Below are 58,447 nucleotides of genomic sequence, written 5' to 3'. Positions count from 1 at the left end.
CATTCATAAGCTATAACTGTGATGCACTACTGAAGGAAGGACCTTCGTTGTGGTTTTATGTGTGAGAGATTAAGTAGATGTTTCTATTGAAGAGCATGATCTGGAGATAGTGTGCTCACCGACACGTTATTTTAACACGGCGTTCAGTGCTTGTAAGAATCATCAGACTGAAAAGAATTGTGATAATAAATACTGTAAATCTGATTTGTTTCAAAATCATTAAGTTTCTAAGCCTAATTTTGTGACAGCTGTAGTAATTTTGTGTAAAAGTATGTTTTTATTATATGAAAGTGAATAACAGAAAAAGTTGATGACTCATGTTCTATACGTTTTAATTATGTCTTTTGTGATTTTAGCTTAGCATATCAAATTTTCATGTAAATGTTGATACAGTTAGTATGATATTGGTGAAAAGGTGCCATTGTAAATGCTCTTCTTGTGAGTATATTTACATTTTAGGAATATTTCTGCATGTTTATATGCAGTGTTTTTAATACATTTCAAATGCTGTGTGATCTGTTAATGAACATAAGATAGGTGACATTTATATTTTACCGGAAGTGCTGTATTTACTGCTGTTTTTAAAGTGATCATTGTTTTAGCCAGTATAAGTATTCTTAAAAGACTACAAAATTTCTATAAACAATTCCAGAATGTTTTATTTTTCTTGTGGCTTGTTGTGATGCTACAGTTTTACAAACAAGTTTTTCTGAATCTTTTTATACACAAGATATTTTTGTATAATGTTTTATAATAAATCCTTTGTTTGCTTAAAAATATAAAACTGTTAGAATCAAACAACTACCTAGACTTGTTATGTTGTTTCAGACTACGTAAACATCGCATCTTTAAGGATCAAATAATGTAATGCATGCATGTGGAGGTTACTTGTTTTTAAATTCATGACAGTAGAATCAGAAAACAATTATAATCTTATAAATTGGTAAATATTTTTCAAAATTGCTCAATACTTGGATCCCACAAGGCAATGTATGAAACTAGATTTGCTTGTAGGGTAAAGAGTGGAAGTGGTTGTCTCACAACTTGGTAATTTTCTTGTCAGTACATATAATTTTTAATCTCTATTTTTAGATGCAATATGTTCTGCTTATAAAACATGTTAATCTTTATACTGAGGTGCCAGTGTAATTAAAGCTAATATTAAACCACATAGTTTGTGTAGGTTTATTTAAAAGAAGCTATTAGCACCTATTTTACAATTTTTTTATCGATCTTTATATTGGATCATACTTTTATATAACAAAATGTCTTGGATTTTATTTACCTGAATGTAATTGTTTATAGGCTTTGATGCCTCCTTTTGATTTATTTAACAAAATATGTCACTTGTTTTAAATTTTCCCCTCTGTTTTGTTTATTAATTTTGCGCAAAGCTACTAGGGGGATATCTGCGTCTTTACATGTTTTTTTATGAAATTCATACATATCTGTTCATTGTAGAGAAGTTTGTTGTTAACTTGCTTCAGAAGTTTTTACATTTTCATCAAGATTACAGATTTCAAAATGATGACAGTATTTTGAAGTAAACATATTATAATTATACAATATTTTAACACATTGGGATGGACTTTTAACACTGTACCAAAAATTAAATAAAACTCGGATTGTTAGACCTTGGGATAACAGTATTATTTACTGTACTGCTAAAATAGAGAAACTATGAAAACTATCATTTTGTCTCAGTTTAAGTTAGTTTTATTTCAAAATGAACAAGACAAAATATTAAGTACTGATTTTGCATTTCCTTGTTTTCTAGTTGCTAGTAACGTCCAACTATCATCCTTATTTAGCTAAAATGTTAATTAACTGCTTAACTGTGAAAGATTTAGGGTGCTTTAATTTCCATAAGACTGAGGTTCAGTTAACTCAGTATTTTGAATGTTATTTTAACCAGTTGTCCCCTGCTGATACAGCAGTGAGTCTGCAGATTTACAACACTTAAGTCAGGGGTTTGATTTCTCTCGTTAGACTCAGCAGATAGCCCGATGGGGCTTTACTACAAGAAAACACATTCAACCACTCGTGTATTTTTACTTTAAACCACAGTGGATAAGAGATAATTCACTGTAAACTGTAGGTGATACAATAAACACTGGCCATTGCTGTAAACTGTGATTAGTGGACATTTACTGTTGTTGTAAGCTGTAGGGAATATGGTAGATATTTTATTGTGTAGGATGGTAAGAGGCAGTTTTTTTTTTCTCTTTCAACTACATTACCAACTGTATTTCAACATCATGATGGACATTTGTATCTGATTTGCAGGACATATTTTACTCTTGTGTTTGTGTTATGATTATGGTGGGTTTTGTTTAACTGAGAAACTTGTTTTACTTCTAGTTGGTTTTGTCATTGTAAACTCTGATTAGATAACCTACACAGAAATCTTTAAATAATGAGAATTTTTTTCTCACTCAACAGGAAGTATATTTCAGGTCTGTTTTTTATCAGTTTTTTTTAGTTTAAGTATTATGTAGCACAACTACACTAACATTTGGTCTTTTATCACATCTCAAACATTGTTTTATCTTATATTTGTTTGAAATTAAATATTACAAACACAGTAAAAAAAAATTCTTTATTAATTTTGACTATTAAAAACCTAAGTCTTTTGTTTTATTTTAGCTTGACACTGGTATTCAGATTAACGATACTGATAGAATTATGGTAATGAATTTTCATAATTAATTTTAACTTTGCTTTTAAGCTTAGATTTTATATGAAAAAAATAGACCTTTTCAGAATGATTTTAGTTTGTTAGTTCTGTAGGAAGTCTGTCTTTGGTTTTTGGATTTGTACTGAACAGGTAAGGCAGATGTAGTCAAACTTCTTACCTCCCTTTCTGTAGGCCTGCTCCCCAGAGGTAAGTCCGAAACTGTACAATACTAAAAACCATGTTTGGATATTTATGAGAGATGCAGAATGGCCTATTTTGTAGCTTTTTGCTTGAAAAGAAAAACTGCAGGCCTTTAATGATATTAAGTCATTATTTGGCTTTACATATCTTTGCTTTTGAAATTGCTTTTAATTTTAATTAAACAATCGTTAGAAATGATCTAAAGTTTGTAAGGAATTTTTTTTTTCTTCTAGTAACTGAATTTCTACTTAGGTACAAGGTTTTATTATTAGATGTTTTGCAATTTATATTTTCGCTGTCCCCCCGCAGTTACAGCGGTAAGTCTACGGATTTACAACGCTAAAATCAGTGGTTCTATTCCCCTCGGTGGACTCAGCAGATAGCCCGATGTGGTTTTGCTATAAGAAAACACACACACACACCTTTTCACTATTAAATAAAGCTTCAAAATATTTATTTACGGTTATATTGATAAATTCTTAAGCATCAAAAGGAAAACGTTCGATTTATAAAATTATGAGTACAGTATACGTTAAATACACTAATAATACCACAACTGTGTTGAAAGTTGTGTATGTCACTTCTCGGGAATTTTACTCGGATGTTGTAGTGGAGAACTCGAACAAAATTAGATTTAGTTTATCACATATTTTGAAGTTTGCTGGAAATATAACTTGAATATAGATTTATACGATAGTTTTAGTCAAGTTTTGTTTTTACTAAGCAGTAGTTTTCGATATTGTTAGGACACTTGTAATCTCAACCGGAAAATATACCTTTCTTAAAATTTCGTAATTCTTATCCGAAGTAAAATGTGTAGAAGCATACCTGTTTAGGTGTTATATTCATATTTCGAATATTTTCTACCTTTAATTGGAGAATGTTTTAAAATTAATTTTAAATTTATATAATAAGCCAATTAAATACAACACTTAAATTATGAAAACGGACAGCTCAAGACAGAAATTGCTGACCATAACAAACAATATGGTGGTATTATTCTTGTAGAGCCCTCTCTGGAATAAAAGTTTTGGTTTTATTCACTCTGTGTCTGAAGTTTCTTAATAAAGATTTTTTTTTCCCAAAAAAAATCCCTGAGCCTAAGTTTCAGTTGTTTTTCAGTTTGGTGTTATGAAAGTATTATCACCAAACCATTTATTGAAAGATTCTGTAACAGATTTTTCATTAATGCTCTTTTTGTTAATCTATTGTTAAATTAGGCTTAAGTCAAATGTTACTAGCTGGCCCGACTAGCTCTGTACGTAGTGAAACGCGTCATCAGTAAAACATACGGGGGCACAATGTGATTGATATACATTATACGCTTTCCTTGAAAATTCCTTAGGAAATGAATAATGAATATACTGTTGAATAATAATAAGCCTAATATTGATGTATTATGACAAGTATAATAATCCTACAGTTCAGAGAAGTTCATCATAAATGGAGTTACAATTCAGAATGAGACCTTTAAAATAAGGTAAAACGTTCACAACGAATATACTTTCACTAATAGTAAGAGAGATGTGATAAATATGGTAGAATGCTTCATGCGTCAGCGTACGGATGTCCTCGATCAAGTTTTACAATGAGAGATTACAGTGAATTTGTCGCCTCATAGTGGCTCATCAGTATGTCTGCGGACTTGCAACGCTAGAAGCCGGATTTTCGATACCCTTGGTGAGTAGAACACAAATAGCCTATTGTGTATCTTTGTGATAACTTCAAAGAAATAATGAATTTTACTTGTGTGCATGCATAAGAACTAAAATTTATAAGTGAACTTTTGCATAAACAGTTTTACACAATGTGGTAAATCACTAAAGTTATTTTATAAAACAGTAATGAATACAAAATGCACAGAAGAGCAAGAAAAATTAATATATTGTGCTAAATCGATTTTAGGGGCTTGTTATTTCCGATCATGTTCTGTATGATGTTCGAGGGTCTTCAAAATAAAACTGGTGAAGTTTCCATTGTAATGGGCTTCGACTTTAGACGTCAAAAGTATCAGGTCATCCCTTAAGTAATGTCCGATTTTAGGTTCAGAAAAAGAGAAATGATTTCAAACACTTTTAATGTTATTTAATCAATAATGTTATATTATTATTAATTACTTCCTGTCAGCGGTTCACAAACTTCTGACTGTCACTTATGGGACATTCTTGTGGTTTGGAGGAAAAAACTGTAGAGATGGTAGTTTTGACATCTTCATGTGTTCCAAGCTGTTTACCATCAAGATAGTTCTGTAAACTTCAGAATAGATGATAATCAGATGGGACAAGGTCTGCAGAATAATGAAGATGTGGAAGTTTTTCCCAGTCTAGATCTTCAGTCTTTACAGATGTGGTTCTTGCTGTATGGGACCGTGCATCATCCTGGTGTAACACAACACCTTTACGATTGATCAAAGCAGGCCTCTTTTCTTTCAGTGCAACATTCAAGCGCTGTAACTGTTGACAATGGAGGTCTGTAATTGTTATATTGAGTGGCAGCAACTCAAAGTGGATCATACCGAACGCTTAACAAGAATTTCCTAGGGTGGAGGTCCATTTCGGACTGTGCTTTAGCCAGTTTACCTGCACTGAACCATTGTCTGCAGCTCTTAACATTTTGATAATATATTCATTTTTCATCTCCAGTTACTAACCTGTCCAAAACGGGTGAGTGAAGTTCACGAGAATGCAGAGAAGTATAAATGTCCACTCTTGCTCTGAGGTTGGCTTCTGTCAAATCACGGGGGACCCATTTTCCAAGTTTTGACGCCTTACTAAGCTGTTGCAGATGACAGTGAACTGGTGAATGGGTTGAATTAAACTTCTGTACTAGTTCTTCAACTGTTACAACACAATCTTCATCAAGTGTAGCAAACAGCAAGCCATCATTAAACTTAACAGGACAACCTGAACGTGGTTCATCACTTAAACTGTAGTCACCTGATCTGAACTTCTGAAACCACCTTCGACATTTTCTTTCATTGAGAGACTCCGAACCATGAACACTAGGGTGCGTCAGCGGATAAAGGATAAAAATTAAAATGTTCCAATTTTTTTGCTCAGTTGTGCCACTGCATGAGAAAAGAACATAGACAAAGTTTCATTTCAATCGCGAAGTATTTAGGGGTCGTGCATCCCTCGCAAAGTTCACTATTTTCCTTAAATTTACCCTACATTACATTGTTAATGGTAATTAAATTATTTAAAGAAATTATTTAATATTTATTGATTATACAATTAGCAAAAATATAAAAACTTGAAAGAAAAATTTATTTCATTGAAGTTTTATCTTGCCTGCCCCCTTCGCATTATGTTCGCCGATGTTCTTTTGCCACCTGAATCAAATACTGAAATTGATCTTTGTTCTTGGTGCGGCCCTTTGATGTAAACTGTTGAATTAAGGCTACTTCTCTTTCAGCTGCGTCATTTGTCACAAAAAGTTTCTTTACTCTGTCCTTTCTTTGTTTGTACTCTTCGGAGGCGCTCCACTCTTTCGGTGGTAATGATAAAAATGCGCTACTAATATCTAGATGGTAGAAAATTTTCTTCGTTGCCGAGGTAAAAAAATCTGGAAGCTTTCTGGAAACAGCATTGCTTGCAGCATCAACTGTTAAACGTGGAGTTGGCCCAGGAGATCCTTTCACGGTATTCATATTTGAGACCATCTTAAATTTGTCGCTATTCGTTACACCGTCATCAAAGAGCGCAAGCCCAACTGCAACCTCAGATAAATGCCGATTCATTGCCTTTGTACCAACTTCCTTAATCATATGATTTTCATGCAATGCAAGTTTCTTGAGTAGTGTAAGGTCCCTTCGAGCTGCCACGGAAGCATCCTTAGCTGTAAACCATGAGAGCAAGTAATGTTTAGTTATAAAGACACACAAATCGCCAAGTTTGCTGCAGAAATGTGCGTCAAATGAAACACGAGATGAAGCAGGCCGTGGTTGCAGTCTACCAAACTCCTCTTGGAACATCCAAATTTTTAGAGAATATGTTGCTCGAGCCATCCATCGTGCACGATGTACAGCACCAGAAGTACGGAAAGAAACTGAAGAACGTCCGTGTGGAAGAGATCCAAGAAAAATGACAGCTAATTCCAAGAGCTCTTTATAATCGTCCCGTGGTTGATGAGATTGAAGGAGATTCTGACAAAATTGAATAATATCATCCTTCCAAGGCTGTATTCGGGTGGCATTGCTTCTACTGCTGTTATGTACTTAGTTTTATTAATTTCAGGCCAACAATCTCTAAAGTTTAAAAACAAAGTAATATCTGGACTTTTGATGTCTCTACCACGAGAGTAGAGAATACAGCGCTCAGAAGAATCTCCAAAATGTGATGTCTGCAGACAAGGTGCAAGAGCTCACGTTCAAGTAACATTTCAATCCTCAGACAGACGCCAGATTTGGATCCTGTATTGGTCGCCGTGGTGTCAAAGCAAAGCGATTTAATTCTGTCTTTTACATTCCATTCTACTAAAACTGATCCGATCTCAGAAGCTACTGAATTTGCATCCCCACTATCAATCTTGGGCACTGAAAGAATCTTCTCTACACCTTCACCCGAAACTAAAATTGCCAAACGTTCGATCTTCTCTCTGCCAACCAAGTCAGGCATCAGCTTACCATCCCAATGTAATGTCAAAGGAACGTTCGGAGAAAAACTTTCCTTCAATTCAGCTGCTAGAAGAGTACGGTTAGTAATTCGTTTCCTCCTTATGGAACTGGGGCTAATGGCAAGATCCTCGATATTATGTCCAATATGAGCTGCAAAAGGAAGCAAAATTTGCGCGGCTTTTCGGTCACTGATCTGGGTTCTGTCTAAAGCCGAAGCTAGCCTTTCACTAATGCCAATTTTTCGTTTGTTTCCGGAAGCACGTTGTTATTTTGTGCGCATTGCGCAACCCCTAAATATTAATGTATTGGATTGATTTTTACGCTAGCATATTTTTTTCATTGAATGGAATTAAATTATAAGCGAGCGACTGAGTGTCACAACGTTTTGTTTTTTGACGCACCCTAATAAACACCTTAAATGTTTCGTGTAGTTTCTGTTGCACTGTTGTCTTTTTTAAACTCGTAAAACATTATATGCTTAATGTGTTCCTCAGGCACATCCATCTTCATGAGGGTTTATTTGATTAATGATCGGAAAAAGTCCTACTACATATTTTAGTCATTAAAGCCTTCTACAAGACAGAAATGATGACGCACTTTTTGTATTAAAATTGCGGCCATTACTGTACTTATGAGATGACCTGATACATTGTAAACCATCTAACGTAGGAAAACAACGGTGTCTCAGCTCCAGTTTTAACAATCCCATCAGTCGTCGCATGTGATGATTTGCCAGATAAGCCGGTTTCTTAACTAAGAAAGAACTATTGAGAAATTATACTTCGCAGCAACGCCGCCTACACATATTTAAACAAACAAGTTTGTACTATACTGCATATTCGTAGTTTTCTAGTGTTTTAAAATATTAAAGGGAATTTTTCATTACCTTATGTGTGCTTAATAAGTTCGTAAGTTATCACACACACACACATACCAGTTGGAGTACTCTTATCCTGGACAGAAGTTAAATAAATTCATAATTTTGTTTGTTTGGAATTTCGCGCAAAGCTACCCGAGGGCTATCTGCGCTAGCCAACCATAATTTAGCAGTGTAATACTAGAGGGGAGGCAGCTAGTCATTACCACCCACCACCAATTCTGTTACCAACGAATAATGGGATTGATCGTAACATTATAACGCCCACACGGCTGAAAGGGCGAACATGTTTGGTGTGACGGGGATTCGAACCCTCATATTATGAGTCGAGTGCCTTAACCACCTGGCCATGCCGAGCCGAACATCAACTGACTAAAAGCAGTAATTGTAACGTTCCAAGTGCATCAGTGGTTTTTGTATTGTCTTTGTTTGGCTGTTATACACGTGTTTTTGTAATTTGTTTGTGACGGCAACTGTAAGGTTCTTTAGCACCTGGAAGAGGTGTCCTCATAAGGTGCTCAGCGTATAACGATGTTTCAATACTATTGATGAAATGTCACAATGCGATCTTTATTTGTGAGGCTCCTGTTTCATTGGATAAGGTTTAATTAAGACAAGCCATGTCAGAGGTATGACACATTTTTATCTTTGGCCTTATGAGTTAAGCAATACGATAACTGGGAGGGAAAGTACTTGCTATTGTAAAATTATGTTGTTGGGAATTACCCACTACTGCTATTGAAATTTCGTGGGGGGAGAAACCATGCGTTTATGCGAAACTTAAATAGTGGCTAAAACAAGTAAAACTTGTCTGTGCATCCGGCAAAATAAACCATAAGGCTTTTTCAGTATACAACTCCCCAAAACAAACAAACAAACAAAAACAGTATTTATTATCCTTACCGAAGAAGTAATCGAATTCGGATGAAACATCATCGCAAAACTCTAAGGTTTCCTGAATAATATTTTTACAGAGATTTATTTTATATATATATATATATATACATCATAAAGAATGATGCGCATCCTTGTGAGAAAAACTCACCCTAAAACTAAAGCTAAGTTCAATACTTCCCATCGTCCTTGTGTTGCACATTAATAGCAGTATGTTTTGGTTATGTTTGTTTTTTTCTTGTATGTGCTTTCCCCTTGAGATCTTTTTCTGAGGGCCCGGCATGGCTAAGCGTGTTGAGGCGCTTGAGGGTCGCGGGTTCGCATCCCCGTCGCGCCAAACATGCTCGCCCTTTCAGCCGTAGGGGCGTTATAATGTGACGGTCAATCCCACTATTCGTTGGCAAAAGAGTTGGCGGTGGGTGGTGATGACTAGCTGCCTTCCCTCTAGTCTTACACTGCTAAATTAGGGACGGCCAGCGCAGATAGCTCTCGTGTAGCTTTGTGCGAAATTTAAAAAAAAAACAAAAAAACTTTTTCTGAGAATGCGTATCGAACTTGAAAAATCCACAAAGTCGAAATATTGGTTTAAATAAAAAATATATTATCTTATATTTATGTGGAAAGTAAAGGTCGTTTTTCTTAACTTCTGAGAATGTAAACAATTATGCTGGCAGAAATAGAAACTTTAGCTCAGCAGTGAAGAACAGATGTGTATCAGAACTAAGTATATGTATGAACTTTGTCGAGGTTACATTCTCTTGTGATGTCACTAACTGAAAAAAAACGGAACGTTTTTAGTAGGCTTTAATTGTAACACGAAATTAAATATAGAAACGATTTGTGAAGGCTTATATTCTCTTCTGCTTCTTACGAAACGTTTCTTTCTGAATATAAAGACTGAAAAGTTGTACATTAGTCTTTTTTTATTTTTACTCTTGCTCATCCGTACACAAACTTTGAATTTTTGACGGACAGGGTAGGAAGTGGACACAAATCCCTGGACTGCTTCACTCGAGTCAGCCTGGCCAATCAAAGTATTTCTATATTACGTCAGTGTATGACGTCATTCAGTTGGCATGATAACGTTAAGCGACAGCAGCCGGCATGTAGTAGAGAGTAGAGTCAGACGTATTTGACAAAGATGTTACGACGACTGGAGAAATGTACTGAAATTCGTGTCTTATGTCTTACTTAAGTTACTTCTGTGAACTTGTGCCAATAGAGTGACTGAAACCTCTAAAATCCCAATAGGTATTTGTTAAAGGGCTAGATTTTGTGTGTGAAAGGTTGTGATATCGATCGATTCATCCATCACGTAAACTTCTCCTTCAAGACCACTGGCTTGGCGCGACAGTAGAGAGAGAAACTAGGCCTAGTAGTAGCAATACTAGAAACGTTTTACGTCTGGGAGTTAATTGACTGCACAAACGTCTAAACGAAACTGGTTCCACAGCCTGTCGCTGGAAACTGTTTCAGATAAATTCTGAGCAACCTTGAAATTAGTAAAGCAGACAGGGTTTTGTAACCGGGTTTTCATCCTGTGTTAGAGAAACGACAACGATGATAACCATCACACAAACACCAACTTTTTCAGGTAGAGAACACCTTTAATTTCTGCTGTGTATAGGTTATACTGTAGTTCACACGCTAAAAACGATAAAACTATATTTAAAAATTATTGTCTACTCTGTAGTGTAGTCAACGACTTTACACGATTTTTGCTGTTTAAGAACAGGGCCATTTCTATGCACGTGATGTATATGTTTATCACCTTTCTCTTTAGTAGCGGTCAAATTAAAATTCGTGAGCATGTTACTTTCGAGATTAGAAATAAAAAGGTTTCATAATTGTTTTCTTTAGTAAATATTTGACTTCGGTTGGCCTTCATGTTATTACTACATGACTGCGGAGTTTCGTCTCGCATTCTGTATAGGTGCCAGTAGAAGTGTCTAAAATAACCATAGCACGTTTCGTTATAGCTTTTGTTATCACATTCATATCAGTTTAGAATTTTATCACATATCTGATTTAAAGTTTCACTCAGTAGGATAGCTTAGGGACTACAAATTAGATTGTTCTATATATGTAAAAAACGGCTGGTTTGGGTTGAGAATTTTTTTTATGCAGAGGAGAGAACAACGTTTCGACCTGATCACTGATTAGTTTGTCTGTTCTTTTTAAAGTAAACCCTCATTGGGTTATGTGCTATGTCCACTTTGGGAAATCGAACCCCGGATTTTATTGTTGTATTATTTCGGTTTTGAGTGCTAAAAGTTGTAAAACGGTGATCACACCATTATTCGTTAGTACACGGTCATTTTTTATTGTTTTTTCCGGTTGATATTTGTGTAATAGTTTATTACATCTATGTTGTTTAAGTCTCTGTTTCTTCAGATTTTACATTTTTTGTCGTTCTGGACAGTAGGTTTGTCTGAGTTTGTGTAGTGTTATGACAAAACAAGTTCATACAAGTGTCACGTTGTTCAAGACGAGGCTTAGTGTGTATTCCAAGGTTGCGTGGCGAATTGCTGTTAAATACGTTTTGTATTTCAGCAGCTACGGGGTGCTAATATCCATTGTTTAATTAATTAGAAGCCGTGAGTTCCTCCGTCTCTGGTCAACATGTATAAGGATGAAAACTTAGAGGTCTCTGACCTAGTCGTCTAGCTCAAGTGGCGTATGAAGTACCGATGTCATTGAACACCGTATTATTAATTATATTAATTACGCATAAAGCATACAGAATTAACTTATATGATTAACGTTTTTCAATTAATTGTATCTTACGATTTCTAGCTGGAGTTTCCCCACGCCTGGTATGATTTATAAATCATGTATTGGTTTGTGAAAGAAGCATTGGGCATATGCAGACCTCGTGGTTTTATATTACTTACGCTTCCACATCGCACGCCGTTCCAGTTGTCTGTGTACTGCTACATAAAAAAAAAAAATTGAACTAAGAAATCTATTCACGTTCATCTGGTGCAAAGTTTACACTAGTCGTCGCTGCATTCAGATTTGCATTGGACGTAGTAGACACCGGACGTTAAACTCGCAGAAAGATGGGAGGAGAAACCTACCACATATCACGTGCACGCCAGTTTGATTTTTTTTTTTTTTTGTATCGATTTTTCAGTCTTCCAGCGCGTGCAAGGGTATATGAACTGTGACTGCTTCTAGTCAGTACATGTATAATCAACGGATGTTAAGATAACTCAGTTTTTAATTATACATAACTGGTTAAGACTGTGAGTGTCTGCTATATATTCCACTAGGTTAGGAAGGTTATACTATGCCAGTTGCTCCAGGAAACACAAATCAGAGTTTCTCTCCATACATCGAAGTGCTATACGTTGTTTGCGTGTTTATTGACAAACCATAAACGTAGCTCCATTGAAAAAGTAGTGGAATTTCTTTTCTATATTTATATTTATTGTTAATTTGCTTGGACTGGAAGCAAAGAGGTTCGAACAACGCGTAGTCCAATGTTTTTTATTAAAATATTCTCGTAACTAGTGGTGTTGCTGATCGTACGACTATCTCTAATAGGGCCGTGTTATGACAGCCTCGAATAAAAGTATTTTTAATTTACAAAAGAAGCAGAAAACCTTTTGGTGTATATATTTTATTCTCTAATGAATGTTATTTCTGATACTTAAAAAAACAAACTAGTCTGTAATGTTAACGTTATCAGTTTTTATGCCACTATATAAAGTTTAACATTCACATGATCTAGTGTTACTTACGTATTTACAAAAAATGTTTAAAAGACAAAGATAATTTGTATGATTTTAATAGAGGGAAATTAAAACGCGGTCCTGTTAGAGATAGCCCTGCAAGAATTTTGCTCGTTCGGGCTTTTGCGGTGATCTGATTCTTGGGTGAGGATATTCTAGTTACATTAATTTACCACTAGGAAAGATGATAAGACAAAAGGAAAACAACTCGTATTTTCAATGTTACTCAATTTTTTTTTAAAAAGTGTGTTATATTAACTGAACTTTGCAGTAAGACAGGATGAGGCAAGACTTAATACACACTCTGTATTGTAAAGTTCAAAGTTCGAGCTGAACAGTGCTGTGCACATTCAGCTGTGGGTGTATTCTACTTCACTTTTCACTTGAGTAAAGATATGTCTGTTACATATGTCCAAGTCTGTCCTATTATGGTTACAGTTTACAGAGAGAATGTAACGCACGTGAGTACACCAAGGTGAATCAGGGCTATTGTCAGTCGCATACAGGAAGCAGGGGGAGCGGCGCCTTTATAGTCTATTCCAATAAAAGTGGATCATAATTAGGGACATTCCTAACAGAAGAATGGATACAACTTAATCCAGAACCCACGAGACTCCAGGGACCTAAAACCTTCATTGAATTCCAGCTGTAATGGGTGCGTTTGATCAAATAGATCTTGCACACAACCTTTAATATGCTTCCGAGACAAAAGAACATGTCCAAGTCGATCTTTGTAAGACATATACTTGAAGATATAAGACACATTTTTCAACAATGAAAGCAGACATAACCTGTAATTGTTTGATGTTAAAACCACTACTACGTTTTCAAATATTTATCTTCAGTCTGGCGTCTATGCTACCTGGGCACGTGTTGTTATAATCATTTTATCTAACGTTTATTAGACTATATTACCACTGATTGAGGAATATATTGCTATCAGAAGCCTGCAACCGTTTCTGGACGTATGTTCTCATGTTATGGAGAACTAGAGAATAATTTCTTTTCGTTGGTTATGGATTATCTTTATATTATAGTGTTTACATACATTTAAATCTTGCTCATGAAACCGAAACTAATTAAAATATCCATTCTGTCTTGTTAATATGTCGGAAGAAAGAAGACAACAACATGGGACGGTGAATTTTATAATTACCATAAACATGGATTATTTACACACTGGTACAAAATTAATAACATTCATTTTACACACACAGTCCTTTAAAATATAGTTCATGTATACCTAAACACGGTATCATAATATGCAGTTCATGTATACCTAACACAGTATCATAAAATACAGTTCATGTATACCTAAACACGGTATCATAATATGCAGTTCATGTATACCTAACACAGTATCATAAAATACAGTTCATGTATACCTAAACACGGTATCATAATATGCAGTTCATGTATACCTAAACACGGTATCATAAAATACAGTTCATGTATACCTAAACACGGTATCATAAAATACAGTTCATGTATACCTAAACACGGTATCATAAAATACAGTTCATGTATACCTAAACACGGTATCATAAAATACAGTTCATGTATACCTAAACACGGTATCATAAAATACAGTTCATGTTTCCCTAAACACGGTATCATAAAATACAGTTCATGTTTTCCTAAACACGGTATCATAAAATACAGTTCATGTATACCTAAACACGGTATCATAAAATACAGTTCATGTATACCTAAACACGGTATCATAATATGCAGTTCATGTATACCTAAACACGGTATCATAATATGCAGTTCATGTGTACCTAAACACGGTATCATAATATGCAGTTCATGTGTACCTAAACACGGTATCATAAAATACAGTTCATGTGTACCTAAACACGGTATCATAAAATACAGTTCATGTGTACCTAAACACGGTATCATAAAATACAGTTCATGTGTACCTAAACACGGTATCATAAAATACAGTTCATGTATACCTAAACACGGTATCATAAAATACAGTTCATGTATCCCTAAATGCAGCCCTTTAAAGTATAGTGCACATTATCTCATTAATGTCTGGTAATAAGCAGGTTTGCAACAATTGGAACACATCTGAACGTTATATAGACTACAAATCAAAATCAGTTCTATGCTAAGATTTATCACAAACATAACATCACGACCAGTTTGCTGGTTGTGGAATAACTATGGAAACTGAAATAAGACTACCATTAATATACTTATATTTGATTACCACATTTTCCTTTTTCATCAGTTATCTTTTTTCCCACCCAAAATTGTCGTGAGGACTTGGTGTCCATAAACACCGAAAGTTGGTACCACCAGTCATGGCTTTTATCACAGATAAAATAGATGTGTACACTTTTCTATTCACAGATATTTCGGCGAATGTCTGTCGGTGTTTGGGTAAGAAAAGTTCATACCCTGGAGGGTCAAGTCCTCTGTGACCTTTTCCCCCTTTCGGCGAAACTACTTCCTCATCGCTTGCTTTAAATTATTTGAAAACGGCGCGAATCACACACGAAAGTGATGCAACAACTCGTTGAAGCTATAGTACAAAATATATTCTGACTGCCATTCGATGGATCGGGGAATTTCAAGGGTTTCTGTCTCCTTTAACCACTATTGTGGAGGCGTCCACAATAGTGGTTAAGGGATCCCTTGTAATTTTGATCCACGGCCACGTGAGGTCCAGTTAGCCACTGCAACCATAGTCATTGATCTTTAGGTTTTGTTTTTTTATTGGTTCAATCCACATTCGGTTACATCAGGTTTTATTTTTCCTGGAACAATCCACGTTCGGTTATAGTAGGTTTTTTGTTGTTGTTGGAATAATCCACATTCGGTTACATCAGGTTTTATTTTTCCTGGAACAATCCACGTTCGGTTATAGTAGGTTTTTTGTTGTTGTTGGAATAATCCACATTCGGTTACATTAGGTTTTGTATATTATCAAAGTAATAAAATTCTCATAATGAAACGTTGTGTTTTCCTGATCGGTAAAACATAAAATTAAACAAAAGGTTTATGATTACAATCTCTTCGTGTCTGAATATATCAGTGTTGATAGAGGTTGTGTATCATAACTATTTTCACGGCTAGATGGCTCTGGCGTTCGACTCTGAACCTTCCAATCACGGGCTCGAATCTCGTCACCGAAAATGTTTGCCCTTTCAGCCGTAGGCCCATTTTTATTGTGACGGTCAATCGCACTTTGCCCCCCCCCCCCTTAAGTGGCACAGCGGTATGTTTGCGGACGTACTACAGCAGAAACCAGGCTTCGATACTCGTGATGGGCAGAGCATAGATGGCCCATTGTACAGCTTTATATTTAATTACAAACAAAGAAACAATCATGTGAGAACGTTTTGACTGCTCCTTTTAACATTCCGTTATTCTCATAAATATACCACACAACCATTTAGAATTTCACACACAAAAAATATCTGTTGTCGGACCACGTGAAAGGGAAATACGACGAAACTTTCCGCTCGCGTGAAGTGAGAACTAAAGTGATGGAGATAAACGTGTTTGCAATGAATCCTTAACTTCTGTCCAGTGGGACACGACTAATTTAAACTGTGAAATATGGACTTCTGAACGCACATAAGGTAGAGTTATCTCATGGATGAACGAAAATCAGTCCATCTTCATTATGAATTAATTCAACATAGACTCTTTCCTACCGAGACTACAGTGAGGTTTTGTATTTGTTGTTGTAGGATCTGCGCTGAACAGACCCTGAGAAAGGGGTTAGCTTGATCCTCAGCAGGGGTCCAGCGCAGGAGAACTGGCTAGTATCTGTGTTGGTTATCTCCCAAGGGGGTAGTGTTGATATTTCTAAATATATATCTTCTTGTGATAAATAAAGCCAGATATATCCAATGTAGGGTATAGTTAACCACTGTAAAACTACTAATCATAGAGGTAAGTGAGAATAAGGAACTTCCTAATGTGTGCGGTTTGAGTGCCTAATTAACGTCGAATAAGACGAGTTGTTTTCTAATTTCACTGCAAGTACATTATAGCTGCTTATTAGTCTGTGTGTCTGATTCCAAGAAATTATTTTATTCAGTTCCATAATATCTACACAAAGTCAAACGAAGGTCGTGTGTCTATGCACATGGTACACAAACAGTGAAATATTACACAGGGGACCATCCAAAAAATTAACATTTTAACTCTGTACGTTCTGAAGGAAATTACAAATACTTCCTGTTATTGTGCTGTACTTCAGACATTACAGGTAATGAAATACTATCACTGTGGGCTTTTCTTATTACATGAAACGTAATTCCTGATAACTCCAAATAGTAATTTCTGTTATTAACATTGTTCGTTAGCAATGGTGAGTTCGTCATGAAAAGTGTTTAACACTCGGAGCATATTACTTTTCTGTTTTTGATTTAGCCCTGGGGACGTAAAAGCGCTACTGTCAATCCCACTATTTGTTGGAGAAAGAATAGCCCAACAGCTAACAGAGGATGGTGTTGACTAGCTGCCTTCCCTATAGTCTTAGGCCCAGCATGGCCAGGTGGGTTAAGGCGCTTGACTCATTATCTGAAGTTCGCGGGTTCGAATCCCCGGTGCACCAAATGTGCTCGCCATCCCAGCCGTGGGGGTGTTATAATGTGACGGTCAATTTCGCTATTCGGTGGTAAAAAGAGAAGCCCAAGAGTTGGCGGTGGGTGGTGATGACTAGCTGCCTTCCCTCTAGTCTTACACTGCTAAATTATGGTCGGCTAGCGCAGATAGCTCACGTGTAGCTTTGCGCGAAATTAAAAACAAATCAAACTACATAACTGAATTACTACGTATTAGTAGCACTTTAAATTACACGTCTTTTGCTACGTGCAACAACTTCACATAAAATATCTCAAGTGCTCTGATTGAAAAATGAAAGATTATCCTAATATTACAGATGTAAACTGTTTAGATTATCAAGTGTCACATACATAAAAAAAACGATGAATTTTAACAGACAAAAAAGCACATATTTAAAAAAAAGGCTTAAGATGTCAGTGATCTTTTCACAAAATATGTTGATTTAATTTAGTTTCTAATTTCTAACTCTGAGTGAGGCGAATCGTATGAATTACACAGCTTTAGAAAGGGCTGTAAACAAATTGTTTTATTAAATACGCCATTTCTGTTCTGATGTACATTGACACAGCTTCAGTTTAAACTTAACATTGGTTTATAATTGTTCACCATTTAAAACTATAAGTTGCGGATAAACTTATAAAATATTGGATAAAAGAAGTAAGCAGTCACTTTTAGTCTTTTTAATATGTTATTAAAAAACATTAATTTCTGTTCCGAGTGGTTACGTTATTTCCCACGTGTAGGTTTCAGTTTCGGTACCACACCTTTGCACGTGTCGTCAGTTTCAGCAATATGATTGCTATTAGTGGTAATAATCAACAACATAAAGGAATTTCGTCTATTTCATTGTTATGGAATTTAAAAAGAGCATTTAATACACAAGCATTTAACGTAAACTTACTGAGTTGAAATTACCGAGGTAGACGGGGGGGGGATGTAGTTATGTCGAACCCTGCTTAGTCCCCCCAGCTGTTGCACTGTTTTTGAAAGTTTGGGGAAAGGTCGATTTTTATCACAGATCTTCTGAGAATAGACCTGGAAACAAAATATATTAAATTTCGACTCCCAACCTAAGATAGTTAATTCGAGCCATGTGGGTCCACATGTATACGAATAAAAACAGTTTTGGAATGACTAAAGAATCGTTGTACTCGGTATCCTATTCTTGTTCTGTGAATGTGATCTGATTTTGAACACTGATAGTTTTATTAATGTGTTTGTTTACGACCGTTGTTAAACGCATAGCTACCCAATAGGCTGTCCGTGCTGTGCCAACCACAGGTATCGAAACTAGGTTTTTAGCATTATAAGTATTGTTGTAGAGCCACTGGGAGGCTTATATTGGTGTTTTTCTTTGGATATACAATACAACGAAGTTGATATATTTTAGTATTATGCTAGGACTGGTGAAATGATCTGTACCGTGGATATGTTTCAGTTGTTTTGGATTATTACAGGGAAGTTGGATAACGGGAGTATCTTTATTAAATAGTTTCTGAATATTAAAGTTAAAAAATCGTTACAGGTTCCTTTCCAACAGAGGTTGTAAAATATGTTTTCAAGGTCGCGGGTTCGAATCCCCGTCTCACCAAACATGCTCGCCCTTTCAGCCGTGGGGGCGTTATAATGTTACAGTCAATTCCACTATTCCGTGGTAAAAGAGGAGCCCAAGAGTTGGCGGTGGGTGGTGATGACTAGCTGCTTTCCCTCTAGTCTTACACTGCTAAATTAGGGACGGCTAGCGCAGATAGCCCTCGAGTAGCTTTGTGCGAAATTCAAAAACAGAAGAAAAAAACCTTTTCGGTTGTGAAACTGCAACACAACTTATTGTGTTGTGTAATTTCAAGTCATTAGACATCAGAAAGGGGCCTCAATTTAAAGTGACCTTAATAGGTTTTTATACATCAGTGATTTGTGTATTTGTTTCAAGTTAAGCACGAACCTACACTCTGGGTTGTGTGTGCTCTGCCCACCACGGGTGTCGAAAATCGGTTTCTAGCGTAGACGTACCGCAGTAGTGCTATAGGGTTGCGAACTGCCCAAAATTTTTATTTGGTCATAATTTCTAGTTTTTGTGTATTATGTTGTTCGTTGATGTCAAAAACGTACTCAGTTTAAATGGGCCTGCACAGGTCACTATGGAATAACGAACTCGTTTTTTTAAGAAATAGGAAAACAAATAATTATACCTGATTATAGGAAAAGTGTGGGAAATCCTAAGTCTTTTAAGAATTTATAGGAAGTGGTCGACCTGCTATGAGGCAAAAATAAAAACTTGGAAAAGCTGATCACGAGCCAGTGATTTTTTGTTTTATCTTTATAGTCTCTCAGCGGTAAGTCTTCGGATTTACAACGCTAAAATAAGGGGTTCGATTCCTCTTGGTGGACACAAAACATAACTCGATAACAATCTTTATAAACAGTTTTTTTTTTCAGCAGTTTGGTAAGCTGTACCGACTCCACGTTTAGACAGCAACATGTTTCGTAATCATTTATCTTATAAAACAATCTCCTAGAAAGTTCCACTGTCGCAGCCGTTTAATTAATGGATTTTCATTGGTCACAAGACGTTGTTAGGAAAAATGATGTAAACCTATACTGACGTAAGTCGTAAACTGAACATTACATGTACGGTAGTGCTTGGAGGTAACAATATGTGTTTTTTTATAGCAAAGCCACATCTGCTGAGCCTACTGGGGGATTCGAACTCCTGATTTTAACGTTGTTAAGTCATAGACTTACCGCTGTTTTAGCAGAAGCAAATTTAAATATACCATATTACTCCTGTAATATAGCGAGTATCTTTATAGTTTAGTGTGTACTTGTAGTGTGGTGATAATGTCCTGTGTACTTGTAGTGTGGTAATAATGTCCTGTGTACTTGTAGTGTGGTAATCATGTCCTGTGTGCTTGTAGTGTGGTGATAATGTTCTGTGTGCTTGTAGTGTGGTGATAATGTTCTGTGTGCTTGTAGTGTGGTGATAACGTTCTGTGTACTTGTAGTGTGGTGATAATGTTCTGTGTACTTGTAGTGTGGTGATAACGTTCTGTGTACTTGTAGTGTGGTGATAACGTTCTGTGTGCTTGTAGTGTGGTGATAATGTTCTGTGTACTTGTAGTGTTGTGATAATGTTCTGTGTACTTGTAGTGTTGTGATAATGTTCTGTGTACTTGTAGTGCGGTGATAACGTTCTGTGTACTTGTAGTGTGGTGGTGATAATGTTCTGTGTGCTTTTAGTGTGGTGGTGATAATGTTCTGTGTGCTTTTAGTGTTGTGATAATGTTCTGTGTGCTTGTAGTGTGGTAATAATGTTCTGTGTACTTGTAGTGTGGTGATAATGTTCTGTCTACTTGTAGTGTGGTGATAATGTTCTGTCTACTTGTAGTGTGGTGATAATGTTCTGTGTGCTTGTAGTGTGGTGGTGATAATGTTCTGTGTGCTTTTAGTGTGGTGGTGATAATGTTCTGTGTGCTTTTAGTGTTGTGATAATGTCCTGTGTGCTTGTAGTGTTGTGATAATGTTCTGTGTGCTTGTAGTGTGGTGATAATGTTCCGTCTACCTGCAGTGTGGCGATAATGTTCTGTCTACTTGTAGTGTGGTGATAATGTTCCGTGTGCTTGTAGTGTGGTGGTGATAATGTTCTGTGTGCTTTAGTGTGGTGGTGATAATGTCCTGTGCGCTTTTAGTGTTGTGGTGATAACGTTCTGTGTACTTGTATAACGTCCCGTGTGCCTGTAGTGTTGTGGATAACGTTCCGTGCGCCTTGTAGTGTGGTAATAATGTTCTGTGTACTTGTAGTGTGGTGATAATGTTCCGTCCACCTTGTAGTGTGGTGATAATGTCCTGTGTGCTTGTAGTGTGGGTGATAACGTTCCTGTGTGCTTGTAGTGTGGCGATAACGTTCTGTGTACCCAGTAGTGTGGTGATAACGTTCTGTGTACCTTGCAGTGTGGTGGTGATAATGTTCTGTGTACTTGTAGTGTGGTGGTGATAACGTTCCTGTGCGCTTGTAGTGTGGTGATAATGTTCTGTGTGCACCTGTAGTGTGGTGGTGATAATGTTCTGTGTACCTTGTAGTGTGGTGATAACGTCCCTGCGCCTTGTAGTGCGGTGATAATGTTCTGTGTACTTGTGAAGTGTGGTGGTGATAACGTTCCTGTGCACCCTTGTAGTGTGGTGATAATGTTCCTGTGTGCCTTGTAGTGTGGTGATAATGTTCTGTGCGCTTGTAGTGTGGTGGTGATAATGTTCCTGTGTACTTGTAGTGTGGTGATAATGTTCCTGTGTACTTGTAGTGTGGTGGCGATAACGTTCCTGTGTGCCTTGCAGTGTGGGTGGTGATAACGTTCTGTGTACCTTGTAGTGTGGTGATGATGTTCTGTGCACCTGTAGTGTGGTGGTGATAATGTTCTGTGCACTTGTAATGTGGTGATAATGTTCTGTGTACCTGTAGTCTGGTGGCGATAACGTTCGGTGATAATGTTCTGTATACTTGTAGTGTGGTGGTGATAATGTTCTGTATACTTGTAGTGTGGTGGTGATAATGTTCTGTGTACTTGTAGTGTGCGGTGATAATGTTCCTGTGCACCTTGTAGTGTGGTGGTGATAATGTCCTGTGTGCCTGTAGTGTGGTGGTGATAATGTTCTGTGTACTTGTAGTGTGGTGGTGATAACGTTCCTGTAGCACCTGTAGTGTGGTGGTGATAACGTCCCGTGTGCTTGTAGTGTGGTGATAACGTTCTGTGTGCCTTGTAGTGTGGTGGTGATAATGTTCTGTGCACTTGTAGTGTGGTGATAATGTTCTGTGCACCTGTAGTGTGGTGGTGATAACGTTCCTGTGTACCTTGTAGTGTGGCGGTGATAAGGTTCTGTGTACTTGTAGTGTGGTGGTGATAACGTTCTGTGCACCTTGTAGTGTGGTGGTGATAACGTTCTGTGCACCTGTAGTGTGGTGATAATGTTCTGTGCACCTTGTAGTGCGGTGATAATGTTCCTGTGCACCTTGTAGTGTTGTGATAACGTTCTGTGTACCTGTAGTGTTGTGATAATGTTCCGTGCACCCTGTAGTGTGGTGGATAACGTTCCTGTGCACCTGTAGTGTGGTGGTAATGTCCTGTGCACTTGTAGTGCGGTGATAACGTTCCTGTGTACTTGTAGTGTGGTGGTGATAATGTCCTGTGCACCCCAGTAGTGTGGTGATAATGTTCCTGCACCTGTAGTGCGGTGATAACGTTCTGTGCACTTGTAGTGTGGTGATAATGTTCCGTGTACTTGTAGTGTGGTGATAATGTTCTGTGTACCTGTAGTGTGGTGGTGATAATGTTCCTGTGCACCTGTAGTGTGGTGGTGATAATGTTCCTGTGTACTTGTAGTGTTGTGATAATGTTCTGTGTACCTTGTAGTGTGGTGATAATGTTCTGTGTACTTGTAGTGTGGTGATAACGTTCTGTGTGTGGGTGATAACACTTGTAGTGTGGTGATAACGTTCTGTGTACTTGTAGTGTGGTGATAACGTTCCTGTGCACCTTGTAGTGTGGTGGTGATAATGTTCCGTGTACTTGTGGTGTTGTGGATAATGTTCTGTGTACCTTGTAGTGTGGTGGTGATAATGTTCCTGTGCACCTGTAGTGTTGTGATAATGTTCTGTGTACTTGTAGTGTTGTGATAATGTTCTGTGCACCTGTAGTGTTGTGATAATGTTCTGTGTACTTGTAGTGTGGTGGTAACGTTCTGTGTACTTGTAGTGTGGTGATAATGTCCTGTGTACTTGTAGTGTGGTGGTGATAATGTTCTGTGTACTTCTAGTGTGGTGATAATGTCCTGTGTACTTGTAGTGCGGTGATAACGTTCTGTGTACTTGTAGTGTGGTGATAATGTTATAGTTTTGTATGTGGCTGGAGATGATAAAATGTGTAAAATGCATGATTTCTGTGAGTGACAGAATGTTTTGGATATTTTAACATATAAAAGAAAGCATATGCCAGGTGTTAAAGCGACACCTGGACGAGGTAATAAGCAGAAAAAATTACTTTGCTATCAGTACGAATTTCAAGTTATTGTGTATAATATGAAACAGGAAAAATATATAATATCATTACACTACCAGTTCTTTCAGCGGTTTTTGTAGAAGGTTTAAAATGAATTTAGTATTTGAAACAAACTATATGTGTCCTGTGTTACTATAGTTCTTTTCGTGTAATCCGAGTGACGTTACAAAGGACTTCACGTTTCAACAGATCCTATTTCTGTCACCGTTCTTCGTGAAATGTTTTACGAAATAAGTGAAACTTACACACGTTTTATAAAGAGTTCTGTGACGTTTCATAGTTTGAATAAGTGTTTGTGTGGAAATGTACCATTATTTATTATTCAGGTGTTACATGGGGTCACTGTCTGATGAAGCAGTCATGGGGTCACTGTTTTATCAGGTCAACACGCAAGTCACCATCATAGATACCACATTCGCACAACGCTACAAACATTAAATAGTCGCTACGAACATTAAATAGTGTATCGTTTGTCTGAAATGTATACCTCCTGGCCCGATGGGTTAAGGTGTTCGACTCGTAATCTAAAGGTCGCGGGTTCGAATCTCCGTCTCACCAAACATGCTCGCCCTTTCAGACTTGGGAGCGTTATAATGTGACGGTCAGTCCCATTATTCGTTGGTAAAAGAGTAGCCCAACCCAAGAGTTGGCGGTGGGTGGTGATGACTAGCTGCTTTCCCTCTAGTCTTACACAACTAAATTAGGGACAGCTAGCGCAGATAGCCCTCGTGTAACTTTGCGCGAAATTCAAAAACAAACTAACCTCTTGGCCTATGGTAGTCGTCCTGCTAGTTAACAACAGTTTCAATGCCAACCAGGTCTTTTGTATAGTCACTTCTGAGTTTACACGAAAATCTGATGTACGGTTTCAAAATGAAACGTTTTATAGGGGCTGGAATCCTACCAGTGACATAATTACAAAAGATGCTCGTTCCTACATAAAAAGGGGCTCCCCCTGCAGTTGTGGTTACAATTGTAGCTGACTAATGTTGCTAGCAAAATAATGCAACTACCCTTATGTTAAAACAAATTAAACTATATATATAACCCCTTGTCGACAGCTCCTACTGTCAGACCCTCTGAGGTCGTTCCTTCACCTCCAGCAACCACGGGGGGGGGCATACTTACATCACTGCATCATACGACAAGAGAAACTGTGTGGTTTAAATAAATGTTTGTTTACGCTTTCTGAATCGTAATAATATTTCTATAGTTCCTAGAAAGAGGGCCTAAGACCGTCTAGCGGAATTATTAGCCACTTTCACCACTAAAATGTTGACTCTGAAATGACGTCATATAAGGGACGCGTAACGTTGCAATTTGTAGTGTCGTGATTTCAATGAAATGTGAGCATGCCATGAATCACGAGAAACATTATGCACACTATAGGCTATAACACGGCATGACATGTGACCTGTAAGACCAGAACATTTGTTACTCTTAATTTTGGTTCACTTTACTCTTGAAGGAGAACCATTTCGGGGACTCTGCGGAAGTACACCAAGTACACAGTCGTTGTCAGTTATGTGAAGTCGCGTCTTACTACGTTCGTGTGTTATGTGAATTACTGGGAAACGGATTCTATCAGAACTTTGTTCCTGTACACGTAGTAATCAATATTTTAAACGTCGTATATTAAAAGTTATATTAGGACTAGTAGATGGTTGTTGAAATAATTCAATAACGAGTGTTCTAAAAATAGCTAGAAATAATTATACAAATGTTCAGTCAATCCAGTTCTTTGGATCAGTGTGTGTATGCAATATGATCAGTCAATCCAGTTCTTTGGATCAGTGTGTGTATGCAATATGATTGTCTAGTGAGCTGTTTGGAATCGTCATTTTTTATTCTATGTGCTATTTTTGTTTATTTGTTGTCGTATCAGTCAAGAGATCTTCGATAGTTGGCGGTGGGTGCTCTTGGCTATCTGCCTTCACTCTAGTTCATCAGTTTAAAACTAGGAACGGCATGTTCTCACTGCTGTGTTAGCAAACTGGTTCATGAGAGTGTTAAACACGTTATACTAGGTATTGTAATAAACTGACAAAGTTGTTCAGACTAATATTCTGTCGAAAGACACAGTGTGTTCACCCTAAAATGTAATCGTAAATCGTTGTTTGCCCATTTGTTGACAGGAAGCTCATTGCCCGAAACGTGTACTAACGAAAATGTTCTTCTTGGTTTAGGTATAGAATAAAACGTTCACAAAACCATGCTTGGGAGTCTACTTTCATGGTACATAAAGGACAGTCACACTCCGTATGATACCTTCCAATTTATGATAACTGTAAGAAAAACAAAATAACGGGAGCAAAAGTCACACTATACATTTGGTTTAGCTTTTTTGAATTTCGCGCAAATCTACACGAGGGCTATCTGCGCTAGCCGTCCCTAATTTAGTTGTGTAAGACTAGAGGGAAAGCAGCTAGTCATCATCACCCACCGTCAACTTTTGGGCTACTCTTTTACCAACGAATAGTGAGATTGACCGTCACATAATAACGCCCCCACGGCTGAAAGGGCGAGCATGTTTGGCGTGACGGGGATTCGAACCCACGATCTACGGTTTACGAGTCGAGTGCCTAAATCACCTGGTCATGCCGAGCCCTATACATTTCGATAGGTCTGTTATGAAATCTGTCTGCGTTAGCCGCCTTTAATTTAGCATTGACAGACTAGAGGGAAGGCACCCTCCGCCAACTCTTTGGCTATTATTTTAATAGATTAGAACATTATAACGCCCCCTTGTATTCTTCAAACAGTAATGGTACTTTAGTCTTGTAACTTAACATTTACTATTTGATGGGCCCCCCGCTAGTACAGCGGTATGTCTACGCATTTACAACGCTAAAATCAGGGGTTCGATTCCCCTCAGTGGGCTCAGCAGATAGCCTGATGTGGCTTTGTTATAAGGAAACACACAGTATTTGATAGTGTTTTTTTTTTACACCTATTTTAACAGATAACGACACCTTGAATCATAGTGGTTACCGCCACGTGGTGCTACAACAAAGCGTAACCATGTTGGCTTACATGGACCATACTGCGGAGAACGTAACCGGCACACCCCGGGGCTTCCTGACCAAATGGAATCTGGATAGAGATTTGACCATTCTTGTTGGTGCAGCCATAGGTAAGGATAAAACATTGAATAACATCAGCCCATATCGTCGAAAGGTTTTAACATACAGGGTGGCCCGTAAGTCCCTACCCATCCACATATCTTATGTATCCAGTGTATCTGTGTGCTGTCACTCATTCTCGCTGCATAATATTATGCGACGCCATGTTCTTCAAGTGTAAATGGGCTTACATCGGCCATATTTCTCTGAGAAGAAAAACAAGTTTATAACACATGCGTAATTGAATATAACATAATAACATATGGATGGGTAGGGACTTACGGGTCATCCTGTAGATTACAGCATTAATATTGTACCGAGTTACTTTTTATGTATCAAAACATTTTACTGTAACATTACAACTGTCAGAGTGATGTATCTGGATAGTGTGAAATGTTAAATTAGTCCTTAATTATTAGCCCGTCATTGTAACATTACAACTGTCATAGTGATGTATCTGGATAGTGTGAAATGTTAAATTAGTCCTTAATTATTAGCCCGTCATTGTAACATTACAACTGTCATAGTGATGTATCTGGATAGTGTGAAATGTTAAATTAGTCCTTAATTATTAGCCCGTCATTGTAACATTACAACTGTCAGGTTCACGTAACTGGGTGGTGTGGAAGGTTAAGATAGTCCTTAATTATTAGCCCGTCATTGTAACATTACAACAGTCAGGTTCACATAACAGGGTGGTGTGGAAGGCTAAGATAGTCCTTAATTATTAGCCCGTCATATAACATTACAACTGTCAGGTTGATGTAACTGGGTAGTATGGAAGGTTAAGATAGTCCTTAATTATTAGCCCGTCCTTATAACATTACAACTGTCAGGTTCACTTAACAGGGTGGTGTGAAAGGTTAAGATAGTCCTTAATTATTAGCCCGTCCTTGTAACATTACAACTGTCAGGTTCACGTAACTGGGTGGTGTGGAAGGTTAAGATAGTCCTTAATTATTAGCTCGTCATTGTAACATTACAACAGTCAGGTTGATGTAACTGGGTAGTATGGAAGGTTAAGATAGTCCTTAATTATTTGCCCGTCATTGTAACATTACAACTGTCAGGTTGATGTAACTGGGTAGTATGGAAGGTTAAGATAGTCCTTAATTATTAGCCCGTCCTTATAACATTACAACTGTCAGGTTCACTTAACAGGGTGGTGTGAAAGGTTAAGATAGTCCTTAATTATTAGCCCGTCCTTGTAACATTACAACTGTCAGGTTCACGTAACTGGGTGGTGTGGAAGGTTAAGATAGTCCTTAATTATTAGCCCGTCATTGTAACATTACAACAGTCAGGTTGATGTAACTGGGTAGTATGGAAGGTTAAGATAGTCCTTAATTATTTGCCCGTCATTGTAACATTACAACCGTCAGGTTGATGTAACTGGGTAGTATGGAAGGTTAAGATAGTCCTTAATTATTAGCCCGTCATTGTAACATTACAACTGTCAGGTTCACGTAACAGGGTGGTGTGGAAGGTTAAGATAGTCCTTAATTATTAGCCCGTCATTGTAACATTACAACTGTCAGGTTCACGTAACTGGGTGGTGTGGAAGGCTAAGATAGTCCTTAATTATTAGCCCGTCATTGTAACATTACAACTGTCAGGTTCACGTAACTGGGTGGTGTGGAAGGCTAAGATAGTCCTTAATTATTAGCCCGTCATATAACAATACAACTGTCAGGTTGATGTAACTGGGTAGTATGGAAGGTTAAGATAGTCCTTAATTATTAGCCCGTCCTTATAACATTACAACTGTCAGGTTCACATAACAGGGTGGTGTGGAAGGTTAAGATAGTCCTTAATTATTACCCCGTCATTGTAACATTACAACTGTTAGGTTTACGTAACTGGGTGGTGTGGGAAGGTTAAGATAGTCCTTAATTATTAGCCCGTCATTATAACATTACAACTGTTAGGATCACGTAACTGGGTAGTATGGAAGGTTAAGATAGTCCTTAATTATTAGCCCGTCATTATAACATTGCAACTGTTAGGATCACGTAACTGGGTAGTATGGAAGGTTAAAATAGTCCTTAATTATTTGCCCGTCATTGTAACATTACAACCGTCAGGTTGATGTAACTGGGTAGTATGGAAGGTTAAGATAGTCCTTAATTATTAGCCCGTCATGTAACATTACAACTGTTAGGTTCACGTAACTGGGTAGTATGGAAGGTTAAGATAGTCCTTAATTATTAGCCCGTCAATGTAACATTACAATTGTTAAGATCACGTAACTGGGTAGTATGGAAGGTTAAGATAGTCCTTAATTATTAGCCCGTCATGTAACATTACAACTGTTAGGTTCACGTAACTGGGTAGTATGGAAGGTTAAGATAGTCCTTAATTATTAGCCCGTCAATGTAACATTACAATTGTTAAGATCACGTAACTGGGTGGTGTGGAAGGTTAAGATAGTCCTTAATTACTAGCCCGTCATTGTAACATTACAACTGTTAGGTTTATGTAACTGGGTGGTGTGGAAGGTTAAGATAGTCCTTAATTATTAGCCCGTCATTATATCATCACAACTGTCAGGTTGATGTAACTGGGTAGTATGGAAGGTTAAGATAGTCCTTAATTATTAGCCCGTCAATGTAACATTACAACTGTTAGGTTCACGTAACTGGGTAGTATGGAAGGTTAAGATAGTCCTTAATTATTAGCCCGTCAATGTAACATTACAACTGTTAGGTTCACGTAACTGGGTAGTATGGAAGGTTAAGATAGTCCTTAATTATTAGCCCGTCATTATAACATTACAACTGTTAGGATCACGTAACTGGGTAGTATGGAAGGTTAAGATAGTCCTTAATTATTAGCCCGTCATTATAACATTGCAACTGTTAGGATCACGTAACTGGGTAGTATGGAAGGTTAAGATAGTCCTTAATTATTAGCCCGTCATTATAACATTACAACTGTTAGGATCACGTAACTGGGTAGTATGGAAGGTTAAGATAGTCCTTAATTATTAGCCCGTCATTATAACATTGCAACTGTTAGGATCACGTAACTGGGTAGTATGGAAGGTTAAGATAGTCCTTAATTATTAGCCCGTCATTATAACATTGCAACTTTTAGGTTTACGTAACTGGGTAGTATGGATGGTTAAAATAGTCCTTAATTATTAGCCCGCCATTGTAACATTTCAACTGTCAAGTTGATGTAACTGGGTGGTTTGGGAGTCTAAACGAGTTTTTTAAGCTGAAAATCGAGTTTTGATACCTTCGACGTGTAGGCCACAGATAATGTCCATTTTTTAGCGTCATTAACCGCAATAAGAAAAAAAAAAAAAAAAGAGAAAGAATTGTAAAGCAGCGACATCTCGTGGTAGAATTAAAAGGCATAGCTGCATAAATAAAAAACCTTGTACGATAGAAAAAAAAAGGTTTATGAACTGTTTTTTCTTGGCACATTTATAATTCAATTTTGATCTTTATGTACGACTCATCACAGTTTAATCAGCTAAAGTAACAGATGATCAGAGAACGTCGACATAATAGTGGTGTTTAAAGTAAGTCAACTTAGTTTTGACTCGTTGTTGCTGTTTGTAGTAATACAGTGTTATTTCTCTTCTGTATTTTCAGGTGCCTTGGGATTAATGCTCATATTGGCAGTTGCCGTACTTGCCTGGCATTGCTGTTGTCAAAAGACAGTGGACGAGAAGGAATACAGTAATACATCTACTATAGTATCTAACTGCCTTGGATAATAATAAGTCTGTGATCTTGTATCAGAATAAACTGTGACAAAAGAAAAAAAGAAAAGATAAAATAATTCTTTAAATGAAAGTTACAAGACGTTAAACACGTATATAAATTTTGTCAGTGGTGCCATCTCTTAGTAATATTTTGTATAAATGGACAAAATATATTAGTAATATATCTTGTTTTGTTAAAAAGTGACTGTTATAACGAGGAAGACAAAAGCAAGAATTTTGCTTATAAACTTTAACATGTACAACTCTTTACGGGGTAACTTTACTGCTCGTTTCTAATTTTAGGTTGCAAAGACCAATTGGAAGATGGCAAAATTGTTAAACAAACGGGATCTGGAATTATTCAGAGGCAAGTTGTAAATTGTATTTTTCTCACAGATTTAAACTCATTGCATGAAAATTAATTGTTTTTGGTTACACATTCATTGTAATAGCTACCTGGCAGTTACAATAAATAAAGTCAGTGCAGTCATTGGTTGAAAGTTGATATAAATCAGTTTCTTTGTAGTATATATATATATATATCTATGTATGTGCTATTATTAAACTTCGCAGCATTAGAAGATCTCCAGCTTAGTAAGTACAATTGTATCACGTGTCATTATTTCAAATATCATTGTTAAAGAATCCACTGTCTATTCAAATATCATTGTTAAAGAATCCACTGTCTATTTCAAATATCATTGTTAAAGAATCCACTGTCTATTTAAATATCATTGTTAAAGAATCCACTGTCTATTTAAATATCATATGGTAAATGATAAGATTTGATATGGGAAAAGATGGCATTCAGGCCCGGCCTGGCTAAGCGTGCGACTCGTAATCTGAGGGTCGCGGGTTCGTATGCCCGTCCTTTCAGCCGTGGGGGCGTTATAATGTGACGGTCAATCTCACTATTCGTTGGTAAAAAGAGTAGCCCAAGAGTTGGCAGTGGGTGGTGATGACTAGCTGCCTTCTCTCTAGTCTTACATTACTAAATTAGGGACGGCTAACACATGTAGCCCTGGAGTAGCTTTGTGCGAAATTCAAAAACAAACAAGCAAATGACATTGGAGTATTATGAAAGAAATTAAATGTTTGAGACCATCGTTTGTAGCTTTTCTATCGTTAAAAACCTTAAAACTGAATTATATTTGCACTGCAAGCAAGATATGTAAAAATAACCAGATGAAGGGAGGTTAAGTTTCATTATTTTCTGATTTAGTGAGTCCATGGTGTTTGTCGGAGTAAAGAAAGAAGTTGATAATAACAACAGGCCTCTTCCACATTCTCAACTGGTGTCTGTTGAAGATGATAAGAGGGTGAGTTGTACCACTTTTGTTTTGTTTTTACTTTCTTGCAAACTCCAAAACAGCTGTGAAATAGTCTCACCCAACTTTGACATGAGGTTTTGTTAACTTAGGTGTTGGTACAGAACGTAAACTGCCCACTAAGTGTTGAGAATTTATATAAAGTCATGCTTTAAACTAAGAATAAAATTTAAATTAATACTTTCAGGATGTAATACGTTTTGCAGTTATTAAAAGAAAGCCAAATTTTTGAAGGGCTCCATCATGTATCACAAATTTATGTGGTAATGAAAGAATGTTAAAGTCTACAGTAACACACTTTGGAATTTTCAGGTTAAACAAACACACAATAATGCTAGTATGAAACCCAGACCGTTGAGTCAACCAGTCCGTCTTTCTCACGATGCTTTACTAGACTCTCAAGTCAGAGGCTGTGATCCCTCAGAATCAGCTCTTCCAGATGTGGGTGTTGATATTAGTCAGGTGATCCTGTCCAGTATTCCCGAGAATACTGTTCGAAATTATTACTGCCTAAAAGACATGCCTCCACTAAGTGAATGCTCATCTTACGATGGTAAGTAACATTACAACTCCTGGTTGACATGCCTCCACTAAGTGAATGCTCATCTTACGATGGTAAGTAACATTACAACTCCTGGTTGACATGCCTCCACTAAGTGAATGCTCATCTTACGATGGTAAGTAACATTACAACTCCTGGTTGACATGCCTCCACTAAGTGAATGCTCATCTTACGATGGTAAGTAACATTAAAACTCCTGGTTGACATGCCTCCACTAAGTGAATGCTCATCTTACGATGGTAAGTAACATTAAAACTCCTGGTTGACATGCCTCCACTAAGTGAATGCTCATCTTACGATGGTAAGTAACATTACAACTCCTGGTTGACATGCCTCCACTAAGTGAATGCTCATCTTACGATGGTAAGTAACATTACAACTCCTGGTTGACATGCCTCCACTAAGTGAATGCTCATCTTACGATGGTAAGTAACATTAAAACTGCTGGTTGACATGCCTCCACTAAGTGAATGCTCATCTTACGATGGTAAGTAACATTACAACTCCTGGTTGACATGCCTCCACTAAGTGAATGCTCATCTTACGATGGTAAGTAACATTAAAACTCCTGGTTGACATGCCTCCACTAAGTGAATGCTCATCTTACGATGGTAAGTAACATTAAAACTCCTGGTTGACATGCCTCCACTAAGTGAATGCTCATCTTACGATGGTAAGTAACATTACAACTCCTGGTTGACATGCCTCCACTAAGTGAATGCTCATCTTACGATGGTAAGTAACATTACAACTCCTGGTTGACATGCCTCCACTAAGTGAATGCTCATCTTACGATGGTAAGTAACATTACAACTCCTGGTTGACATGCCTCCACTAAGTGAATGCTCATCTTACGATGGTAAGTAAAATTAAAACTCCTGGTTGGGATGTAAACATGCACCTTTTTATTTGTTTATATGTTTATGTTTCCTTAAAGGTTGATAAATGTTTAACAATATATTGTTTACTGCTAGATGAAGGTAATGTAATTTGTGAAAATATAGTACTTTCACTAAAGATATTAACTATGTCAGTGCCACGTTTATAGGTAATCAACATAATGGGATCTATTGGTTCACCTTGGCTGTTTCATCCTATAAACTGAGTTTAAAAAATTCTTAAAGCCAGCCCTTATCATCCACATCAAGCTTTTTATTAAATTTACTGCTTCTACAACATCTTAAAGCAACCCATTCTAAAGCCAACCACCCTGTTAGAAAATGAAATTGTCTCAGCCAACAACAACCAAGATCTTAATGTCATCAGAATATTTAAGTAGCTTATTGACAATTTCTTCATCTGTGTCATTGATGTCAATAAAAATGACCAAAAGTTCTAAGACTGAACTGTGAGGTATCCCACTGATGACATGAATCCAGTTTGACTGAACTCTATTTGTAACAACCCTCTGCTGTCTTCCATCCAGCCACTCTTCTATTGCTAACTTATCGTGCATACCAATAGAGATAATTATTTTACAAGCTTTTTATGTGGAACCTTTTCAAATGCTTTCTGAAAATCTAAATACAACAAATCTACATCCTTGTTCTCATCTACTTAAACAGTAACCTTTTTAAAGAACATCAAAAGATTTGTAAGGCAAGAGTTTCCCTCAGTGAACAAATAACATTCTAAACTTTGTTAACTAACTTTCCAAAACTTTTCCCACAACTATGTAAGTTGAAGGGGTCTATAATTATTGGGACAATTTTTATCACTTCCCTCGAAAACAGGAGTGACATAAGCTAACTTCCAGTCCTCTGATACCTGACCACTATACAAGGACTGACCAAACAAGTATTAGCAAGTGACTCACATATCCAATCCTTAACCTCCTTCCAAACCTTTGGGAAAATGTCATCTGGCTGAAGATCCTTATTGTTTTTATTATTAACCAGCTTAGAATTAATACAGTCATTTTGTTTGATCTTGTTTCCATTTATAAACTGTTCAAGATATGGAATATTGCTTAAATCTTTGTTAGTAAACACTGAAGAAAAAGGAAAATTGAACAACCCAATAATCTTACAACCGTCAGATACTAGTCATCCTTACCATCAGATACTAGCCATCCTTTACCATTCCTCAAAAGTCCTACTCCAATTATAATGATTTGTTTACTCTTAATGTACTCAGAAAAATTCATAATAATCTGATTAGTGTCTCAAAATAACTCAGCTGCCCAATTCACAATATATAATTCTTGTTGGATCTCTTCAAAATGTGTTTTTGTTTAAACTTGTAAACAAAATATTATTCCTTATCTCCATATGTAGCAAAACAATGAACCTACTACAACAATAATCACTTGCATCCAGATGTTTTTCACTTCTACCCTTTTCGATCATTCTTATATTTAAAATGAACAATAAATCTAAAACATTATTTCCAGTAGGTTCCTTGACTGATTCATGAAGAAACCCATCTTGAACAGTTTCCAAAAACCTTTCTCATTCATGATTTGTCTTTAACATTTCCCAACAAATGTGTCCAGAATTAAAATCACCCATAATTATGACTTCATTAACAGTTGAAATCTTAATGTTATTGTAAAGTTTCCCACGAATTCCATCAATATCATTTGGTGATCTGAAACAAATTACCACTAAAAGCCTTTATATCCACTAATAGAAACCTAAACATAAACCATCATACTTTGTCCTTATTAAATAACCTGTAACCCTGTACTTTATATCCACTAATAGAAACCTAAACCATCATACTTTGTCCTTATTAAATAACCTGTAACCCTGTACTTTGTCATTAAAATCATCTATATTTGACTATATTTCAGTTATTCCTGTTACATCAGAATCTTTCATTCATACCAGTGTTTAAAAGTCATCTGTTTCATTTCTTATATTTCTGACATTACAACGGTAACAACTAGTCCTGTCCTTGTAACTGCTACTTTACAACGGTAACAACTAGTCCTGTCCTTGTAACTGCTACTTTACAACGGTAACAACTAGTCCTGTCCTTGTAACTGCTACTTTACAACGGTAACAACTAGTCCTGTCCTTGTAACTGCTACTTCACAACGGTAACAACTAGTCCTGTCCTTGTAACTGCTACTTCACAATGGTAACAACTAGTCCTGTCCTTGTAACTGCTACTTCACAACGGTAACAACTAGTCCTGTCCTTGTAACTGCTACTTCACAACGGTAACAACTAGTCCTGTCCTTGTAACTGCTACTTCACAATGGTAACAACTAGTCCTGTCCTTGTAACTGCTACTTCACAACGGTAACAACTAGTCCTGTCCTTGTAACTGCTACTTCACAACGGTAACAACTAGTCCTGTCCTTGTAACTGCTACTTCACAACGGTAACAACTAGTCCTGTCCTTGTAACTGCTACTTCACAACGGTAACAACTAGTCCTGTCCTTGTAACTGCTACTTCACAACGGTAACAACTAGTCTTGTCCTTGTAACTACTACTTTACTTATTTCTTATGTTAGACTTTTCTCTGCATCCTTTTTACATTTAGTTTTCTTGGTCCTCCCCACTGTCTAGTCCTAGTTTAAAACTTCCTATACAGCTGAGTTAATAACCCTTAGAAACAAGCAAACTCCTACCATATTTAAATGTAAACCATCCATTCCAAGAGGAAAAATATAACATGTATTTCATAAATGTATTCACTGTTTTTACATACATAGCTACATTTCTTTAAGCGGTGCTACCTAACTTTAAAACCTCCAGTGGAGTCTTTGCAACTGTCCTGAGTTTTTGGTTCAGAAATAAATTCTCAATAAAACTTAATCTCCTTAGAGAATAAGGCAGAATATAATTTCCATTAACTTATCAGTTTGTTTACGTAAAACAAAAACTAAATATACCATGTACAGAAAAAGTTTTGCAATGAACTTTTACAGGATTAGATGAACTAAATGGATTAACTCACCAGTTCATAATGACCCCTGACACTATAATGAAAACTAGAAGCCTTCCAGCATGGGGACATTCTCGTCTTCGGCCACTTTCAACTGAAGATGACCTTAATGAGTTGTATGCCAAAGTAAGTTACCACTTTACTATAGTAAATGTTTATTTACAAAAGATGATTCTTAACTAGAATAATTTCAGAATAGACCATTTTACAGGGACAGCATATTTTATTTACTGACAGGCCTGAAACCCAAAACAGTAGATTATTGTAAAGTATGTTTCAACGATACAATTTAAACATTACATGCACACACACACTGATGTTACTTCATAAAGTATACCAACAACAAAGGACAGAAGTAACTAGGTCAGCTTATTGAATGAGCTGTTTTAACTCCAGGTCAACACTAAGTTACGGGATTCACAGTTCTAAAATCCAAGGTTTGATTCCCCAGTGGTGGACCGAGTACAGATAGCCAAAAAACAAACAGACTTCGACTCCACTATCCAGCACGTTATGTATGTCATAAATCAACATTTGTAAAAATATGTGTTGGTGAATTTCTAGAGCCAACGACCGATGTTTTAGATGGAAAAAATTTATAGATAGTAACAGATGAAACGTATTTAAAGAGACAAATTTCTTGACAGTATTTTTTTGTTTGATACAGACAACTTGTTTGGAATGTTTACCGATCTTTTTATATCTAATTCTTATACACGTGTCAAATTCTCTGAAATTTTCTGCGAGGAAAACAAAACAAATAATTCTTTGGTTTCAGGTAAATTTCAGCAAGAAAAGGAAAAACCGCATGAGAAACGACAGTGCAGCAGCCATAGCAGTGACCAAGAGTCAGAACTCCTTTCTCATCTTACCTTTCATTCACAAAGACACCGACTCGCTGGTGGATAATGAGGCAATTGTTGTTTATGATGAAAGAACTGCACTTTAAACCAATGGGTTTTACATTTTCACGTGTTTATGGCTTAGCTTAAATATTGTTTTATTCAATATACAAGTCAAACAAGTAACTTTTTTTTTAAAAAGTTGTGACCATTGTGATATATTCTACCAATATATCTCTGCATAATCTCACCTCTTAACATGACTTAACTGTGAAAATTTAACAACAAAATCAGTTTTAGATTATGTGTTTACACAGTTATTCTCTATAAACGTTTTTATTTTTGTCACATCCCTTCATCAAACGTGTTTCTCTTTCTCTTTTGTGGGATTATTTTTACAATTTACACATGTCTATATTTTGTCACTGAATAAATTACCCCTAAAATCAATCATCATGCTACGATTACAGTAAGACTAGACAAAATATCAAATACTTCAGAAGTGATGGGATGCATGTGAGTTTATTAAATCCTTTAGTGACAGATTGCTTGTAGTCTAGTTTGAAAAATAAAATTATTGTTTAAGATTCTTTAACAGTTTTGTATAATTATAGAAGGAATAACACGACCCAAGGTTATTCTTCAAAATAGTGAATGCAAGAAATTGTAGGTAAATATCCTACTTAGAGCAAGTGTCTTGTAGGTTTGTGACTTCTTTCTGGGTTGATGACCATTACAAAAACAGTTAACAGAAAATGGTAAAGTCATTCATAAGGAGTCTTAAGTTGTCTAATTCTGTAGGCTGACACCTGTGGCTTTAAGTGTAAGTTTTGTTTCTTACTTTTATACTCTAGATGGTAAAATGTATGGAAGTGCACAACTGTTTTTTGTAATTGTATCCATTTAAGTAGAAATATTAGTGCTATGTTTTTTAGTGCAATGGGCTGTTTGCACTTTTTCTGTGTGGGGATTCAAACCCTGGATATTAACTGACCATCCAAAGACCTAGAGTTAAAAAAAAAAAAAGAAGAGGCATTTCACATTAGGGGTTGGAGACAAACATTGTGTTGTCAGAATTGAGGAAAATAAGTGGCAGAGGAACCCAAATAAAAGGTTTGTCAAAAGTGAAGGTAAATATATTCCTTCATCTGAACACTTCCAACTGTGAAAAACAAACATGTTAATCGGTATTTAACTGAAACTGCCAAACAATTGTTTTGACATGTGTCACAATATCTTGACATTGTCTCTGATGGATCCTACAAGATATGTCAATATTCCCGATTGACTTTTCCTCATATGTAATTATCATGTTATTTTGAGTATGATATCAAATATTTTGGTTACAAACTCAACAATCGTATTATTATCTTGTAATATATCTGTACTCAATGTGTTGTCCAGAATCGAGCTTTCTGTTTTCACACACTATCCAACTGTTCTTATAAGTTTGTATGGTTTAAATCTCTGTAATTACGGTTATCTGATGTTGTTTTCACACACTATCCAACTGTTCTTATAAGTTTGTATGGTTTAAATCTCTGTAATTACGGTTATCTGATGTTGTTTTCACACACTATCCAACTGTTCTTATAAGTTTGTATGATTTAAATCTCTGTAATTACTGTTATGTGCTGTTGTTTTCACACACTATCCAACTGTTCTTATAAGTTTGTATGATTTAAATCTCTGTAATTACTGTTATGTGCTGTTGTTTTCACACACTATCCAACTGTTCTTATAAGTTTGTATGGTTTAAATCTCTGTAATTACGGTTATCTGATGTTGTTTTCACACACTATCCAACTGTTCTTATAAGTTTGTATGATTTAAATCTCTGTAATTACTGTTATGTGCTGTTGTTTTCACACACTATCCAACTGTTCTTATAAGTTTGTATGATTTAAATCTCTGTAATTACTGTTATGTGCTGTTGTTTTCACACACTATCCAACTGTTCTTATAAGTTTGTATGGTTTAAATCTCTGTAATTACGGTTATCTGATGTTGTTTTCACACACTATCCAACTGTTCTTATAAGTTTGTATGGTTTAAATTTTCACATTATTGAATATCATCATGTCACGTGCACCAACCAAAATATCTGCCAATACTCAATAATTTTCACTCACAGCTGTCGAACAAAAGTAGTCTGTCATATTGTAGGAACAGAGAACTTCTTAGGGGACACACTGACACTAGTGTATGGTTTCAATTTCAAGTACTGTCAGATTTAATGTTCATTGTGCAATGTAGCATCATAAGACAGTAGGTATAATTCCAGTGTACAGTTTTGCTTCCAATAACCAAATCTTAGGATGAGATACTAATATTAAATTGTGAATAAAAGAAGTAACAGCACTCGAACCCTGGACATATATATCAAAGTTGTGCCTGAGTTTGTATATTTATCTTAGAATACAACCCATTAAATGTAGAGATGCCTACAGTGTTATTAACCGTTTGTGGGTTTTCATAAGGAAATTAGACGTACCTTTTTATAAAGCGATTGATCTATCTTACTGAACTAGGAAGCTGTTTCTTAATACAAAATCAACAATGGTGTAAAAGTATGTGTTTGAAAATTTTTCGTGAGATTTTTGGTAAAAAAAAGAAAAAGATAAGAACCTAATCATAGATGTGTTTAATATTAATCAAGGTAAGAGAAAATTCAAGATAAATTATTCAGGTTTTCAGTGAGAAGCAGGTCTCTACAATAACACTAGATATTATTTTTCACTATTATCTGACTTAATGTATTAAATATTTATTCTACAAGCAGTTGTTTTTTTTAAATAAGAATTGGATATAGAGCTACTGTATCAAAATCTACATCACTGATTCCTCATCACAGACCTACAAGGAGATATTTCACAAAATAATTGGAAAACAAAGTTTGTGTTTACAGATATACTTACCTATGTTGTTTTATATTGTAAATTAAAAGTATTTTAAAAATTCAACATTGTAAGAAGCTGTCAGTGAAACGACTGTATAAGAATTGGCTGCTGCTCAGTTGGGAAAGGGTACGAACCACTGACCCAAGCGACAAACAGTCATGTTACCTAGGTGACTATTAGATAAGAGTTACTTCTATTATTAATGAACAAGAGGTCAGGTAACCTAGATTAATAATATGCAAGAGGAAAATTACACTGTCAGTAATTATTTATTGTGAGCAACACTTTAATTCTAACATATCCTTTCTGTAAGATGTAAACATGCTGTGGTATATTGAAGCTACGTTCAAAAGTAATCTCTTATGGTAGTTAGAAGACACGCAGATTGAATAATTCAGAGGAGGAATCTGTGTGATTCTAAACACTTATCACAGCATATTAACACCGTAATTCTACACAATGTGTTATATTCTAATGTCGTATTTTATCCTTTTCTGTGCTTATTTCTTGAAAAGTGAAAATAACAAGTCTGTGAAAGCTCAACAGTAGCTCCATTTCCACTGTAACATCTCCCTTTTCTTATAGGTGCTCAATTTTATACTGTAGCTTTACAAGATGTTGGTGTACTGTACTGCTAGTGAATATAGCATGATGTGATGTAATGTAACCAACATCATAGAACTGTGATGTATCTTAGCTTGGTATTCCCAATAAATAATTTTTTTTTCAACTAAACAACGTATGTTGCTTTATAGCCAATGTGTAAATCTTGTACCATTAAGGCTATTTGCCCCATTGACGTTAAATCACAACCAATACACAAGTGACTAGTAATCCGTAGTACACGAACGATGTGTTAAACATTATAATAAATATTTGTAAATGGCTAATTTTTGTTAATAAGGGTTAGTAGACAATCACATGAGCATTGTTAAATGGGTTTAGGTGGGATAACATCTGTACTCTCAATCTCATGGTGAGAACACAACCAAACAAATTTGATGTCACGTTTTCACTTGGTTTTAGCTCTGACAACACAAGCACTTCCAATATTTTCGGGTAGTTAAGGTACAAGTTCTGTTAATAAGAATAAACACATTTTTCATAATATAAAGAACATATTCGTCCTTTCTTAATAGAGGAAACATTGCTACAAATGAACTTGAGCATTTGTTATAACTACATTGTATATACTGAAGCAATCACAGTACTGCATGTACTTAACCACACCAATGTTTCATAATTATGGCTTCAGATCTTTTGCATGTCAGACCAACCTTGAATCTAACTGTAGTAACTTATAAAATATTCCATTCAATACTACATACTTTAAAGAAAAGAGAATTTACACTAACACTTGAGGGTCAAAAAAGAACGATAAATTATTATATGTGAATAAAACACCTCAATATTCATAAACAGAATGGTTCATTAATTATTTCATCTGAGACTTTTACATTTAAAATAAAATTGATATAAATCAATAACTTTACAAATTCTAACATGTATTTCTGTGTAAACAACATGGGTTTTATAAACCATCTATATATATATGACATTGAATAAACTGAACTACTTAAGTGCACAAATAAAGAAGTTAGAATGATCTACAATAATTAAACATTACTGTTTGATTTTATGTCCCTGTTGTTTCATACACATGAATTGCTGCTGGTTTTCTAGTTCCACAAGACGGTTTCCAAGTGAAGACAATTGTAAGCCATCAATTCTACTGTTGTTGTGAGGTGTGTGAACAGGTCTCAGAACAAATTCTCCTACAATGAAAGGTACTTTTTATTAGATATGACCAATACGTGACAAACTGTGCAGAAACAGAACTAATATGTTTTGATCACCCTTGATTCCTGGCTAGATGGTATAGTATCCGAACTAACTCTAGGTGATAACTACTTACTAACCAGGGTACGTACATGAAGTGATAACCACTTATTAACCAGGATACATAATGAAGTAATAACTACTTACTGACCAGAACTACTATTACCCAGGACACGTAATAAAGTAATAACTACTTACTGACCAGAACTACTATTACCCAGGACACGTAATAAAGTAATAACCACTCATTGACCAGAACACATAATAAAGTAATAACCACTCATTGACCAAGATACGTAATAAAGTAATAACCACTCATTGACCAGAACACATAATAAAGTAATAACCACTCATTGACCAAGATACATAATAAAGTAATAACCACTCATTGACCAGAATACATAATAAACTAATAACCACTCATTGAACAGAATACATAATAAAGGAATAAATACTTACTGACCAGAACTACTATTGCCCAGGCCACATAATAAAGTAATAAACACTCATTGACCAGGATACATAATAAAGTAATAAACACTCATTGACCAGAACACATAATGAAGGAATAACTACTTACTGACCAGGATACATAATAAAGGAATAACTACTTACTGACCAGGATACATAATAAAGGAATAACTACTTACTGACCAGGATACAAAATGAAGTAATAACTACTTATTGACCAGGACACATAATAAAGGAATAACTACTTATTGACCAGGACACATAATAAAGGAATAACCACTCATTGACCAGGACACGTAATAAAGGAATAAATACTTACTGACCAGAACTACTATTGCCCAGAACACGTAATAAAGTAATAACTACTTACTGTCCAGGGTACACAATGAAGTAATAACTACTTACTGTCCAGGGTACACAATGAAGTAATAACTACTTACTGTCCAGGGTACACAATGAAGTAATAACTACTTACTGTCCAGGGTACACAATGAAGTAATAACTACTTACTGACCAGGACACATAATAAAAGAATAAATACTTAATGACCAGGACACATAATAAAAGAATAAATACTTAATGACCAGAACTACTATTGCCCAGGACACGTAATAAAAGAATAAATACTTAATGACCAGAACTACTATTGCTCAGGACACGTAATAAAGTAATAACTACTTACTGACCAGAACTACTATTGCCCAGGACACGTAATAAAGTAATAACTACTTACTGACCAGAACTACTATTGCCCAGGACACGTAATAAAGTAATAACTACTTATTGACCAGGACACAATAAAGTAATAACTACTTACTGACCAGAACTACTATTGCCCAGGACACGTAATAAAGTAATAACTACTTATTGACCAGGACACATAATAAAGTAATAAACACACATGGACCAGGACACTTAATGAAGGAATAACCACTCATTGACCAGGACACTTAATGAAGGAATAACCACTCATTGACCAGGACACTTAATGAAGGAATAACCACTCATTGACCAGGACACTTAATGAAGGAATAACCACTCATTGACCAGGACACTTAATGAAGGAATAACCACTTACTGACCAGAACTACTATTGCCCAGGACATGTAACAAAGTAATAACTACTTACTGACCAGAACTACTATTGCCCAGGACATGTAACAAAGTAATAACTACTTACTGACCAGAACTACTATTGCCCAGGACATGTAACAAAGTAATAACTACTTACTGACCAGAACACATAATAAAGTAATAACCACTCATTGACCAGGACACTTAATGAAGGAATAACCACTCATTGACCAGGACACTTAATGAAGGAATAACCACTCATTGGCCAGGACACTTAATGAAGGAATAAACACTCATTGGCCAGGACACTTAATGAAGGAATAAACACTCATTGGCCAGGACACTTAATGAAGGAATAAACACTCATTGGCCAGGACACTTAATGAAGGAATAAACACTCATTGGCCAGGACACTTAATGAAGGAATAAACACTCATTGGCCAGGACACTTAATGAAGGAATAAACACTCATTGGCCAGGACACTTAATGAAGGAATAAACACTCATTGGCCAGGACACTTAATGAAGAAATAACCACTCATTGACCAGGACACTTAATGAAGGAATAACTATTTACTGTCCAGGGCACACAATGAAGTAATAACTATTTACTGTCCAGGGCACACAATGAAGTAATAACTATTTACTGTCCAGGGCACACAATGAAGTAATAACTATTTACTGTCCAGGGCACACAATGAAGTAATAACTATTTACTGTCCAGGGCACACAATGAAGTAATAACTATTTACTGTCCAGGGCACACAATGAAGTAATAACTATTTACTGTCCAGGGCACACAATGAAGTAATAACTATTTACTGTCCAGGGCACACAATGAAGTAATAACTATTTACTGTCCAGGGTACACAATGAAGTAATAACTATTTACTGTCCAGGGTACACAATGAAGTAATAACTATTTACTGTCCAGGGTACACAATGAAGTAATAACTACTTACTGTCCAGGGTACACAATGAAGTAATAACTATTTACTGTATTGGGTACACAATGAAGTAATAACTATTTACTGTCCATGGTACACAATGAAGTAATAACTATTTACTGTCCAGGGTACACAATGAAGTAATAACTACTTACTGTCCAGGGTACACAATGAAGTAATAACTATTTACTGTATTGGGTACACAATGAAGTAATAACTATTTACTGTCCAGGGTACACAATGAAGTAATAACTATTTACTGTCCAGGGTACACAATGAAGTAATAACTATTTACTGTCCAGGGTACATAAACTAATTATCTAAACTTCCCACTCTTCAATACCGTTACCACCTGTTATGTGTACATATATTACAGAATGTTTCTTTATTCAGTAGTAATATAACGAGTGTACCGTTACCACCTGTTATGTGTACATATATTACAGAATGTTTCTTTATTCAGTAGTAATATAACGAGTGTACCGTTACCACCTGTTATGTGTACATATATTACAGAATGTTTCTTTATTCAGTAGTAATATAACGAGTGTACCGTTACCACCTGTTATGTGTACATATATTACAGAATGTTTCTGTATTCAGTAGTAATATAACGAGTGTGCCGTTATCACCTGTTATGTGTACATATATTACAGAATGTTTCTGTATTCAGTAGTAATATAACGAGTGTGCCGTTATCACCTGTTATGTGTACATATATTACAGAATGTTTCTTTATTCAGTAGTAATATAACGAGTGTGCCGTTATCACCTGTTATGTGTACATATATTACAGAATGTTTCTGTATTCAGTGGTAATATAACGAGTGTGCCGTTACCACCTGTTATGTGTACATATATTACAGAATGTTTCTTTATTCAGTAGTAATATAACGAGTGTGCCGTTACCACCTGTTATAACGAGTGTGACATGTTTCTTATTTTTATCACGTGTTTCACAGATTCTGACAAAAATGATGAAACATCAACAAAATTGTTCAGGTGGCAACCCTAATTACAAGTGTTCAGTGGTATAACCTCATATAACCAAAGCACTTCTGAAAGATGGATCTTTCTTTCCTCTCAGCTGGTCTCTGACAGGGAAAGGATAAACTGATAGGGTTATAGAATAATGAAGTGTTCTTTGAATCAACACTTATATTACCCGTCTTCTTTATGTCAGATACATTATTTCTTTTTAATTTGCAACTGCTTTGAAACATTGGTAAGCATGCACAAAAAATAAAATATTACATATCTATCTGATAGCTCAGATTACTTGAGACTTCGAAAAATAGGATGAGTTGATAACAACGAAAGTGAGTTCCTGTAATTTGTTAGTTACATACTTTCTGCCTGCTGTACACAGTTATTTCTGTTGTAGTCACCCATCCAGTTCCCTTGTGGTCGTAAGATATCTGTAAAAGTTATAAAAAACACTGCATCAACATTCGTCAAGCAAAAGGTTTTCTTTTTAGTTCTGCTGTAAATTTTCAAGTATTACTCTTATTGGTTTTAGGTGTTCTTTTAAAGAATGAATTCAACCAATTACATTGGAGACAAAAATATTAGCCTGTGTAATTCAATAGCTTCTCTCTAAACATTCAATTATTCATAATTATCTCTTCTGATAATTATGCACAGTGCAAACACTGTGTAATGATCGATTTTGTTTTGTGCATTAAAAACATAAAAATTAGAATGTAATCAATAAGATACTAATCGTCTTATAACAGTTCTAATTTTATAAACCTTCACTACTGTTGAAACATGTGGATTCTAAGCTGTGTTTCAGGTATTCACACAGAACTACGTAATGACTACTTGTACCAGCTGCTTATAACTAATAAACCAGTGGGAATAAAGAGTTAAAACCACTAGGTAATCCTTTTTAAAACTCCAAATGACCACAGAGTAAGTTTAACTTGTGGGCTACTCTTGTCTCAGTGAATAGTTATAATCCAAATGACCACAGAGTAAGTTTAACTTGTGGGCTACTCTTGTCTCAGTGAATAGTTATAATCCAAATAATCACAGAGTAAGTTTAACTTGTGGGTTACTCTTGTCTCAGTGAATAGTTATAAACCAAATGACCACAGAGTAAGTTTAACTTGTGGGCTACTCTTGTCTCAGTGAATAGTTATAATCCAAATGACCACAGAGTAAGTTTAACTTGTGGGCTACTCTTGTCTCAGTGAATAGTTATAATCCAAATGATCACAGAGTAAGTTTAACTTGTGGGCTACTCTTGTCTCAGTGAATAGTTATAATCCAAATGACCACAGAGTAAGTTTAACTTGTGGGCTACTCTTGTCTCAGTGAATAGTTATAATCCAAATGACCACAGAGTAAGTTTAACTTGTGGGCTACTCTTGTCTCAGTGAATAGTTATAATCCAAATGACCACAGAGTAAGTTTAACTTGTGGGCTACTCTTGTCTCAGTGAATAGTTATAAACCAAATGATCACAGAGTAAGTTTAACTTCTGGGCTACTCTTGTCTCAGTGAATAGTTATAAACCACCAACAATCTCAAAGTGTAGAGTGTAATTATTGTGTAGTAGGATTCAAATCATGGACCTACAGACCAACAGTTAGACCATGTTTGACGGTGAAACATAAGTTGTGCCATGAATCATGATATAAAGAAAATTGTGTCACTCAAAATTTTGATTTTCTTAGCTTAGCATCAATTCTGAGAGGTATTACATAATGCCTAGTGACTGCTCTACCATCCATAGTTAAAAATTAGCCCTCTAATGTTTGTGATTAAGACCATTTTTAAAAATTCAAATAACCATAGAGTATGCTTAACCAGATACAATTTTGATTACATTAAAATGTCAGAGTGGTTATTTTTAACTGATTAGCAGATATATTAACACTTACCATTTGCAGTACACATTCCAAACGAAACATCACCTTTATGTGCAGTGGAACATTTGTGATAGATAGCTGGAGATATGGCTTTCCTTCTCATGGTTTCGTACATCGACTGTAGTTTCTGATACTGTCGCCTCTGTTCCATCAACCTTTCCGATAGCTCCGCAATTCTTTGCCTTTCAGTTTCTAATTCTTTGTTTTTTGCTATAATATGAATTTATTATATCATATGCTAACTGTTAAAAGTCACTGGTAACTCACGGTTATCTTGACTATTTTTTCTTGCTATGCCTGGATTAAATGTTTTTCTACAGATTTCTTGCTAAAGTAATTCACGTTGAGAAACGTATAATTTAAATGAAGAGTTAAAACTATACCACGATGAACTCAAACATTATGCTGAGTAATAATAAACTATTGTTACAACAAGAATCTAGTTTTTAAATGAGATTCTTTTGTTTACTACAGAATTAACAGAAAACGTTAAATATTTTATTTCTAAAAATTACGTATTATTTACAGATTTGTTTTATCCAAATACTCTGTGAAATGTACTTATGAAAAAATATTAATTGTGGTACCTTTTTCTGCATTGACTTTCCTAATAATTTTATGTGGCACCACATATATCGTAGTGTAATGATCGAAATAAATTTCAAACAGCTCAAAATCAGCCATGTTTCACATAATATACTTACTCTCAATCTGTTGTTTAGCATCTAAATAGGATACTTATTAAAGAAATGTATTTGAAACATTTTCTGAAAATTATTTGTTTCTGCTAAAACAAACCAGTATAAAAATTTATTTAAGTTTTTTTTTGTTACTTTAATTAAAGCACTTACAGCACATTAACTCATTTTAATTTTACTTCATTTATGGTAGTTCAACGAGAGAGAACCGATTACATGTGATAAACGGTTACAGTCACCTAGAAACATGGAGATAGAACTTAACACAGATTTAAATTTAACAACTGTCAGATTATAAGTACTGAATGTATGAAAGCAGGTCTATAATACTTAATCCCTCTACAGAACTTCAACATTTTAATATACACATAAGATAGTCCCTGGATGGTATGTGTTACTTTTTAACTGCTTATGTTGTAAAAGTACAGAAAATGGCCATTATTCCCTTCAAACTTTGGTTTTGTGACCTGGATAATGAAATTTTCTATTTAAAAATGGGCAAATCTACACAATTTCATTTACATAAGGTCTGAATAAAACAACATATGAATCAAGATTTACATGTATTTATACTAAAGTTACACAAACATGTTTAGAAGTGAGTAGTTTTTTGAGATTTGCGACTGTAATGTAAATCACTTTCACGTATCAGCTCCCAAACATAGTTTCCCATCATGTTTTTGTTATACACTCCCAGGTCACAAAAGCAAAGTTCGAAGAGAAAAATTGGTCTTTTCCATTTACTTTAGGCATAAGCAACTGGGAAATAACACTTTCTGTCCAGGAACAAGAAACAGTAAACATTTTGTTACATAGTGTAAGGATTTTCAAAACTGTGAGTCCTATCATGAAATAACAAAACATTCCTTTCGATCTGTAATAAATACAGGTTTGTGGGAACTGAATAAGGATACACGTTATTTCTGCCTTTGCTTTTTCTAAAACCTGTTCATAATATTGTTCCAATTGAACCAAACGGTCCTTGTTCTTCTTTGCTGTGTACTCCTGGTACATGACTTCTTGATACACCTGAGAAAAAGATTTCTTTAAAAATCCAGAATGAAACGTTTCATGTGACTTAAAAACACCAAACTTCTTTAAAACCTCACCCAATCTACAAAAATAACAGAAACCAATTTATTAGCTTTTGTCAAGGTATCTTCCAAGAGTTCAGATTCCTAAACTTGAATATGTAAATAAAATAAATGTTTCTTCTGAACAAAGGTACAGTAACTCCTCAAATCAACCGTAAATAGATAAAGCTAATTCTATACAACAAACTGTGTAGATCACTGTAGTAAACATGGTCATACATTAATAGTCACACATACATACACAAAAATGTTAAAATCTACAGTGACCTGAATGCACCGAGTACCTTGCTATTAACACAAAATGTAAAAATAACACACTTTAATAATAAAAATGTCACTAGATTTGGATATTACAATATTTGTTATTTACTCATTTCATAATAAATCATTTTTATAACCTTCTCAATCACTTCCTAATTTGAAATTCTGAATTTCTTTTGTTTCTTTTTATATATCCCAGTTCATCATGAAATCTTTCTTTTTACCTTCTTTCTCTTTTCTTAAAGTTTATAATTCAACCTACCATTTTGTATTCTTTTTTCTAACCCTTTCCCAGTTTATAATTCAACCTACCATTTTGTATTCTTTTTTCTAACCCTTTCCTAGTTTATAATTCAACCTACCATTTTGTATTCTTTTTTCTAACCCTTTCCGAGTTTATAATTCAACCTACCATTTTGTATTCTTTTTTCTTACCCTTTCCCAGTTTATAATTCAACCTACCATTTTGTATTCTTTTTTCTAACCCTTTCCTAGTTTATAATTCAACCTACCATTTTGTATTCTTTTTTCTTACCCTTTCCCAGTTTATAATTCTACCTACCATTTTGTATTCTTTTTTCTAACCCTTTCCCAGTTTATAATTCAACCTTCCATTTTGTATTGTTTTTTCTAACCCTTTCCCGGTTTATAATTCAACCTACCATTTTGTATTCTTTTTTCTTACACTTTCCCAGTTTATAATTCAACCTACCATTTTGTATTCTTTTTTCTTACCCTTTCCCAGTTTATAATTCAACCTTCCATTTTGTATTCTTTTTTCTTACCCTTTCCCAGTTTATAATTCAACCTTCCATTTTGTATTCTTTTTTCTTACCCTTTCCCAGTTTATAATTCAACCTTCCATTTTGTATTCTTTTTTCTTACCCTTTCCTAGTTTATAATTCAACCTACCATTTTGTATTCTTTTTTTAACCCTTTCCTAGTTTATAATTCAACCTTCCATTTTGTATTCTTTTTTTCTTTTTCCTGGTTTATAATTCAACATTCCATTTTGTATTCTTTTTTCCTACCCTTTCCCAGTTTATAATTCAACCTACCATTTTGTATTCTTTTTTCTTACCCTTTCCCAGTTTATAATTCAACCTTCCATTTTGTATTCTTTTTTCTTACCCTTTCCCAGTTTATAATTCAACCTTCCATTTTGTATTCTTTTTTCTTACCCTTTCCCAGTTTATAATTCAACCTTCCATTTTGTATTCTTTTTTCTTACCCTTTCCTAGTTTATAATTCAACCTACCATTTTGTATTCTTTTTTCTAACCCTTTCCTAGTTTATAATTCAACCTTCCATTTTGTATTCTTTTTTCTTACTTTTTCCTAGTTTATAATTCAACATTCCATTTTGTATTCTTTTTTCCTACCCTTTCCCAGTTTATAATTCAACCTACCATTTTGTATTCTTTTTTCTTACCCTTTCCCAGTTTATAATTCAACCTTCCATTTTGTATTCTTTTTTCTAACCCTTTCCCAGTTTATAATTCAACCTTCCATTTTGTATTCTTTTTTCTTACCCTTTCCCAGTTTATAATTCAACCTTCCATTTTGTATTCTTTTTTCTTACCCTTTCCTAGTTTATAATTCAACCTACCATTTTGTATTCTTTTTTCTAACCCTTTCCTAGTTTATAATTCAACCTTCCATTTTGTATTCTTTTTTTCTTACTTTTCCTGGTTTATAATTCAACCTTCCATTTTGTATTCTTTTTTTCTAACCCTTTCCCCAGTTTATAATTCAACCTACCATTTTGTATTCTTTTTTTCTTACCCTTTCCCAGTTTATAATTCAACCTTCCATTTTGTATTCTTTTTTTCTAACCCTTTCCTGGTTTATAATTCACCTTCCATTTTGTATTCTTTTTTCCTACCTTTCCCGGTTTATAATTCAACCTACCATTTTGTATTCTTTTTTCTAACCCTTTCCCAGTTTATAATTCAACCTTCCATTTTGAATTGTTTTTTCTAACCCTTTCCTAGTTTATAATTAAACCTTCCATTTTGTATTCTTCTTTCTAACCCTTTCCCAGTTTATAATTCAACCTTCCATTTTGTATTCTTTTCTCTACCCTTTTCCTACTTTATAATTCAACCTACCATTTTGTATTCTTTTTTCTTACCCTTTCCCAGTTTATAATTCAACCCTCCATTTTGTATTCTTTTTTCTTACCCTTTCCCAGTTTATAATTCAACCTACCATTTTGTATTCTTTTTTCTTACCCTTTCCCAGTTTATAATTCAACCTTCCATTTTGTTTTCTTTTTCTTACCCTTTCCCAGTTTATAATTCAACCTTCCATTTTGTTTTCTTTTTTCTAACCCTTTCCTAGTTTATAATTCAACCTTCCATTTTGTATTCTTTTTTCTTACCCTTTCCTAGTTTATAATTCAACCTTCCATTTTGTATTCTTTTTTCTTACCCTTTCCCAGTTTATAATTCAACCTTCCATTTTGTATTCTTTTTTCTAACCCTTTCCTAGTTTATAATTCAACCTACCATTTTGTATTCTTTTTTCTAACCCTTTCCTAGTTTATAATTCAACCTTCCATTTTGTATTCTTTTTTATAACCCTTTCCTAGTTTATAATTCAACCTACCATTTTGTATTCTTTTTTCTAACCCTTTCCTAGTTTATAATTCAACCTTCCATTTTGTATTCTTTTTCTAACCCTTTCCTAGTTTATAATTCAACCTACCATTTTGTATTCTTTTTTTTATAACCCTTTCCTAGTTTATAATTCAACCTACCATTTTGTATTCTTTTTTCTAACCCTTTCCCAGTTTATAATTCAACCTACCATTTTGTATTCTTTTTCTAACCCTTTCCCAGTTTATAATTCAACCTACCATTTTGTATTCTTTTTTGTAACCCTTTCCTAGTTTATAATTCAACCTTCCATTTTGTATTCTTTTTTTCTAACCTTTTCCTGGTTTATAATTCAACCTACCATTTTGTATTCTTTTTTCTAACCCTTTCCCAGTTTATAATTCAACCTACCATTTTGTATTCTTTTTTTTTCTAACGCTTTCCTGGTTTATAATTCAACCTACCATTTTGTATTCTTTTCTAACCCTTTCCCAGTTTATAATTCAACCTTCCATTTTGTATTCTTTTTTCTTACCCTTTCCCAGTTTATAATTCAACCTTCCATTTTGTATTCTTTTTTCGTAAACTTTCCTAGTTTATAATTCAACCTTCCATTTTGTATTCTTTTTTCTAACCCTTTTCTAGTTTATAATTCAACCTACCATTTTGTATTCTTTTTTCTTACCCTTTCCCAGTTTATAATTCAACCTTCCATTTTGTATTCTTTTTTCTTACCCTTTCCCAGTTTATAATTCAACCTACCATTTTGTATTCTTTTTTCTAACCCTTTCCTAGTTTATAATTCAACCTTCCATTTTGTATTCTTTTTTCTTACCCTTTTCTAGTTTATAATTCAACCTACCATTTTGTATTCTTTTTTCTAACCCTTTTCTAGTTTATAATTCAACCTTCCATTTTGTATTCTTTTTTCTAACCCTTTCCTAGTTTATAATTCAACCTACCATTTTGTATTCTTTTTTCTAACCCTTTTCTAGTTTATAATTCAACCTACCATTTTGTATTCTTTTTTCTTACCCTTTTCTAGTTTATAATTCAACCTACCATTTTGTATTCTTTTTTCTAACCCTTTCCTAGTTTATAATTCAACCTTCCATTTTGTATTCTTTTTTCTAACCCTTTCCCAGTTTATAATTCAACCTTCCATTTTGTATTATTTTTTCTAACCCTTTCCCAGTTTATAATTCAACCTTCCATTTTGTATTATTTTTTCTAACCCTTTCCCAGTTTATAATTCAACCTTCCATTTTGTATTCTTTTTTCTTACCCTTTCCTAGTTTATAATTCAACCTACCATTTTGTATTCTTTTTTCTTACCCTTTCCCAGTTTATAATTCAACCTTCCATTTTGTATTCTTTTTTCTAACCCTTTCCTAGTTTATAATTCAACCTTCCATTTTGTATTCTTTTTTCCTAACCCTTTCCTGGTTTATAATTAAACCTCCTTTTTGTATTCTTTTTTCTTACCCTTTCCCAGTTTATAATTCAACCTTCCATTTTGTATTCTTTTTCTTACCCTTTCCCCAGTTTATAATTCAACCTTCCATTTTGTATTCTTTTTTTTTCTTACCCTTTCCCGGTTTATAATTCAACCTTCCATTTTGTATTCTTTTTTTCTAACCCTTTCCTGGTTTATAATTCAACCTACCATTTTGTATTCTTTTTTTCTAACCCTTTCCTGGTTTATAATTCAACCTACCATTTTGTATTCTTTTTTCTAACCCTTTCCTGGTTTATAATTCAACCTACCATTTTGTATTCTTTTTTTTAACCCTTTCCTGGTTTATAATTCAACCTTCCATTTTGTATTCTTTTTCTAACCCTTTCCCGGTTTATAATTCAACCTACCATTTTGTATTCTTTTTTTCTAACCCTTTCCTGGTTTATAATTCAACCTACCATTTTGTATTCTTTTTTTCTAACCCTTTCCTGGTTTATAATTCAACCTACCATTTTGTATTCTTTTTTCTAACCCTTTCCTAGTTTATAATTCAACCTTCCATTTTGTATTCTTTTTTAACCCTTTCCTGGTTTATAATTCAACCTACCATTTTGTATTCTTTTTTTTTAACCCTTTCCTGGTTTATAATTCAACCTACCATTTTGTATTCTTTTTTCTAACCCTTTCCCAGTTTATAATTCAACCTACCATTTTGTATTCTTTTTTTCTAACCCTTTCCTAGTTTATAATTCAACCTACCATTTTGTATTCTTTTTTTTCTAACCCTTTCCTGGTTTATAATTCAACCTACCATTTTGTATTCTTTTTTCTAACCCTTTCCTGGTTTATAATTCAACCTTCCATTTTGTATTCTTTTTTTCTTACCCTTTCCTAGTTTATAATTCAACCTACCATTTTGTATTCTTTTTTTCTTACCCTTCCCTAGTTTATAATTCAACCTACCATTTTGTATTCTTTTTTTCTAACCCTTTCCTAGTTTATAATTCAACCTACCATTTTGTATTCTTTTTTTCTAACCCTTTCCTAGTTTATAATTCAACCTACCATTTTGTATTCTTTTTTTTAACCCTTTCCTGGTTTATAATTCAACCTACCATTTTGTATTCTTTTTTTCTTACCTTTCCTAGTTTATAATTCAACCTTCCATTTTGTATTCTTTTTTCTTACCCTTTCTGGTTTATAATTCAACCTTCCATTTTGTATTCTTTTTTTCTAACGCTTTCCTAGTTTATAATTCAACCTACCATTTTGTATTCTTTTTTCTTACCCTTTCCTAGTTTATAATTCAACCTTCCATTTTGTATTCTTTTTTTTCTTACCCTTTCCTGGTTTATAATTCAACCTTCCATTTTGTATTCTCTTTTCTTACCCTTTACCAGTTTATAATTCAACCTACCATTTTGTATTCTTTTTTCTTACCCTTTACCAGTTTATAATTCAACCTACCATTTTGTATTCTTTTTTCTAACCCTTTCCTAGTTTATAATTCAACCTACCATTTTGTATTCTTTTTTCTAACCCTTTCCTAGTTTATAATTCTACCTACCATTTTGTATTCTTTTTTCTTACCCTTTCCCAGTTTATAATTCAACCTACCATTTTGTATTCTTTTTTCTAACCCTTTTCTAGTTTATAATTCAACCTTCCATTTTGTATTCTTTTTTCTAACCCTTTTCTAGTTTATAATTCAACCTTCCATTTTGTATTCTTTTTTCTTACCCTTTTCTAGTTTATAATTCAACCTACCATTTTGTATTCTTTTTTCTTACACTTTTCTAGTTTATAATTCAACCTACCATTTTGTATTCTTTTTTCTAACCCTTTTCTAGTTTATAATTCAACCTTCCATTTTGTATTTTTTTTTCTAACCCTTTCCTAGTTTATAATTCAACCTACCATTTTGTATTCTTTTTTCTAACCCTTTTCTAGTTTATAATTCAACCTACCATTTTGTATTCTTTTTTCTAACCCTTTCCTAGTTTATAATTCAACCTACCATTTTGTATTCTTTTTTCTTACCCTTTCCCAGTTTATAATTCAACCTTCCATTTTGTATTCTTTTTTCTTACCCTTTCCCAGTTTATAATTCAACCTACCATTTTGTATTCTTTTTTCTTACCCTTTCCCAGTTTATAATTCAACCTTCCATTTTGTATTCTTTTTTCTTACCCTTTCCCAGTTTATAATTCAACCTACCATTTTGTATTCTTTTTTCTAACCCTTTCCTAGTTTATAATTCAACCTACCATTTTGTATTCTTTTTTTAACCCTTTCCTAGTTTATAATTCAACCTACCATTTTGTATTCTTTTTTATAACCCTTTCCTAGTTTATAATTCAACCTTCCATTTTGTATTCTTTTTTCTAACCCTTTCCTAGTTTATAATTCAACCTACCATTTTGTATTCTTTTTTCTAACCCTTTCCTAGTTTATAATTCAACCTACCATTTTGTATTCTTTTTTCTAACCCTTTCCTAGTTTATAATTCAACCTACCATTTTGTATTCTTTTTTCTAACCCTTTCCTAGTTTATAATTCAACCTTCCATTTTGTATTCTTTTTTCTTACCCTTTCCTAGTTTATAATTCAACCTACCATTTTGTATTCTTTTTTCTTACCCTTTCCCAGTTTATAATTCAACCTACCATTTTGTATTCTTTTTTTCTAACCCTTTCCTGGTTTATAATTCAACCTACCATTTTGTATTCTTTTTTTTCTAACCCTTTCCTGGTTTATAATTCAACCTACCATTTTGTATTCTTTTTTCTAACCCTTTCCTGGTTTATAATTCAACCTTCCATTTTGTATTCTTTTTTCTTACCCTTTCCCAGTTTATAATTCAACCTACCATTTTGTATTCTTTTTTCTTACCCTTTCCTAGTTTATAATTCAACCTTCCATTTTGTATTCTTTTTTCTTACCCTTTTCTAGTTTATAATTCAACCTTCCATTTTGTATTCTTTTTTCTAACCCTTTCCTAGTTTATAATTCAACCTACCATTTTGTATTCTTTTTTCTTACCCTTTCCTGGTTTATAATTCAACCTTCCATTTTGTATTCTTTTTTTCTTACCCTTTCTGGTTTATAATTCAACCTTCCATTTTGTATTCTTTTTTTCTTACCCTTTCCGGTTTATAATTCAACCTACCATTTTGTATTCTTTTTTTTCTTACCCTTTCCCTAGTTTATAATTCAACCTACCATTTTGTATTCTTTTTCTAACCCTTTCCTAGTTTATAATTCAACCTACCATTTTGTATTCTTTTTTCTTACCCTTTCCCAGTTTATAATTCAACCTACCATTTTGTATTCTTTTTTCTAACGCTTTCCTAGTTTATAATTCAACCTTCCATTTTGTATTCTTTTCTAACCCTTTTCCTGGTTTATAATTCAACCTTCCATTTTGTATTCTTTTTTTCTTACCCTTTCTGGTTTATAATTCAACCTACCATTTTGTATTCTTTTCTTACTTACCCTTTCCTAGTTTATAATTCAACCTTCCATTTTGTATTCTTTTCTTACCCTTTCCTAGTTTATAATTCAACCTACCATTTTGTATTCTTTTTTTTCTTACCCTTTCCCAGTTTATAATTCAACCTACCATTTTGTATTCTTTTTTCTTACCCTTTCCCAGTTTATAATTCAACCTTCCATTTTGTATTCTTTTTTCTAACCCTTTCCTAGTTTATAATTCAACCTTCCATTTTGTATTCTTTTTTCTAACCCTTTCCTAGTTTATAATTCAACCTTCCATTTTGTATTCTTTTTTCTTACCCTTTCCCGGTTTATAATTCAACCTTCCATTTTGTATTCTTTTTTTTTCTTACCCTTTCCCTAGTTTATAATTCAACCTTCCATTTTGTATTCTTTTTTCTTACCCTTTCCCAGTTTATAATTCAACCTTCCATTTTGTATTCTTTTTTCTAACCCTTTCCTAGTTTATAATTCAACCTACCATTTTGTATTCTTTTTTCTAACCCTTTCCTAGTTTATAATTCAACCTACCATTTTGTATTCTTTTTTATAACCCTTTCCTAGTTTATAATTCAACCTTCCATTTTGTATTCTTTTTTCTAACCCTTTCCTAGTTTATAATTCAACCTACCATTTTGTATTCTTTTTTCTAACCCTTTCCCAGTTTATAATTCAACCTACCATTTTGTATTCTTTTTTCTAACCCTTTCCTAGTTTATAATTCAACCTTCCATTTTGTATTCTTTTTCTAACCCTTTCCTGGTTTATAATTCAACCTACCATTTTGTATTCTTTTTTTCTAACCCTTTCCTGGTTTATAATTCAACCTTCCATTTTGTATTCTTTTTTTCTTACCCTTTCCTGGTTTATAATTCAACCTACCATTTTGTATTCTTTTTTTCTTACCCTTTCCCGGTTTATAATTCAACCTACCATTTTGTATTCTTTTTTTTCTAACCCTTTCCTGGTTTATAATTCAACCTACCATTTTGTATTCTTTTTCTCTAACCCTTTCCTAGTTTATAATTCAACCTACCATTTTGTATTCTTTTTTCTAACCCTTTCCTAGTTTATAATTCAACCTTCCATTTTGTATTCTTTTTTCTTACCCTTTTCTAGTTTATAATTCAACCTTCCATTTTGTATTCTTTTTTCTTACCCTTTCCCAGTTTATAATTCAACCTACCATTTTGTATTCTTTTTTCTAACCCTTTTCTAGTTTATAATTCAACCTTCCATTTTGTATTCTTTTTTCTAACCCTTTTCTAGTTTATAATTCAACCTTCCATTTTGTATTCTTTTTTCTTACCCTTTTCTAGTTTATAATTCAACCTACCATTTTGTATTCTTTTTTCTTACCCTTTCCTAGTTTATAATTCAACCTTCCATTTTGTATTCTTTTTTCTTACCCTTTCCTAGTTTATAATTAAACCTACCATTTTGTATTCTTTTTTCTTACCCTTTCCCAGTTTATAATTCAACCTACCATTTTGTATTGTTTTTCTTACCCTTTCCCAGTTTATAATTCAACCTTCCATTTTGTATTCTTTTTTCTAACCCTTTCCTAGTTTATAATTCAACCTTCCATTTTGTATTCTTTTTTCTAACCCTTTCCCAGTTTATAA

General features: G+C 34.7%; 2 protein-coding genes across 3 annotated transcripts; one reads left to right on the top strand and one right to left on the bottom strand.

Moving 5' to 3' along the window:
• The first annotated feature begins 10,339 nt into the window (after positions 1-10,339).
• LOC143228734 (uncharacterized) lies at positions 10,340-40,744 on the top strand. The gene is made up of 8 exons (XM_076460027.1): positions 10,340-10,858; positions 26,604-26,774; positions 30,366-30,452; positions 30,782-30,845; positions 31,701-31,797; positions 32,119-32,359; positions 36,251-36,393; positions 37,046-40,744. Exons 1-8 carry the CDS (start codon positions 10,825-10,827, stop codon positions 37,214-37,216), a joined length of 1,008 nt encoding a protein of 335 aa, XP_076316142.1. The 5' UTR covers positions 10,340-10,824; the 3' UTR covers positions 37,217-40,744.
• Positions 40,745-41,420: 676 nt separating this feature from the next.
• LOC143228735 (E3 ubiquitin-protein ligase CCNB1IP1-like) lies at positions 41,421-49,024 on the bottom strand. Of its 2 annotated transcripts, none has more exons than XM_076460028.1 (5): positions 48,829-49,024; positions 47,921-47,953; positions 47,229-47,426; positions 45,690-45,758; positions 41,421-41,784 (listed from the first exon to the last, which is right to left on the bottom strand). In XM_076460028.1, the coding sequence occupies exons 1-5, from the start codon at positions 48,926-48,928 to the stop codon at positions 41,633-41,635; spliced, it is 552 nt and encodes a 183-aa protein (XP_076316143.1). In that variant the 5' UTR covers positions 48,929-49,024; the 3' UTR covers positions 41,421-41,632. The 2 variants fall into 2 exon arrangements, with proteins under 2 accessions (XP_076316143.1, XP_076316144.1); XM_076460029.1 differs by having other exon boundaries at positions 47,921-47,941; positions 48,829-49,022.
• Between the last annotated feature and the right edge of the window lie 9,423 nt (positions 49,025-58,447).

This window comes from Tachypleus tridentatus, chromosome 10 (genome assembly GCF_004210375.1).
Source record: "Tachypleus tridentatus isolate NWPU-2018 chromosome 10, ASM421037v1, whole genome shotgun sequence".
Lineage (NCBI taxonomy): Eukaryota > Metazoa > Arthropoda > Merostomata > Xiphosura > Limulidae > Tachypleus > Tachypleus tridentatus.
Note: the sequence above shows the minus strand (reverse complement) of the source record. Positions and strands in the feature narration are given on the sequence as shown.

What these genes read in the sequence shown, in the direction of transcription:
- LOC143228734 (XM_076460027.1), top strand. Translation starts at nt 10,825, where the DNA reads ATGATAACCATCACACAAACACCAACTTTTTCAG. An exon ending in ACAAACACCAACTTTTTCAG is followed by an intron (nt 10,859 to 26,603) that starts GTAGAGAACACC and finishes CTATTTTAACAG; the next exon opens with ATAACGACACCTTGAATCAT. An exon ending in TTAATGAGTTGTATGCCAAA is followed by an intron (nt 36,394 to 37,045) that starts GTAAGTTACCAC and finishes CTTTGGTTTCAG; the next exon opens with GTAAATTTCAGCAAGAAAAG.
- LOC143228735 (XM_076460028.1), bottom strand. Translation starts at nt 48,928, where the DNA reads ATGTACCAGGAGTACACAGCAAAGAAGAACAAGGACCGTTTGGTTCAA. An exon ending in TGCTAAACAACAGATTGAGA is followed by an intron (nt 47,427 to 47,920) that starts GTAAGTATATTA and finishes TTCATATTATAG; the next exon opens with CAAAAAACAAAGAATTAGAA. An exon ending in TGGAATGTGTACTGCAAATG is followed by an intron (nt 45,759 to 47,228) that starts GTAAGTGTTAAT and finishes TAACTTTTACAG; the next exon opens with ATATCTTACGACCACAAGGG.